This window comes from Octopus sinensis, linkage group LG10, assembly GCF_006345805.1.
Source record: "Octopus sinensis linkage group LG10, ASM634580v1, whole genome shotgun sequence".
NCBI lineage: Eukaryota > Metazoa > Mollusca > Cephalopoda > Octopoda > Octopodidae > Octopus > Octopus sinensis.
The window spans coordinates 73877264-73949352 of NC_043006.1; the positions used below are offsets into that span (position 1 = coordinate 73877264).

General features: G+C 35.8%; 1 protein-coding gene across 1 annotated transcript; it reads right to left on the reverse strand.

Moving 5' to 3' along the window:
- Positions 1-43190: 43190 nt before the first annotated feature.
- On the reverse strand, positions 43191-60159 carry LOC115216254 (general transcription factor II-I repeat domain-containing protein 2-like). Its single transcript, XM_029785453.1, has 2 exons — positions 58726-60159; positions 43191-43340 (listed from the first exon to the last, which is right to left on the reverse strand). The coding sequence occupies exons 1-2, from the start codon at positions 60157-60159 to the stop codon at positions 43191-43193; spliced, it is 1584 nt and encodes a 527-aa protein (XP_029641313.1).
- Positions 60160-72089: the final 11930 nt, after the last annotated feature.

The window sequence follows — 72089 nt, forward strand, 5'->3', positions numbered from 1 at the left end:
GACGTATAACACTAAATAAGATTATTAGTATCCTTACTATTAACATTATATTTAGAATTGAAACGGCCCTTTCAGTATTTGTATCCACACAAAGGCGGCGAGCAGACAGATCCCTTAGCACACCAGGCAGAATGCTTAGCGGCATTTCGTCCGTCTTTACATTCTGAGTTCAAATTCCATCAAGTTGACTTAGCCCTTCATGCTTTCGAGGTCGATACAGTAAGTTCTAGTTGAGCACTTGAGTCGATGTAATCAACTTAACCCTCTCCACCTCGAAATTCCTGGCCTTGTGCCAAAATTCGAAACCAATTGAGAGCACATATTATTTTCTATTCTAAGCACAAGCCCTGAAATTTTAGGGGAGGGGACCAGTCGATTAGATCGACCCCAGTGTATAATTGGTACTTAATGCATCGACCCCGAAAGGCAAAGTCGACCTCGGTGGAATTTGAACTCGGAGCGTGAAGACAAGAAATACAACTAAGTATTTCGCCCGGCGTGCTAACGTTTCTGCAAGCTTGCCGCCTTTAGAGTACATATTTAGGGGCTAAACATAGAGGGGACAAACAAAGACAAACAAAGGGATTACATCGACCCCAGTGCGTAACCGGTACTTATTTAATCGACCCCGAAAGGATGAAAGGCAAAGTCGACCTCGGCGGAATTTGAACTCAGAACGTAACGACAGAAGAAATACAGCTAAGCATTCCGCTCGGCGTGCTAAAGCTTTCTTATTTCTTTATTTCCCATAACGGGCTAAACATAGAGGGGACAAACAAAGAGATTAAGTCGATTACATCGACCCCAGTGCGTAACTGGTACTAAATTTATCGACCCAATGAAAGGCAAAGTCGACCTCGGCGGCATTTGAACTCAGAACGTAAGGGCAGACGAAGGGAAAACCAAGGACAGACAAAAGGATTAACTCGATTACATCGATCCCAAGCGTAACTGGTACTAAATTTATCGACCCCGAAAGTATGAAAGGCAAAGTCGACCTCGGCGGAATTTGAACTTAGAACGTAACGGCAAACGAAATACCGCTTAGCATTTCGTCCGGCGTGCTAACGTTTCTGCCAACTCGCCACCATGCGAGTACATATTGTTTTATTTAGAATGAAATGTTAACATTTATATTTCGATAGCTCTACCGTATTACTAAATTATGCCTATATAACAATACCAGCACCCTATGTGACATTACCTGAAACGATTATTTACCTATTCATTCCTTAATACCTCCCGGCTGATTCGAACACAAAATAAGTTAGTCGCTGTTATGTACATTATAGAACAGCCCCTCCATTTAACGATGACAGTGTGGTATATCTATATATATGTAAAACTGAGAATGTCTGTCTGTGGGTTTCCCTAAAACTTGAGAACTACACAACCAATTTCATTCAAATTTTACACATGCTTTACTTAGGGGCCATGTAGCGTCATGGGCAAAAAAAATGTTTAAATTCTTGCCTAGAGCGAGCCCACAGGAATATCATATCTTCACTATTTCAGTATTACGTGTTAAAAGTGAAACGAAAATATCTCTCTATTGTATGTATATGGATGTATATATATATATATATATATTATATATATATATATATATATATATATATATATTATTACAAAATATGAAGTTATATCTTGAGATCGTTAGTGACAACAACGCTCAAAATATATAACAGACTGGAATAGTAGTGCTCAAATGAGCTGTATACACGTTTTAATCCGAAGGGAGGCAATGTGAGCAGCAACTGCAAGAGCACTACAAAATCCACAGAAAGATCAAACACATGCATATATTCATATATTCCTTTATATCTACAGAACAGGCATAAAGCCCGTCGTTTAGAAATATATAGTAATATATAAATATATAAACATCATATAAAAAATATATAGTACGCATAAGATCCACTCGACGTTCCATAAGAAATTTAGAAATAAAAATTGCAAGAAAAGTTAGAGGTAATATTAACAATTGAAGTAACTATAGTAAATATAGTAAGTAGTAATTAAATATATTTTATTTTATTAAAATGGTAATTAAATCGTAATATAACAATTAAAATAGCAATTAGTATGAAATGTATCAAGGACTTGAACTCGAATATGTGGCTTTGCATTAATGGGAGAAATTAAAAGATGAAACATTTAATTGAGTGCAGAAGTGAATTAGTCCAGATGGAGCTGTGCGCATTACCATTTACTATAGCTGCTAGATTAAATTATATGCTTATAAAGTAGCATTCAGTATCTATGAGAATTTTTGGGAGCATGTAATGTCTGGTCTTTCGCATGTAGCAGGTATGTAATTATGCATTTGTTTCCGTGTACTATGTGTTGTGTGTAAAAAACATCCTGACGAGGGGAGTGTCAATTCTAAATATATGATATGTTTCATATTAATTGGTGTATCTCCGAAACGATGAACTTTTATGCATTTTTGTAAATTTGTATATTTTTATCTCCTATGTATATTTCTCTGGAATTTTAATTCGTCTTTTTAATATGTCATTGTATGTTTTATTACCCCATGTTTTTAATTTAACAAATTTATAGCAAACTAGCACTATGACCCGGCAAGGCCGGGTCATAATGCTAGTATATATATATATATATATATATATATCTCCCGGGATAGCCATTCTGGCCAGCTATGCAGACGATACGAAAGTCTCGCAGAAAATACAGAACCCCAGCGATGTTGCACACCTGCAGCAGGAGTTGGACTCAATCTACAGATGGACTGAGGATAATAATACGCAGTTTAATGCTGAAAAATTACAGGCCTTGCGCTACCAGCATCCAAAACTGAATATTAAACTTACAGGATACACCGGTCCACAGGGAATTTCAATCCCAGAGCCTAAGTCTGTGAGGGACCTGGGTATCGACATGAGTGATGATACCTCTTTCCAAGTGCACATTACCAGGATGGCGACAAAGTGCAGACGACTGGCTGAGTGGATCCTAAGAACATTCAGAACCAGAGATAAGGAAACCATGATGGTCCTCTGGCGGACATTCGTCCTCAGCCGCCTGGATCACTGCTCACAGCTATGGTCACCCTCCAGTGTAAAATTAACAGCGGACCTTGAAGCAATCCAGAGAAAATTCACAAAGAAGATCGTCTCTTTGCAACAGCTCCGCTACTGGGAAAGGTTGAAACAGCTAAGACTCTACTCCCTGGATAGAAGACGGGAGAGGTATGCAGTAATATATGTCTGGAAGATCATAGAAGGAATTGTGCCAAATTTTGGCATTTTAAGCTACACCAGTGCTAGAACCGGACGACACTGCATAGTGCCAAAGATCCCAGTAATGCCATCACGCTTCAGGACCAGCATCTGCAACAGCCTGGATTTCAAGGGCCCACAGCTTTTTAATATTCTCCCAAAGAGTCTGAGAAACTTGCACAAAGTAGATGTAGCGGTTTTTAAATCAAAGCTGGACATCTTCCTGTCGAGAGTCCCAGATGAACCTACCTCACGGCAAGAGGTGCAAATGAGAGTAGCTATATCAAACTCCATTCTTCACCAAGTGCCACATATTAGACGAGGTTCTTCGCAATAACAGTGTAGCACAAAACGGCGGTGCATCAGCATGGCCGCAGCTCTGAGCTGAAACTAGAGAAAAAATATATATATATTAGCATCATTCCAGGCAGTTATTTTTTCTTCTCATATATAAACCTGTTGTATAATCACTTTAGCTACGCAAAATGTAAATGATAAAGAGATGTTCCACAGTTATATTAACACTTATTAACATTAAGGGAAATTGCAACAGCAGAAAAGAAGGAGCATTTTCTTTTCTCTTCTTTTCTTCCTTTGCGAGCCATTCCTGGCTCATAGGGCCGGTTTACCGGTTTCCTTGGCGTATAGGTTCCCCACCTGGACGGGACGCCGGTTCGTCGCAGGTGGGCTGCAGGAGGAAAGAGTGAGAGAAATTTGTGCGAAAGTGTCAGCGGAAGTCCGCCATTACCTTCTGCCGGAGCCGCGTTGAGCTTAGGTGTTTCGCTCATAAACACACACCTCGCCCGGTCTGAGATTCGAACCCGCAATCTCTCGACCGCTGCTATAATCACTAGGCCATGTGCCTCCACAAACGTAAAGACTAACGAAATACTGGTAAGCATTCTCCCGGCGCGCTTTCGTTTCTGCCAGTTCGCCGTCTAAAGAGCATTTTAATAAACTGTATTGTTATTTTTCTCTATGGTGAATAAAGCATTTGCATATCATATACATTGATAAATATAACTAAGAGTGTCATATACAAAATTAATGATAATAATAGTGTTGAACTGGTGCTTTATTTATCGACCCCGAAAAGAGGAAAGGCAAAATCCGACTCGGTGACAATTGAGCTCAAAATGTAAAGAAGGACGGAATGCTGCTTAGAATTTTGACGGGCGTGGTAACTCGCCACCCTAATAAATATAGTAGTAATTCTTTCCTACTATAGGCACGAAGCCTGAAATTTTGGGTTACTGAGGAAGTCGATTACATCCCCCCCTCCACTACTTGACTGGTATTTGGTTTATCGACACCGGAAGGGTAAAAAGCAAAATCGATCCCGATGGAATTTGAACTCAGGATGTAAAGGTGGATGAAATGCTGTTGAGCATTTTTGTTCCGGTGTGCTAACAATTCTGCCAGCACTCTGCATTCTTAATAAGAATAATAATGATAATAATAATAAAAATAACGATGATTTTCTTTTATTTGGACAAGGACATCAGCTAAGAGGGACATTACAAACACAGGTTACTGTTTGTGTGAGATATATATAATTTAAGGTGGTAGTGTAAGAAGTAAAAGGAATGCGGAGAAATGGAATGAAAAATTATGCGTAGGACACAAAATATATATCATACATTGATTTAGTAAAATGCACAGAACATATTTCGATTTTGAATTTGTTTTTGTTATAGTATTGATCAGAAGCCGTGTTGAAACCAATATTGTTATATTTGGGAAACGGCATAAATAATAAAGGCTATGTTCACGATCAAATATTGTTTGTTTGTATTTCTCTTCTTTTGCCAAAGCAGATGCTGTTTATTTACGTATATCAAAATATTTTTCATTACATCAACATATCACATTTTTAATGTGTATTGATGAGGAAATATTGAAAAATATTTTACAGGAACATAACAGATGACAACTGTTTTGAAGCAACAAGGCAAATAGAGATAAACAACAAACGATGGATGTGTTTATAGGCTTATAAGCTTTATTTATTATGACACTTCCCAAATTATATCAGCAACACAACACATACTCTATATAATCACCACTACACCAATAATATAATGTTATACAGTCTGCATATAATACTTTATAGAATTACCACTCACCAGATATAAAATAATGTTTATAGTGCATATTCTACACAGTCCTTGCACGACATAGCAATACAAAACATTCTACACAATCATCACCAATAATACACGCTCTGCAGGATTATGTATGAGATTATAACAGTATAATACATCTCACATAATCCATTGAGAATTTACCTGAAGTCCGTCGCTGCGACTATGGCCTCTTTTACTGTTTTATCTCTTTTACTTGTTTCAGTCATTTGACTGTGGCCATGCTGGAGCACCGCCTTTAGTCGAGCAAATAGACTCCAGGAGTTATTCTTTGTAAGCCTAGTACTAATTCTATCAATCTCTTTTGCCGAACCGCTAAGTTACGGGGACATAAACACACCAGCATCTGTTGTCAAGCGATGTTGGGAGGGCAAACACAGACACACACACACACTCACACATACACACTCACACATACACACACACACATAGATATATACATATATACGACGGGCTTCTTTCAGTTTCCGTCTACAAAATCCACTCACAAGGCTTTGGTCGGCTCGAGGCTATAGTAGAACACACTTGCATAAGGTGCCACGCAGTGGGATTGAACCCGGAACCATGTGGTTCGTAAGCACGTTACTTACCACACAGCCAATGATTTTTGTATGACTTGATACGCTTTCTCCATACTGGTGGGTTTTCAGCTTGAGTTCGTCATTTATTAGGATCAAGTTTCTTTCCACTTCATATTCCTCTTTTTTTACGCAACTTCTTCTACACAATTGTTTTCCAACACACGACATATAAATGTATGATTCGTTGCGTGTCAAACATAATCAGTAGTATGTACGAGTGGGTGCTGAAAAGTTCTTGGTTTTAAAGGTATCGCGAAAGGCCTGATTGGAGGCCCAACCTTCCGATGTTGAATAAAATCATAATTAATTATCTTCCTCTATTTTTTTTACCCAAAGCTAGGGAACTTTTCAGCACCACCTCGTATTGTTTTTAAACACATTACTAGATTGCTTATATTACATTCTATGATATTCATTTCTCTCATTCTCTGGGTTTATGCCACAGATTGATGTGATATATCTAGAACTAAAATCCTTGACCGCACTAGCTTTTGAAATGAGATGTTCCCTTTTTGTTCTCATTCGCGCACTTTTGCACATCTAATTTTACTCAAATATTTGGAAACTGCTTAATTGTGCAGCTCCTTGTATTATCACCTCTCCCTGCATTCACAAATTATCTGGTCAGTCTGTCTACTACGTTTTATAAAAATATTCTTGTGTTTATTCCTCTAGTCTCAATGACTTACCAATGTCATTGGTAAACTGTTTGGTAATGCTAAGAAAACAGTCATGCCTTAAGCCGAAAACCGTTATCAACATAGAATTTAGGTCATCCATCAAGAGGAAACGATGCATCAATATGGTTTCCCATTTCTTATATTCTGTCTAAACTTAATTTTATTCTTACCTATATAAATTTAACAAATATAGGATGAAACGAAGGCGACCAGAATTGTCTGATTGGAATATCCTAGTAGGTATTGCAATGAAGTTGGTTCTTTCAGTTGAGTTACTCTTTTACTCTTTTTATACACTTTTATTCTTTTTACTCTTTTACTTATTTCAGTCATTTGACTGCGGCCATGCTGGAGCACCACCTTTAGTCGAGCAAATCGACCCCCAGGACTTATTCTTTATAAGCCTAGTACTTATTCTATCGGTCTCTTTAGCCGAACCGCTAAGTTACGGCGACGTAAACACACCAGCAACGGTTGTCAAGCGATGTTGGGGTGACAAACACAGACACACACACACACACACAGACACACACACACACACACACACACACACACACACACATATATATATATATATATATATACACATATACACGACGGGCTTCTTTCAGTTTCCGTCTACCAAATCCACTCACAAGGCTTTGGTTGGCCCGAGGCTATAGTAGAAACACTTGTCCAAGCTGCCACGCTGTGGGACTGAACCCAGAACCATGTGGTTTGTAAGCAAGCTACTTACCACATAGCCACTTCTGCGTTGTTGTAAGTTACCGTAAGAAATGAATGTCTGCCTGTTATACATTGTTACTTTAATGAATTTCAACATGATAACATCAAATTCATATACTTGTATATTTTAATAAGCTAGTTCCGTGGGATCATATCCAAAGCTTCCCCGTAGAAATCCAGACACTGTACAGCTTTTTGTTTCATATCTTGGCATTAGCTCCTTCTAAAATGTTAAGAAAGGGCTGTTAGATTGTCATGGGAATACAGATTACGCACTTTCTGCTCTACAAACTTTTCTCTTTCGTAATCGTTCAATTATCCGTCGAATTGCATGTTGGAGATCAGTTTATAACAACGGCCGTAGATGGGTATGCTTTCTTTTGGGAATCATTTTTATCCTTCTGCTATAGGAAATATCTTAGTACATTGTTTGAGAAGGAGTGAGAGGTAGTGATAGATTGCCGATTCAGAGCATTGCAGTATGTCAAAACCACAACAACCAAAGTTATGGATAAGGCAACTGCTAGGACATATTCTGCTTCCGTGTTGCTTAAAGCAAGTTTCCCAATCAGATATCGTAGTTTACAAATTTGTGTTGTAGCAACCTATTTATCTAACCATTTACAGTTTCATTATACTTAGGTTCATTTTTAGAAGTGTCTCCAGAATATAATTAACTAGCAGTATCGCCCGGCGTTGCTCGGGTTTGTAAGGGAAATAACTATAAAGCATTTTTAGAGAGTTATAGCCAAAAATTAGCAAAAAAAGGGGAAAAAAATTATGGTAATTTTTTTTTTTGAGAGTTAAAAAGGTCGAGTTGCGTCCCCTAGACAGTCTGTGGTTTGTGTTTCTGATTCTCGACCCCATGTCGAATTTATCGATTTTTTCAGAACTGGGGGGACTTTTCAAAATTTTCTCTGCGTTAGTTTTGAATTATGACATTGGGCTATGTGTGTGTTAAGTTTCATCAGAATCGGTTGAAAGCCGTGGTCAGGGTGAGGGTACAACTTAACAGACACACAGACAAACTGCCGTTTATATATAGAGAGATATTGAACAGTTGTGCTACCAAATTGTAGATTGTTACTAAGTAGTTTCCTATAGAATTTATGTGGGTTATTTTCGAAAGCGTGATTTCGAAAGTACCATTTCCTCACCAATGCTATGCATTTCAAATATATTTTTCTAGGGAGATATTACCTGTTCCAAGAATCTGGGTATTTCGATGAATAATTTCTTATTGTTTATATTGTAGTTAATCCTCATACCGTAGATATTTCTCGAAGTGTTATATTCTGTTATCTACATTATTTTCACTATTTCTCTGGGTAAGGGTATCTACTTAAAACGGTAATTTAGACTTCCAGTTATCTAGTCTCTGTGGGTTCTTTTTGTATTTTGCAACGATACATTTTTCATTCAATCCTGTTTAATCTATTGTTGTAACTATACACGTGTAAAGGAGATTAGATGGGTGATGCAGTCACCTTTAATTTGTGTTTTGTTTGTACTCTTTTCATAGTGTGCTTTAATACGAGGGGCGTTCAATAAGTAATGCTCCTGACCCACTTTTGCATGTACAATTATTTATATCTTTATAGATTAAGTGGAAAATTACAGCTCTGAACTAATTGTGGTTTCTGATTTACAGGTGTTTGAACTGAGTCAAGTGTGAAATGGAGCCTGTTGAGTGTCGAGCAGTGATCCGGTTTTTGTATTTGAAAGAACGCACACCACGGGAGACTTTTGATGAAATGAAAGTAACTTATGGTGATGATGCCCCATCATATGACCTTGTAAAACGCTGGCATCGTGAATTCAAACATGGTCGGAACTCTGTGGAAACAGCTCCTAGATCTGGTCGCCACCTTCTGCCATTGATGAGGCATCTGTCCGTCATGTTGATGCTGCCATTTTGGAAGATCGACGCATAACTATTCGCCAAATAGCCCATGAGGTCAAGATTAGTACCGGGTCTGTGGAATCTATCATTCATGACCATTTGCATATGCAAAAGGTGTCTGCCAGATGGATTCCCAGGTTGCTCACATCTTTCCAGAAGCAAGAACGTGTCGATGCTCGAGGATGAATTTGGAGATGTGCCAAGAAGATGAGTCAAAATTTTTCAAAAGACTGATTACACAGAATGAAACCTGGGTCCATCACTATGATCCAGAGACCAAAGCCCAGTCAATGCAGTGAACACACCGTGACTCACCTCCTCCAAAGAAGGCAAGGGTGCAGCCCTCCGCTGGCAAGGTCATGCTCACAGTCTTCTGGGACCAGGACGGAGTACTGATGACAGATTTCCTGGCAAAGGGTGCCACAATTACAGGAGCCTATTATGCTTCACTTTTGAGGAAATTAAGAGAAGCTATCAAAATCAAGAGGCGGGGCAAGATCAGCAAAGGCATCCTCCTCTTGCAGGACAACGCTCCGGTTCACAACTCGCGTGTCGCCAGATCAGAAGCACAGGCGTGCGGCTATGAACTCATCCCCCAGCCCCCCTACTTTCCTGACCTTGAACCCTCTGATTTTCACCTCTTCCCAGCCATGAAGTTGTTTTTGAAAGGAAAGCGTTCCCCAGATGATGTAGCCTTGATTTCTGAAGTCACGTCGTGGTTGGAGGACCAAGCTGGGGTCTTCTACAAAAACGGTCTTCAGAGCTGCATCAAACGATGTGAGAAATGAATAACTCTGGGTGGTTCCTATGTAGAAAAAGACTAATAACTGTGCCAAGTTTCGTTGCTCTACTGCTATGGGAAGTGGGTCAGGGGCATTACTTATTGAACGCCCCTCGTATGTAATCATTTTTGAGAAGAGTCTTTTAAACGTATGATTCATAGGAAGTATTTCAGCCTGCTTTTCGGAAGCTGTTGATACATATATTGTCAGATTCACCTGAAGCTGCAATGAAATCTTACCAAATTCCTGCAGCAGGAGCAAAAGCAGAAGCCAAATGTATTCTCTTGGAAAACATAACGATCAGAAATGTTAATGTCTAGAAATGTTGACATTGTTATCGTAATATGGTTTCTTACTCGAAGATATATTACTATGGCTATTAATACTATTATTTTAACCATTACTAACACCACTACCATTACCTCCACTGTTTTCAGCACCATGAAATAAATTCTAACGTACAATCTTTGTAATCTCGATTTCTAAATTCCTCAACCAATGTCGTTTTTGCTGTGTAAATTAGTATGGTTGCTTAGCTGAATTTTTAAAATTAGCTATTGGATGTATTTAGGTGTATATTTTTTTTACTATATATCTACATGAAATATTTATGATGGCTTGGAAGTATCCGACATCGTACAAGTCCATTTCTCCTTGCTGGCCTAGGATAATCACACCTGAGACAACAAAAAAACTATCCGTGGTTCTGTGTATTTCTTGCTATGGTTTTAGAAATTATAATAAGGAATATATCATATAAAATATCATATAAAACTCTTTATATCATATAAAACTCTTTACCAACACACGCCATCAAAGTGATGCTGGGGCAGAAATAGACGAAGCCCAATATAACCAGTACACACTGCTGAAAAAAGGTGTCTGAATAAGATTTGTTTATAGACGATGAGCGGAACATCCATGTTTCTAGTGGTGAATTATTCTAACCTTAAAGAATTACTCATAACACATGCATATAACGCTCAACCACTACTACTTCTCGTGATCAGAGATGCACAATTTGTATGCTATTGAGGAACATGTTCAACTGGCTAAAGCCAAGCAAGTGAAAAGAAAATCTATGGTATTGAGCAGAATATTTGCTGTAGCTGATCGTTTACATCAAGACAGAAAATGTACCAATAAGAATATGTTCCAATCAGTCAAAATCAGAAACCGTGAGAATCACTGTCTGGTACTTCATCAGAACATTTATTATTATTATTATTATTATTATTATTATTATTATTATTATTATTATTATTGCCTTTGCACAGCTTCTAACGCTGGAGATGTACAACAGTGTCAGCTGTTCACTACTAGTGAACTAAGATAACACCTCTTATTTTTTGAGCATCTTCCGGAGTATTCGGGCGGTTCCAAGCAGTGCTGTTTTCTGCAAGTGTTCCAACTTTATTGAAGCTACTATTTGATCCCCGTACTTCTCGAGATTTTTGCTCACTGTTCCCAGGGCTCCGACAATTATTTGTACTACTGCTACCGTTTTCATCGTCCACAACTGCTTAACTTCCCAAGCTAACCTGTCATATCTCTCGTCTTTTCTTCCTTATCGCATTACCTTGTTGTCAGCTGGGCATGCTATATCTATGATCCAGCATAGTTTGTTTTCTTTCTCAATTAAGACTATGGATGGCTTTGTAGTTTCTATCTCATGGTTGCACTGAATCATAAAATGTTTGACGATGCCTTCAGGTTTGTGGTCGTACCGATTTTTGCTCTGTCAAGTCCATACTTGTTGCAAAGTGTCCAATAGACAAGCCTGGCTATATTGTCGTGGAATCTCTTATATTCCTTCTGGGCTAGTGGCGTACATTGGCTGGTAATATGCCATACGGTTTCACCGTTTTCTTCACAGATTTTGCACTTATCACTTTCTGCTGTGTTGTCTATTCTGTATTTGATGTAGATTGTTCTTAGTGCTTGCTCTTGGGCAGCACAGATTAGAGCCTCCGTCTCCGGTTTTTGATCACTTTTAGTCATCCACAGCCATCTTTTTTTCTGTTTGTCTTATATTCAACATCCCTATGAAATTGACCATGCATTCTTTTCTTAACCACCTATTTTCAGTTTCATTCGTTATAAATTTCTTGTATATTGCTTTATCTTTGCAATCTTTCATCCCACACAAGCATGACCTTCTTACTTCGGTGGCATTTTTACATATCATGCTATGTTGTTTTCTTCTGCTCTAATGCAGTGTTCGTATCCAATAAGTTCTCTTCCACCTCTTTTTCTTGGTACATACAGTCTGTCTGTGTCACCTTTCTGGGTGGAGTGACCCATATCTAGTTAGAAACTTCCTTGTCTTTCAGTCTAAGCTGTTTAGTTCGTCTACTGTCCATGCGATTACCCCTGCTTCATATCTAAGGATTGAAACCACCCAGGTGTTGATAGCTTCGATCTTATTCCGTCCATTTAATTTCGACTTAAGGATCATTCTCAGTCTGCGCAAGTACACCACCTTAACTTTTTATGTCATTTCTTTCTCCAGCAGAATCGTTAGCACGCCGGGCGAAATGCTTAGAAGTATTTCGTCTACCGTTACGTTCTGAGTTCAAATTCCGCCGAGGTCGACTTTGCCTTTCATTCTTTCGTGGTCGATAAATCAAGAACCAGCCGAGTACTTGGGGTAGATGTGATTGACAGTCTCCCTCCCTAAAAGATCCAGGCATTGTGCCTATAGTAGAAAGGATTATTATTTTTATTTGCTATTACAATTTTGTATTTCTAACAAGTAAAAAAAGTACAGTTAAATGCATTGATTTCTGTACATGACATTTAAATGCTTTATTGTTCAGAGAGAATTGTAAGGTAGAATATTTTTATAGAGTTCTATCTCTTTCGCTGTTCTGTTATTTTCTGTTAATGTTAAAAAGTGTTAATTTCATTTTTACATTGCAAACTTAGTGATAATATAAAATGTTTATGTATGAATAAAAAGAAAAACAGAAAAATAACTAGCCAAGAGTATTTTAATATAATTTAAGTATGGTAGAACTATTCAAAATATTTCTTCGGGGTTATCTGTCAACTTTAAACATCTAATTTTAAATAAAACTTTACGTTCATACTCTGCACAACTACGCTGAGGCTCTAACATGATGGAACAAAATGTGATTAAATCGAAAAGTAAGGAAAAATATTTCTTAAAATACAGAGTGTGTTTAAGTAGTTTAAAAAACGAAACAAAACAATGAAAAAGCATAATGAATATTTTCTTACCTAAATTTAGTTTTTGTTAAAGTATCCTTGAGGAAAATATTCGATATTTTTGCGTAGGAGCAACACCTATATATTTAATAATATAAAAGCCAGTTATCTACAAATTGCAATGAAGCTGGCTCGGTTCACAAACATATTATGGTCACTTAGCTCACAAACCAAAGATTGCTAAGTCGACTAACTAGAAGTTTTTTTAAAATTTTCATTGTTTTACACAAGGCATATTAAATGTTACGCATGCGCTTTGGAGAGTGAGGAGATGTGGGGCTACGTTGATGATATTCACAGGTATATTGGTGAGCGTACATAAAATAAAGTGCAAAATGGCTACATCTTTATATATAAAAGTGAGGTTGTGTGCTGTCTGTCTCCTACGATTTAGATTCCTAACTACTCCCACATTTTGCGGTGCAGTTTAACCAAAACCGGGTATCTTCTAGTCGTGATTCATATCGAGCCCTTCTGGGTATTAGCGCGTGTCTACGATGAGTCTACGATTTAAAAAAAAATTACCATCAATTTTTCCCAATTTTAATGCATTTTTGGCATATATAAGGGAAGTAACTCTCTAAAAATTTATTATTAAATCTAAGAACGTAAAAGGCTACAGTAACCCCCCCCTTTGTGGTTAGCCATATTGAGATGGCTATTATACATTACATCTCTAAAAATGCTTATATAGTTATTTCCCTTACAACCCGAGCAACGCCGGGCGATACTGCCAGTTCTATATAAATTTGACTCTTTTTTAAGGATCACCAGTGTAAATTTGTGCATATTTGATTTGATTTATCTTCATTTAGCTATTAGAGTGCAGGCTGGGCATGAATGATGGTGAACAGCTGAGCATACATACAGAAACACACACATACACACACACACACACACACACACACACATATATAATATATATATATAATCCATACACAATTATCTATTATATAAAAACCTCCATCCGATTGCGCTCAAATTTAATGTGTAGATACCGACGACATCAGGGCGTGTATAAGTCTTGAAAAAATTACAAAAATCCATTCCAGGTGAGAATGCAATCGATAAAGCCGTTTTTGTCCTGCTTTTCTTCCGTCCACCTGTACATAAATGCACCTTCCATTTTTTGTTGTTTTTGTACTGCTTAAAGGCACGTTTCTTTCCTGCCAAGCTTACTATTTAAACCATGTTTGTGTTCTCCCAGTCAACAGCCTTATCATTACAGGTACTTTAAACTCTTCGGTTGCACATTTGTATGAACAAAATCGTTTTTCTTCGGAATAGATTAAAAAAAAGTCTATCTTTATTTCTTCTTTTGCTGGTGCCTCAAATTTAGGTTAAATCAGTGTTTCTCAAAGGGGAGGCTCACGGGACGGTCGGAAAAGTTGTTTTGAGAAAATTTGGTTTAAATGATTGACAACCCAGCACCGTCCATTGGACGGGTGGCGTTTTGCTCGTGTATATATATATATATATATATATATATATATATACATACATACATATGTGTGTATGTATGTGGGTGTACATATGTACTTACATACATACATAGACACATATGCATACATACATATATATATATATATATTGCGTACGTGGCATCTAGTATTGTCTTGCGTTGGCTTCGTTTTAATTAGTTACATGAATTTGGCACCACTTAATAATTCAGCGATATCGAATGATTAAGAGATGTTTCATTAGCATCCATTATTGAAGTCATATGTTCTAAAAGTCTCGATGCACTCACAAAGAAGTGTTGCTTCGGTCATTTTGATGGCAACAATACTCCTCCGAAAATTAAAATGGTTTAGCAGTGTTTATTTTTCTGTTTGTTTCTTAATGAAAATTCTACTAAAGCAACACCATTGATAAGGCAAACGGTATCAAAAATTTCTACATTCCAGTGATAATTTCTGAAAATTGAAATCAATTCTCAAATGTTTTAAATGTTTTCTGATTTGTTTTATTTAAAAGTAATCATAAATTACCGAAAGTTTCTAAAAGTACGTGAGGAATTTTAGTGAAAAACAAAAGGAAATTATAAACATCGATAATTACTAGCTGGAAAGAACCGTAGTTATTTTAATGCATTAGTCAGATTAGATATTAGATATTGGCTACTTTTTCATTTTTGGTGAGCAAATGGGAATTGAAACATTCTTCACTTTCTCCAGAGCATTGCTGACGTAATCCAATTTTAATGACTTCGACCAGGGACTCAAACCACTTGGCAACCGCAGGCTATCTCTTTCTTTAGAACAGTGGCCAGCCATTACCAACAAAATATGCTTAATGTTGATCACCAAATCCGAAAATTAGTCCTTTCAATGTTTCATTCGATATTTATATGTGAAATAAATGGCTCCTGAGTCAGCAATAGTGTATAAAACCTGTGCCATGTACAGTTGAATGTCTTCATGTAGCAAACGGCATTCTGAAATTGAATGCAAATAAATTTTAAATAATAAAAGCAAGCATTTTAGAGAATATATATTTCAGTCCATTCATGAGGAACATGCCTGTAAAGGTTTAAAAGAGGAGGGAAAAAGAGATCACTCAAACTGCAGCAAGATGCTTGTTGTCTTGTATACTAATGGAAAATCATTGTAAATTACAAATTGTTGACAAATAAACTTGTCTTAATCTGTATGGTCCCTTACGATCGAGGCAAACTTGTATATAATTGTTTGTTTGTTTATTCGTCTCAGTAGTCAGTTTTCCTATAAATTCATATTGTTATTTAAATTGGTTAATAAAAGATATAATCAGTTAGGCGTAGGAGCGGCTGTGTGGTAAGTAGCTTGCTTACGAACACATGTTTCCGGGTTCAGTTCTACTAGCTTCGAGCCGACCAAAGCCTTGTGAGTGGATTTGGTAGACGGGAACTGAAAGAAGCCCGTCGTATCTATGTATATATAAATGTGTGTGTGTATATATTTGTGTGTCTGTGTTTGTCCCCCCAACATCGCTTGATAATCGATGCTGGTGTGATTACGTCCCCGACACTTAGTGGTTCGGCAAAAGAGACCGATAGAATAAGTAATAGGCTTACAAAGAGTAAGTCCTGGCCGCAGTCAATTGACTGAAACAAGTAAAAGAGTAAAGAGTTTGATCAGACCATATATATGCATGCACATATGTGTGTATATATGTGTGTACGGGGGTGCGTGTGTATGCATGAATATGAACATACGTATGTATATTTATATGTATGTATATTTATATACATACATATTTTACTCTTTTGCTCTTTTACTTGTTTCAGTCATTTGACTGCGGCCATGCTGGAGCACCACCTTTAATCGAGCAACTCGACCCCGGGACTTATATATATATACATATACATACAAATACTAGGGTAGATACACATGATAATCTGCACCGGTATGAATGTCTGAATGTTAAATTTCAGAATCGTTATTAAAGTAAAGTCTGATGATGCAAGTGGTTAGTTGCGAATGCTTAAAAATAAAATATGTATTATAATTTTCATTTAATATAATTTCACAACGTTATATACGCATGGTGATTTATACCCAATGATGATTTAAAGCTCCATTTTTACGTATTCTACAAATTACTAATCCAAGAACTATAACTTAGTATAATTAACAAACGTGTTTGTTAATTATACTTAACTCATGCTTCCTAAATGTCGAAAATTTTCTATCTAAGGGAACTGCTTATTACAGGTAGGGTACTATAGTAAGATCGTACTTTAGCTGTCTTCTAAGTTAATTTTCAATTAGAAACAAGTTTCAATTACGCTTTTCTGCGCATATTTCTGCCTATTTATGAAGCCATTTATTATATTTCCACCACTTAGCCATTGCGATTCTTCGCATTTCACTGTCTTGTTTGTCGCTGTAAATTGTGACCAACCACTGGAACGTAAATTAGAATGTTTACCGCTCTCATCTTACCGTCCTTGATTAAATAAATCTATCTTATAAACTTGTTAAACTAAGCTGTGAAACTTGGTAATTTTGCTTATCACGATTAATGACCGGATACTGCACATTATATATTAACTCGAACATGTGGTTCTGCAAGATACGATGTTTATAGTGGAGATAAATTAATGTAATCACTAGCTATTATTTTTTAGTAGCTTGAACGGGGGAAGAAATTAAGGAATCATCGCAAGTGCTTTGCGCTTGACAAGCAACAAGTTGATGGAGAAGTAAATTAACACGTCAACTTCGACCGTTGTGTTAAATAAACGAGAAGGCACAGGAGAGGAATCGATTAGGCGGCACGAAATACTACAGAATTAGTTTTAGATAATGCAGCTGCAAAATCAAGGAAATGGCTAAAGAAACAGATGAAACTGTTTCGTAGCTTAACGTTACAATGAATTATCATAATGCCGTCATGGTTTATTTCATGTCATGTTTTTGTTTTTCTGTCTCTCTGACCAAAAAAAAACAAAAAAAACAACAAAAAACAAAAAACCCCGGATGTTTGCCACCTCAATGCTCAGAGCTGCAAATATACACGATGAAGCACTATTTATAATGTAAAGTTCAGTAGGATTGTGTAATTAGAGATTGCTTTCGTGAGCTCACCGCCCGAACAACAACTTCTTTATTTCTGGACTGTTATAAAAGCATTCGTACCTGAAACGTAGCTAAGTCCTAATGCACCGCTGTAAATGTTGAAGCAATACTACAAAAGAAATGTGTGTCTCTATACGTTGTCTTTTCGGATTTTGATAAGGCCACCATAAATTCCAGTTAAGAACTGGGGTTTATTTTAATCTAACGTACCCCTCAATCAAAATCACTACGTGACTTTAGTGAAATCTGACTACATGCTATTCTTGATTATAATATTGATTATAATCTATAAATAACCTACACGTGGCTTTGATGTAGAACAGCTAAAGTCTAAAACTAAGATAACAATAAAAACTAGCATGTTGATAGTTTTTTGGCATGACTTCATACAGCCAATATGTTGGTATCCTCAAAACGTTTAACAAAACTTAAAGTCTCTTTCTGATGTGGATACGTAAATTGGGTTTGAAGTCGATGACAGAGACAGTAACACTCGGAGAACAATAGCAGACAATTACCACTCGATGAAGTGAGTGGAATATTCACAATTCCTATAGTACAGCTGGCAAATGTCGTCTATGTGGAGCGTAACTTATTGCAACGTATCAGAATGCCCCTCACCAGCTCCAACAATATTTATTTGGTAAAACATTAAAGACACGAAATTTCAATAGTTTGACAAAAAGAAAAAGAAGCAAAAAGCCCTTTCGTGTATTTATATGAACACTCTTCTCTTTTCTTAGCCAAAGATTATGGAACTTTAGTTTAAAGAGACTCCACCACATAGCATAGATTTTTTTTTCCAGCATTGACAAAAAGGCGGAAGTTTTATAGGAGGGTGAACATCAATTAAATAGACCCCAGTATTTGATTGAGACGTTATTTTATCGGACACCAAAGAATGAAAAACAGAGAGACTGCGGTAGAATTTGGAGTCAGAATACAATGAGTGAGAAAAAATGACGCTAAGTATTCTTTCCCACTCGCTTTTGTCACAACATCTTTGATCAGACAAAAATAACGACGTGCTAAGTCTTAAAGCAATAACAAATGACTATAATGTTGTATAGATATTACTCCACCTAACTGGTTAACTCAGCGGAATTTGAACTCATATCGTAGCAACAGGCGTGCTAACGATTCTACCAGCTCACCGCCATAAATAATAATAATAATAATAATAATAATAATAATAATGATAGTAGTAGTAGTAGCAGCAGCAGCAGTAGTAGTAGTAGTAGTAGTACTACTACTACTACTACTACAACAATATATCGGAAACCGCACATTGATGTGGTGATTGAAAAAAAAGGAAGAACATTTATGATAATCAACATAGCATACCCCGGTGACAACAGGATCAATGTGAAAGAAGAAACCATTTACAACTATGATGGTTTAAAGTGGGAAATACAAAGGTTGTGGTCAATGAAGTGAGTAGATGTGATACCGGTAGTAATTGGTGCACTTGGAAATATCAGCACTCAACAGCCAATATGGCTGAAAAAGATCGGTGCATGTGTGAAGGTAGAACACCTGTAGAAATCAACATTGCTTGAAACTGCATGAAATCTTCGCAGGAGTTTTGAAGAGTGACCAGTAAACAGGTGTTATTTTAGTCTGCTGGCTGTGGATAGCTGACACTTTCCGTCATACCCAACAAAATAAGCTGTGATTTTTAATATAATAACAATAATAATAATAATAAGAAGAAGAAGGGGAAGAATTCAGGATTAGCATCATAATTTTGAGGGAGTATTTTAGTCGATACCATTAATCCTAGTATTTATTGGTATTTATTTCACGGAATCCAACGAGATGGAAATGAAGGTGAACCTAACGGGAATAGAATTCAGAATACAAATAGTTGGAAGAAATAGAGCAGGGCATTTTTTTCCAAGTTCAATCGGTGTTTTTGAAATGGGTCGATAGATAAAGTTCCAAACAGGTACTCGTGTTTGATGGGATCGAGTCATTCTCTAAAAATCACTTGCTCGCTACCGACATTAGAAGCTAGGACAACAACAATATCTCTTTCTAATTTAGGTAAAGGGCCAGGAACTTTTAGAGGCGGGGACAAGTCGAATTACATGACTCTTACTTCACTTTATTAACCCCAAATGAATACTGACTTCGGCGTGTTTGAACTCAGAATAATAATGAGTCGAAGAAAATGGCACTGAACATTTTCTCCGACATCCTAACAACTCTGCTTGGTCACCGCCTCGTTTCTAACAGACTAAAAACTTAAAATTTACTTGGTGGTCTGTCAATTTAGTCGACCCCAGTGCGGGGAGCTGGTAGAAACGTTAGCACGCCGGTCGAAATGCTTAGCGGTATTTCGTCTGCCTTTACGTTCTGAGTTCAAATTCCGCCGAGGTCGACTTTGCCTTTCATCCTTTCGGGGTCGATAAATTAAGTACAAGTTACGCGCTGGGGTCGATGTAATTGACTTAATACCTATCTCTGTCCTTGTTTGTCCCCTCTATGTTTAGCCCCTTGTTGGTAATAAAGAAATAGGTATTTCGTCTGCCGTTACGTTCTGAGTTCAAATTCCACCGAGGTCAACTTTGCCTTTCATCCTTTCGGGGTAGATAAATTAAGTACCAGTTACGCACTGGGGTCGATGCAATCGACTTAATCCCTTTGTCTGTCCTCGTTGTCAACTCTATGTTTAGCCCCTTGTGGGCAATAAAGAAATAAGTCGACCTCAGGGATTTATTTGATAGGCTGAGGAAGGATTAATGGCCAAAGTTGATTAGGCGGGATTTAAACGCAGAAGATGAAGACCTGAAACTAAATACTGCATTTCGTTTGGTGCTTTAACGATTTTGCCATTCCAGCAGACTTATTTATGGAGATCATAAACAGGACTGGTTCTAGATTTTCTGAATGGTGTTAAGATTATGTAAAGATGCGTTGAAGTATGTTTGCAGAAATTCGCGTTTATACTACATTAACATTTTTATGTGTAATACTAGAATTGAATATCTTGAAGTGTTATCTGGTAAATTTTCTTTTCCAGATTTATTACCTTTATGCAAACAGGTTTATAGTCTTACTTGTTTTTACCTAAAGCACGCGAACTTACACATTCCACGTACACACTGTTATATATAATGTACGAAGACTAACCGAGTCTAGAAAATTCACGTACTGTACATAAATACATTAATAACGCACACACATACACACACACGTATACATGTATCTTAAAACGAAACATATATGAGCCACTCCAACCTGTCCATGTGTTAAGATAGAAATAGTTCCGCCTACGTCAAACGAAAAGACAGCGGTATACACACAAAGACACACACACTGTATAAATGTTATTTCTATAGGTATCTGTTAATACAAATATCATTCACCCTATTTCTTGTATGTAGTCCTTATTTTTATTAATCCCTCGTTATGAACTGTTTGAACCGTTCGTTCACCATATATATTGTAAGTATTTTAAATATATATATATATATTATATATATATATATATATATATATATATATTCTTTTACTTGTTTCAGTCATTTGACTGCGGCTATGGTGGAGTGCCGCCTTTAGCCGACGAATAGACCCCAGGATTTATTCTTTCTAAGCGTAGTTTTTATCCTATTGGTCTCTTTTGCCGAACCGCTAAGTTACGGGACGTAAACACACCAAGATCAGTTGTCAAGCGATGATGGGGGAAAATACAGACACACAAATACGTACGTACATAATACATAGATACACTTATATATATAAATATATGCGACGGGCTTCTTTCAGTTTCCGTCTACCAAATCGACTCACAAGGCCGAAGTCGGTCCGAGGCTATATTAGAAGACACTTTCCCAAGGTGGCATGCACTGGAACTGAACCCGGAACCATGTGATTGGGAAGCAAACTTCTTACCACACAGCCACTATATATATATATATATATATATATATATATATATATATATCTCCCGTCACTTAGTGGTTCGGCAAAAGAGGCCGATAGAATAATTACTGGGCTTACAAAAGAATAAGTCCCGGGGTTGAGTTGCTCGATTAAAGGCGGTGCTCCAGCATGGCCGCAGTCAAATGACTGAAACAAGTAAAAAAAAAAATATATATATATATTTAAATAGGTGAATGAATTATCCTATGTTTATCGTCAGCATGGAAAATTCGTTTAACCAAAACCTGGGTAGCAAATTCACGCCAGAAACACGGTTGAAGCGACCTTTCCAAGGGTAGAAACTCCGGGTTCATGTGCAGAAATTTATGTGTTGTATATGAATAAATGAAAGAATGGAGTCGAACGAAGATGTTAACAACATTCCTTTACTCTCGACATATGTTTCGAAGACAACATGTTTTCATTCCAAAGGAATAAAGGGTGCATTATGCAATCTTCTCATCAGGAAAGAAAGGGAGCCTCTCTCGACATACACATACATACATACATACATGAACGCATAACTATACTTACATCCATATATATACAAACGCGCATGCGCGTGCACACGCACACATACATGTTGACCATCAATTAAAATATATCATAAATAACCAAACGCTTTCTTGTTTTGTCTTACAGCTTTGTATATTTTGAGGTCACACCTTGTTCGAAACTACTTCGGATTTTATTTCTCCATAAACTGTTTTCTCATTCAGTAGTTCAATCGATTAACCCCGCAAAAACAATTATCTACGCCGTGCCAATGAGCGATGCTATCATTCAGTTAAAACAATCAGTCGGCAATTATGACAGTGCATCGGATTGAATGCTTTTTCAAATAAGTTTTATACAAGTGCTTAGATTTCAGTCTTGACTCTTTTCATTCTCCAGAAGTCCAGAATGTCTGCACCAATGATAATTAAAATTAGATAAGAATTTAACCTTAGCAAATTAACGGTAGACATAGTCGAAAAGTATCAGTATATTCCTGAAACATCTGTTTTTTAAAATATGAGGTAAAGAAGGCCACGATGGTACAGAATCGTTAGAATGCTTAGCGGCATTTCATCAGCCTTTACGTTCTGGGTTCAACTTCCACCGGGGTCCACTTTGCCTTCATCGATGAAATAATACCAGTTGAGCACTGGGATTTATGTAAGTGACTTTTGCACTTTCCAGCACTTGCTGACCTTGTGCCAATATGTAAGAGCAATATATGAGGTAAAGAAGGCGGTAAGATAGCAGAACCTTTACCGCGCCAAGTAAAATGTTTAGCGGTATGTCATCCGTTTCTACATTCTGAGTTCAAATTCCACTGAGGTCGACTTTGTCATCTGTCAATTCGGGGTCGATGAAATAAGTACTAGTTGAGCACTGAATTCGAAGTAATCGACGTACTTCTGGTCCCCAACTTGCCAGACTTGTGCGAAAAGTTGAAACTAATATATAAGGTAAATTGTCAATCACATTTACCATAACTAAACATCTGGAGCCAGTGAGAGACCCTCTATATTGAAGACCAATCTGCTAAGTACACCAACCAAAGTTTCCCCTAATTATTCCTAGCATCTTCAGAAAGAAGAAATACATTTGATTAATTATTCCTAGAAATATTGGGTCTGGGAAAAAGGTGCAATGTGTAAGTTTGGAATCTAGAACCCCTTTGATCATTGATCAATTTCACTAGAGCTCGAGTAGAGCTGCTTTGGTACTAAACAGTAAGAACAAGAACAACAACAACAATATCACATTCAACTTCATTTAACTTGCCTAAACTAGTTGCCCATTGTTTCCGTTTTGCCCACAAATAAAATCTCTGGTTAATTTTATTTACTGTTGTGTCCAATTATAATAGTTTTAAAAACAAATATCTATATCTCACCCTGGGTAGAAACATTTAGTTTCATCAGATGGTACCTAACGGCATTTTCAGATAACAAGGCTGATCTATCTATCTATCTATCTATCTATCTATCTATCTATCTATCTATCTATCTATCTATCTATCTATCTATCTTATCTATCTTATCTATCTTATCTATCTATCTTATCTATCTATCTTATCTATCTATCTTATCTATCTATCTTATCTATCTATCTTATCTATCTTATCTTATCTATCTTATCTTATCTATCTTATCTATCTATCTATCTATCTATCTATCTATCTATCTATCTATCTATCTATCTATCTTATCTATCTATCTTATCTATCTATCTTATCTATCTATCTTATCTATCTATCTTATCTATCTTATCTATCTTATCTATCTTATCTATCTTATCTATCTATCTTATCTATCTATCTTATCTATCTATCCTATCTATCTATCTTATCTATCTATCTTATCTATCTATCTGTCTTATCTATCTTATCTATCTATCTTATCTATCTATCTTATCTATCTATCTTATCTATCTATCTTATCTATCTTATCTTATCTATCTATCTTATCTATCTTATCTATCTATCTATCTATCTTATCTATCTATCTTATCTATCTATCTTATCTATCTATCTTATCTATCTATCTTATCTATCTTATCTATCTATCTTATCTATCTATCTTATCTATCTATCCTATCTATCTATCTATCTTATCTATCTATCTTATCTATCTATCTGTCTTATCTATCTTATCTATCTATCTTATCTATCTATCTTATCTATCTATCTTATCTATCTTATCTTATCTATCTATCTTATCTATCTTATCTATCTATCTATCTATCTTATCTATCTATCTTATCTATCTATCTTATCTATCTATCTTATCTATCTATCTTATCTATCTATCCTATCTATCTATCTTATCTATCTATCTTATCTATCTATCTATCTTATCTATCTATCTATCTTATCTATCTTATCTATCTATCTATCTTATCTATCTATCTTATCTATCTATCTTATCTATCTATCTTATCTATCTTATCTTATCTATCTTATCTTATCTATCTATCTTATCTATCTATCTATCTATCTTATCTATCTATCTTATCTATCTATCTTATCTATCTATCTTATCTATCTATCTTATCTATCTATCTTATCTATCTATCTTATCTATCTATCTTATCTATCTTATCTATCTTATCTTATCTATCTATCTTATCTATCTATCCTATCTATCTATCTTATCTATCTATCTATCTATCTTATCTAACTTATCTATCTATCTATCTATCTATCTATCTATCTATCTATCTATCTATCTATCTATCTATCTATCTATCTATCTATCTATCTATCTTATCTATCTATCTTATCTATCTATCTATCTTATCTATCTATCTATCTATCTTTTTTTATCCTTTTTACAATTTCTTTTGATCGAAAATCTACCCCACTTTTTTTCTCCCCCAACAGAAAAGCTCTACCTTGTAATTTGTCCCGTCTGTATTCAGCTCTGTGTGGCTAATAAAGAAACATATCTATCTATCTATATGTGAGAGTTTGTGCGTAAATCAGAAGGGCAAAAAACTAGAATAGTTTATTACCAGTGGTAATATAATAAAAGTCATAAGACGTAATAAAAGTCATAAGACGTAATAAAAGTCATAAGACATATATCCATATAATAGAGTGTATAAAGCTATATAGACGAAGAGAAGTCCCATGATAGGATTTCTTACATGCTTAAAAGGGCAGTTAAACGCAAACCACGAAAAATTAATTCTAACGGCACTAGAATGAAAGGAATTATTGTTAGTTTTATCTCATATTCGCGTTTCCCTATTAATGAGCAAATAGATTATTAGGGAAACTCGACGTGCCATTATCGTTGTGCTTTAGAATTATTTATTCGTGGCTTGGGTTTAACTGCCATTTTTAGCATGTAAGAAGTCATGGGTCTTCTCTTCGCGTATATATCTTTATACACTCTTATATATATGTATATAGATTTATATATATATATATATAATATATATATATATATGAAGCTACATCTATCGAACAGACATTATAGAAGTGATCAAACTGGCATAAGCGTGTATTGATTGCTAATATAGTTCGCTTAATAATTTATGAATTGTGCCCTTATTAATTATTCTATCGGGTAACGAATGAAGTTTTATGCTATCAGAAAGGTCATTTCAGCTCATACTTGTTTTGTGCTTGCTATAAATAGTTATATGATATCTCCCAATCTATGAGCGCGAAATGTGTTCAGTTTTTTCTCCGATGTATCTCAAAATGGAAATGAAATTACGCAAGAAATTTCCACAATTATTCTCCATACCGAGAGATAGAAACATTTGATTACATTTTGTAGTTACACTGAAAGTATAGATACAGTTACTCTAAACCCCAGATTATCCAATAAATATTATTCAGTGAATAAAATTAAACCAAAGTCGTTTAACGTTGCTTTATCGTAGCAAGTCGTGTTCAAGATATAAATATAATTAAGTTACTGTTTGATTGAATATATACACTTCTATTTAAAAATAGAATTCTTAATTTGGCGGAATATTAATCGAAGGACATGTCGCGTCTATAGATTTATTGATCGATGATGAGAAACTGTTTGTTGAAGAATTTTAAGTGGAAGTAAATATTAGAAAATATTATAGCAATTAATAGAAAATTAATATAATTATAAAGATAATATATCGATTTCAAAACAAGGACGAAATTAATAACAATGATTGTATTCAGTTCGATATTATTGCTAAATTTATCAGACTATATTTAAATATGATTACTATCGTAAAGTATATAAATGTAGCAAAGACGTGTTGCTCGAGTTTCCGTTTATCTACGCTTGATTCCAAGGTTCCTGTCATTTGTTTGCAAATAGGCGCAAGAAAGGCTACGTAGTTAAGAAGGTCAGTTTGTAGCCACGTGTTTTCAGATTCAATACCATTGCGCAGCACTTTGGGCAAATGTCTTCTACCCTAGCCCCGGATCGATCAAAGCCAAAAGAGTGAATGTCGTAGACGAACACTGTGTGGAAACCCGTCGTACATATCTCTCTCTCTTTCTCTCTCTCTCTCTCTCTCTCTCTCTCTCTCTATATATATATATATATATATTATAATATATATATATATATATATATATATATATTATATATATATATATATATATATATATATATATATATATACATACGTGGAGGCGCAATGGTCCAATGGTTAGGGCAGCGGACTCGCGGTTGTAGGATCGCGGTTTCGATTCCCAGACCGGACGTAGTGAGTGTTTATTGAGCAAAAACACTTAAAGCTTCACAAGGCTCCGGCAGGGTGTGGTGGCGATCCCTGCTGTACTCTTTCGCCACACCTTTCTCTCACTCTTTCTTCTGTTGGCCTGCTCGCTTAGCCAGCGGGGTGGTGTCATTTGAAGGCTAAAACAATGCGAAACGCATTGGGACCAGCGATGTGTAGCAACACCCGATAGCCTGGTCGGTCACGGTGATATATACGTACATACATACATATATATATATACATATATACATGTATGTATATATATATCTGTGTGTGGGGGGGTGTTACGGAAATAGTGGTACAACAAGGAATCAATGTTTATTGGAAATAGCAGTCAATAACGATACGATGCTATGTAAAGTTTTACGCAAAGATGTATACGGACAGCGAACTTAAAAATTTTCGTATTAACTCTAGGAAGAACATCGGAAAAATGGACAACCCAGAATGGATAATCTAGGATTCGAGTTTCGGACTATCCAAAATACGTTTGTTAAAGTAAATTTTATTAGTCCTCATCAGCTAGAATCACCTGTGACGAAATTTTAAAATATCGCCACATCTTGCAAGTATATTCGGTTAAACGCCTAGCCGTCAACAGAACCGAGGTCAGAGAAAACGTTATATATATATACATATATATTGGCGATTTTCTTGCTACGTCTTCCCTTCTATTGAACTACCCTCTGTTTCCGAAGAAGAGCCTCTGCACAAAACGTTAAACCATCTTTCTTACCAGCTTGTTCTAGTCAACACTTTATCCTTCCTGCTATCATACCGTGTCACTACTGCCAAGCTCGTGTCTATACCTATTCTCAATTACATAAACACGTAACAACAATTACTAAACGCAAAGCAATGTTAATAGTCCATGCTTGTTCGCAAGAGTTGACAATGCGTAAGAGTGTGTATGTGATCCTATATTCTATTACTCTTTTACTTGTTTCAGTCATTTGACTTCGGCCATGCTTGAGCACGGCCTTTAGTCGATGAAATGGACTCAAGGACTTATTCTTTGTAAGCCTAGTACTTATATCGCACCCTTTTGCCGAACCAATAAGTTACGGGGATGCAAACACACCAACATAGAAATATATTTCTGTGCCTATGTTAGTTCCCCGTCTCACCATCAGTTATCAAGCGATGTTGGTGTGTTTACGTCCCCGTAACTTATCCATATATGTGTGTGCGTATATATATATATATATATATATATATTATATATATATATTATATAAAATTCGTTCTGTCTGTCTGTGTGTACGTCTTCTAGGATCTCGGGCATCCTTCATCCCATTGCGTTCAAATTTGATATGTAGATACCGACGGTGAGAATGCGATCGATAAAGCCGTTTTTGTCCTGCTTTTCTTCCGTCAACCTGTACATAACTGCATCTTCCGTTTTTTGTTGTTTTTGTACTGCTTACGGTTTGAAACATGTTTGTGTTCTATCAGTCAACAGTCTTATCATTACTGGTACTTTAAACTCTTCGGTTACATATTCGTGTGAATTTCCTTTGGAGTAGAAAAAATGTCTATCTTTATTTCTTCTTTTGTTAGTGTTTCCCATTTAGGTTGAATCAGTGTTTCTCAAAGGGGAGTCCTATGGGACGGTCGGACAAGTTATCTTGAGAAACTTTGGTTTAGATGTTTGACAGGCTCCATTCATTTTCCGTCTACAAATCGACTTCCATTATATATTAGAATAAACTTGCTGAAGCTGGCTCGCAGTGGGACTGATGCTGGAACCATGTGCTTGGGAAGCAAGATTCTTACCATGTAGTATCTCCTGCGCCTATTTATAATTGTATTAACTTATATGAATCTTCTGTACCGAAATACTTATATATGCATACATATATTTAAATTTTACCTAATTCGTTTATCTATTCATATAGTCTTCAACTGTGTAACGGGCAACTCATTTGAAAGATATGCATTATCCACGTGACATTGTAATTGTTTTTTCTAATTCGTTCCAGATCAATGAAGCGGAATTTCATTATCACCGGCCTATAAACGTAAGGCCTTTAATTTAAAATCTGTTTGATAAGTGCCAACGCTCGAAACTCTCGGCTCTTGAGTCACTCTCTAACTTCTGGCCATTATTAATGAAATATAATCGTATATATCGACATATGTAATCTTACGCAGATTCATTGATTGAATTTAACTTAGGGAATATACTGCGATTTCTCTGTTTAACTACCTTGACACATCGGTAAATTCGTCATCGTTCAAACAGTATGTGATGAGTTGGGGTAGAACCATTTATTAATGGTTGTCAAACTAACGGCAATGTGCAAATTACTTTCTTCATATTTGAATAATGAAAAGAATTCTGTATATCCATCATTCACAGCTTGCAAGTTTTCAATGTGAAATGTACTTCAGTATTGGAATTTTTATTACGCTCATGCTGTGTTGGTATGCTGCTAATTTTTAGTATAGTAACGTGCGAACAAACACAAACAAACACATACGTATATGCATCTGCAGACACATACACCAATATGAATCTCTCTCTCACTCTGTAGCTGCGCACACTTATATGCTGTTATATGTATATAAAATAATTTTCTACGTAAATAGATATTATCCATATTTATTTATTCGATATCTATCTTGAATGGTTGAAATATAGTTAATAGGTTGCCTAAATTATCTTCAATATACGACAGTCTATTTGTATGTCTAATCTATTTTCACGGGTTATGACATAACCAAAGATTGAATTGAACTCATTTTATGGCTTCTTACTTTTAATAAAGCAAGTACATTCTGATATATTTGGATGTATGGTAATTTAAACATTTCTACAGCAAATTTTTGTCAGCACATTTAAACTAAATGTGCTACAGGGATACACACACACGCACATACACGTACATCCACGTACACACATGCGTACACGCATACATAGACGCACATATATATTAATGTATATATATATATATATATATATGTGTGTGTGTGTGTTGTGTGTGTGTGTGTGTATTAAAGAGATTTGTTGTGTAAGGTCGAAACAATGAGAAAAGGTATAGTGTATGCTAAAAGGAAAAAGAAAAGGAAACAAAACAATGTTGCAGTTTCACCTTGTATTTCTATATTTTAGGGTTATGATCCCTTCTTCAGGCAAAGGATAACACAAAGGAGAGAAATGTCACTTCAACGCCTTTTCCATATATGTCCTAAAGAAAAGTCGTTTCAACGACATTTCCAACAATCACCTTTTCAATATATGTCCTAAAGAAAAAGTTATAACCCCGAAATATAAAAATACGAGGTAAAATTGCAACCTTGATTTTTTTCGTTTTCCCTTTGCAGTTTACTTTCTTCATTGTTCCACCATCACACAATAAATCTCTGTAAGGTTATATCACACAATGCTTCGACAAAACTACCTAAGTTATATATATATATATATATATATATATATATATATATATATATATATATATATATATATATACATACATACATACATACATACATACATACATACATACATACATACATACATACATCATACGACTCGATTTGGGACCACAACTACTTTATTATCTCCCCTTTTTCCTAGCTCTCCTATCTGACTACCTCTGTGCGACATTCGCCATGATTGATCGCTAGTCATTAAATCATGCTTTTCTCTCTCTCTGTTTATTTCCGTGTTCCTTCGTGTTGAAGAGCGTAGGCTCGAAACGTAAAAGACTTTCTCACTTGTCGAGCGGTAACCTAATACATCTGCTTATTGTTTAAACACCCGTCTTCGTCTTTTGTTTTGTATATTTTTTGTAAATTCCAGCTATCCACTTACAATGATTTGGTCGGCCCGAGGCTAAAGCAGAAGACACTTGTCCAAGGTGGCACTCGTGTGACTGAACTAGGAATCATGTGGTTGGTTGGTAAGCAAGCTTCTTACCACATAGCCACTCCTGCTATATATATAATTAGTTTTTGCGAAGCATTGTGTGGTATAACCTTTATATATATAATCTTAGTGTTTCAAAATAAACAAAATATTTTTTAGCATCTCTTGCACTTTTCCAAGTAATTTTTATTTATAATGTCTACTACATTGCGTTCCCTCGAACTCTAATAAAATGGCCACACACTGAGCACATGTAATAATTCTTGGCTATGTTGCGACATCGTTTAGATTCGTCCAACTGTTTCTGGTTTATCAAAATCGAAGTGAAAATTATATGTTGGCTGATATTAAAGGAACAAATGTAATAAATATGGATGTAAACTCAATAATCTTGCGTGAGAAAAATGGAAAATAACATTGATGTTTCGAACATAAAGTCTTCTATCAAGATAACGAAAGAGAATATGCTCGGATATTTCTTTCGAAGAACCATAATAATAATAATAATGGATGAATAGTAATAGATGAAGAAAAAGGGTGGGTTGACGTATTGCCTGTGTATAGAAGTGAAGTAAAAATGATCGTGTGTAGAAATTTAGGAAATGTAGGCCAATGTATCATGTTATATTTAAACTAGCAGTATCGCCCGGCGTTGCTCGGGTTTGTAAGGGAAATAACTATAAAGCATTTTTAGAGAGTTATAGCCAAAAAATGGAAAAAAAATGATGGTAAATTTTTTTTTTAGTTAAAAAGGTCGAGTTGCGTCCCCTAGACAGTTTATGGTTTGTGTTTCTGATTCTCGACCCCATGTCGAATTCATCGATTTTTTTCAGAACTGGGGGAACTTTTCAAAATTTTCGCTGCGTTAGTTTTGAATTATGACTTTGGGCTATGTGTGTGTCAAGTTTCATCAGAATCGGTTGAAAGCAGTGGTCAGGGTGAGGGTACAACCTAACAGACACACAGAAACACACACAGACAAACTGCCGTTTATATAGAGAGAGATGTAATGAAAGATTTCACTTGTATACTAAACTTTGGGGAAGTTAAGAAAATCTATAATGAAATATATAAAGTAATTTAGAAAGATTTACGGAATATTTCGTTTTTGAATTGAAGAATATCCCAGGGGATTTACGGGATGTTTTCAAGAGGTAGTGTTGGTGTAGTTTGCTATTTATGATTGCTATCATTTCAAATTGAGAGAAACCAGAGTTAATGGGCAAATATTATCTTTTATTGCATTCTGATCTGTAACAACACGTGTAATATTACAGAAGCATACGCCAACTTCGCCTTTGCTATAACAGCCCTGTCTAAAATGATTTACAACAGAACAAACCTTTTATGGCACGACGAACGAGGCCGGTGGAAGAAAGAAAGAGCGACGGGAGTTTTAGGAAGGTAGTATGCTGCGATTCGAATGTACTACTATTAAAGACAATCGCTAAAGATGAATGAAACAACTTAACAAAGTGGCTGTTTCCATTCACAAAATGAATTGAAATGTATTGTATCTGACTTCTAGAATGTATATGGTAAAGAATGTGATTCTCCGGGGGGATGAAATAGCAAGCAATCCGAATTAGGGTGGCTGTTATCCAATATACGGAATCTCCGAGGCGGCTTACCTGTTATTTAAACATGATAATAATGTATCATAAACGTCAGTTAAACACGGCACACTATTATATCGATCGCACAAGTGTTGCAACTTCTTCTTCTTCTTCTTCTTCTTCTTCTTCTTCTTCTTCTTCTTCTTCTTCTTCTTCTTCTCTTCTTCTTCTTCTTCTTCTTCTTCTTCTTCTTCTTCTTATTCTTCTTCTTCTTCTTCTTTCTTCTTCTTTTTCTTCTCTTCTTCTCTTCTTCTTCTTCTTCTTCTTCTCTTCTCTTCTTCTTCTTCTTCTTCTCTTCTTCTTCTTCTTCTTCTTCTTCTTCTTCTTCTTCTTCTTCTCTTCCTTCTTCTTCTTCTTCTTCTTCTTCTTCTTCTTCTTCTTCTTCTTCTTCTTCTTATTCTTATTATTATTATTATTCAGGCGGTGAGCTGGCGAAATGCTAAGCGTTATTTCGTCTGCCGTTACGTTCTGAGTTCAAATTCTGCCGAGGTCGACTTTGCCTTTCATCCATTCGGATTCGATTAAATAAGTACCAGTTACGCACTTGGGTCGACTTAATCCGTGTGTATGTCCTTGTTTGTCCCCTCTGTGTTTAGCCCCTTGTGGGTAGTAAAGAAATAGGTATTTCGTCTGTCTTCATGTTCTGAGTTCAAACTCCGCCGAGGTTGACTCTGCCTTTCAGCCTTTCGGGTTCGATGAATTAACTATCAGTGAAACACTGGGGTCTATGTAATCGACTTATCTCCACCCACACACCAAATTTCAGGCCTTGTGCCTTTAGTAGAAAGGATTATTATTGTTGTTGTTGTCGTTAAGATGGCTAGTTGGCAGAATCGTTTTAAGTTTAAATTCTTCCGGGGCCGACTTTGCCTGTCGTAGTTGATAAATTAACTACCAATCAAACGCTGGGCTCACAGTAGTCGAATTTTCCCTCTCACAAAATTTGTGGCCACGTACTTATTGTGGAAGTGGAGGCACATAGCCTAGTGGTTAGAGTAGCGGCCTCGCGGTCGATGGATCGCGGATTCGAATCTCAGACCGGCCGATGTGTGTGTTTATGAGAGAAACACCTAAGCTTCACGCGGCTCCGGTAATGGCGAACCTCTGCTGTCTCTTTTGCCACAAATTTCACTCATTCTTTCCTCCTGCATCTTGCAGCTCACCTGCAACGGACCGGCGTCCCTTCCATACGCCAAGGAAACCGGGAAACCGGCCCTTATGAGCCAGGCATAGCTCGAGAAAGAACAATAATATAATAAACTGTTGGTATTTCACATTATCAGCCTTATCGTGTGTATTCGTTGTGTGATCCCGAAATTTCTATACAGTTTTCGGTTTTGGGATTTAAAAAAATATTTATATTGTATTTGAAGATCATCGGCAATTTCACTTAAACCTCACCATTTTTCGTTTGGACAACATAGATTTGACGTATACTACCTTTACAAAAGTTAGACTTTAATGTTACGGTGTTACCAAAGAGTTATATAATAGTTTTAGCAAAACACTTTATATGAAACGAGAGTTTACGCAAATTTACTGAAACTACAAAGTTCAGGAAAAACACTACGATACCCAAAACATCGTGCTGCCGTGCAAGATGCTAACGAAGAGGTTGATCTTGTCCTTTGTAGTGGAATCGGACCCTAAATAAGGAGAAATGATCTATGCCGAAGAACCACTACTTTGTTTGAAGCATCGAGGATAGATTTATCCGAGTATATGGTTTAATGCAGAGTTGGTCAACTATAGTTCACTGGTAAGCGATCGATATCTCTAATTCGTAGTTACTCTTGGCGTACACGGATTCGCTTTCATTTTCAGGAGCTGGACACCAGCATTATGTAGCGCAAACGGAAATCGTTTGTTAGGGTTCTCATGCAAAGTTCGTCAAGTGTGCTCTCTTTCTCGCTGCATGTATAAACATTGTGACTCTTGAGTCTTAAAGCTGATGTTGAATCTCCTGAAGTGCTTCTCTCTAGGTGCGACACAAACAACCGTGTCATAGTTTCCGTATTACCCAGCCCGGACGTAGAGATCTGCACTTAAGTGAAAGCGTATCAGGCAAAATGAAAATAACAATTTAACCATATCTAGCTTGTTGGATCGCTGTTAGTTCTCTTGAGATGTATGGTTATACAAAACACTAATCAAAGTTTCTTATTTCTTCATTGCCCACAAGGGGCTAACAATAGAGGGGAGAAACAAGGACAGACAAAGAGATTAAGTCGATTATATCGACCACAGTGCGTAAATGGTACTTATTTAAACGACCCCGAAAGGATGAAAGGCAAAGTCGACCTCGACGGAATTTCAACTCATAATGTAACGGCTGACGAAATACCTATTTCTATTTTTTACTACCCACAAGGGACTAAACACAGAGAGGACAAAAAAGGTCAGGCAAACAGATTAAGTCGATTATATCAACCCCAGTGCGTAACTGGTACTTATTTAATAGACCCCAAAAAGATGAAAGGCAAAATCGATCTCGGCGGAATTTGAACTCAGAACGTAACGGCTGACGAAATACCTATTTCTATTTTTTACTACCCACAAGGGGCTAAACACAGAGAGGACAAACAAGGTCAGGCAAACAGATTAAGTCGATTATATCAACCCCAGTGCGTAACTGGTACTTATTTAATAGACCCCGAAAAGATGAAAGGCAAAATCGATCTCGGCGGAATTTGAACTCAGAACGTAACGGCAGACGAAATGCCGCGAAGCATTTTGCCCGACATGCTAACGACTCTGCCAGCTCGCCGCCTTAAAACACTTAAAGTTTCTTTCGTTTGGTTGAGATTGATAGTGACTAGAAAGAGTGAATGACCAATATGGGCAAACTCACTGACAAAACTCTGAGTAGAAGCTACCCATAACGGGACTCGCGCGGTTAGAAATACTTTCCTCACTTAGGTGGTATTTTACAACCGTAGTGTTATTCGGATATAATGGAATCTGTGAACGAATTTGAACTACTGCGCTTTTTCTTATTTGGAGAGACGGATTTCACGTATGAAAACTTGTTTCACCTACCATCAACTCGTTCTCGGAGATCTTGAGGTCAGTGGAAGCATATACTGATGTTGCTATACATCTTGGAGTCTGTGTTCAGAATTTGCATTTGAGAGATACATGTTCCTATAGTACTTAGGCTGCACTTGTTCAAGAGCTGAGTAGGGTTAAATTGTAAGCTTCTATATCATTGTTAAGTATAACAACGCTATAAACCAGAAGGTGAATTAAAACTATCGGCATTCTAGAGAGGATTTTCAGTCAGTAGCTTATCTTTGAAGATATTCTGGACAACGGCGAGTATACGCTAAAGAGTTATTTTTTAAAAAGATTTTGTTCCAGTAAAAGAAGAAAATCTATTAATAAACTTGGTCATGCTAGGGCGGTGAGCACCAGTCAATCACTGGGGTCGATATAATCAACTACACTTTCCCCTAGATACTTGGCCCTGTGCCAAAATTATTCTTGGCCATGTGACTATTTGAAATATGACCTTCAGAAAGTTCAAGCTTTTCTTTGCATGAGGAATTATGGTGAAAAAGTTGGTACAGCAGACAAGGAAAAAATTTGCCTCACAGCAATTGAAAATCAACATGAAATTCTACAAGAACCATATTAAAATGTGAATCCTAAGTAAAAAGCATTTCCGTACAGCACACGTAGGTAGAAGTTGCGAATGTTGAACTTTCCGCTTTTCATGGATATTAGAAAGGAAAATATCCATAAGTTTCATAGTATTGTATTATACGTACATACATACATATACATGTGTGTATGTATACATATATATGTGTGTGTGTGTGTGTGTTTGTGCATGTGTTTGTGTTTCAAAAAAACAATGATGTATATATCATTTATAGCTCACACTTGCAGCGGGATTTACTCTCGGAGTCCAAATTTCGTGTGTTAAAAACGCATTCAAAATTACGTTAGCGGTCCGTCGGACACAACTGTTTTGGTTTAATTTTTCTTCCTCAGTGGCAGACACCACCTAAGTCATTTGGACCACGGTTTACTTCGAAAGTACCACCCAGTGAGATTGAAACCGGGACCATGTAATTGAAGGCAAACTTCTTAACGAGGCGGTAATATTTGCTGCCAATTTGTCACCACGAACTATTTGGATGCTTTGCTTTTATCTACATCTAATATCTTTAAATTAATCGGCTTATAGTGTTCAATCATTGTTTTACCTATCTACAGAGAATTTTTTTCTTGTTTCCTAAATGTCTGTTCCTCACTTTTCTGTAGTTTCTTTGTACTGCTTCGCTATTCATATCAGTATCTTTTTTTACCTGTTATGGCTAATGTATTAATTTCTCTAATCTCATTTCTGATATCTAGTTCACTATTTTAATACTAACCTGACACTTCTAAGTATTTTCCTTTTATTAATTTTCGTCTTCATTTCTATTTGTTGTGCCATATCAATATCATATACTCCGTGAGTACGTATACGGATATTTCCATTCTAAATATCTGATTTCTCTGTAAAAATCTAACTTAATATTTTCATTTCTAATTACTTTTCCACTTCTGAGAATATCTTTGCCTCATATGACTAAGCCCATATTCATATAGATATCACAATGGAATTAAAGTGTAGATTTAGGAGGTTCTTCAAATTGCTATTATCTTTTGTATTAAATTATCAATAGACATATGATGGTTTGGAGATTGTATATAACTTTTGCAACTATTTCTAATTCGATTCAACAAAATTGTGAATGGACTCAGTAGAGCTGCAGTAATAGCTAGAATTCTAAAAAAAATATTCAGATTTCATAGGAAATGAGCACATATAAGTCTGTGTTGTGTGATATTTATCGTTTATTGATTGCATAAATTGTGTATTGTCTGGATTGCGTTATAGCATTTGGTAGTAATTCTGTAGAGTATGTATTGTATAAATTGTATATGTGCATGCTATTTATTAGTCTGTTGTTACTGTGTGGCTTAAGTTGGCAATGTTATACCTGAGAAATTAGGGATTGTGTGTGGAATATTTAGAATTAGCGCCTGCAGTTCTGCTGCGTTTTGAGGATTCATGTTATTTTGCTGCTCTTTATTAATAGTGTTACCTTTGTTATGTATATATTACCTAAAGCTCCACGATGCTCCGGCAGGGGATGGTGGTGATCCCTGTTGTACTCTTTCACCACAACTTTCTCTCACTCTTACTTCCTGTTTCTGTTGTACCTGTATTTCAAAGGGCCGGCCTTGTCACTCTCTGTGTCACGCTGAATATCCCCGAGAACTACGTTAAGGGTACACGTGTCTGTGGAGTGCTCAGCCACTTACACGTTAATTTCACGAGCAGGCTGTTCCGTTGATCGGATCAACCGGAACCCTCGTCGTCGTAACCGACGGAGTGCTTCCATGTATATATTACTGTGTCCTCATTGTTATTATAACTCCGTTTCTCGACGTAAACACCCCACAGCCATTTTTGTTTTGTATTTCCGCTTTGTGTTATCCCAAAAGTTTGACGCCATTCTGGCTTAAAATGAAATTATTATTAATTTTATTGCTACCACGAACTTCTGGCCGAATTGTTAACACGCCGGACAAAATGCTATGCCGCATTCTTTATGGCTCCCTACATTCCGAGTTCAAACGCCACCAAAGTCAAATTTTCCTTTCATTCTTTCGGGATAGATAAAATAAGTACCAGTTGTGTACTGGAGTTATTATAAACGAGTTCTCTATTCTCTCAAATTTGCTGGACTTTCCAAAATTTAGAATGAATTATTACGAGGAAATAGTATGTGTTCTGCTCTAATGTCTTCCGCTCGAATTCGGCTGAGTTCAAATTTGCTCTTCATCATTCCAGGATCGCTGAAATAAATTACCATAACTGTTAATACATCCCAGTCTTTCTAAGAAATTATTATTTTTCAAATATATGTTCTATCTGGACGGCGTTTCTCCCAGTGGTAGATAGAATGGTGTAGAGAAGCATGTAGTGCTCAGCACCTGAAATGAAATCTTGGCATTATTGATACGAATCTGAAGACGGCGAGCTGGCAGAATCGTTAGCACGCCAGGCAAGTTGCTTAGCGGTATTTCGTCTGCCATTACGTTCTGAGTTCAAATTCCGCCGAGGTCGACTTTGCCTTTCATCCTTTCGTGGTCGATAAATTAAGTACCAGTTACGCACTGGGGTCGATATAATCGACTTAATCCGTGTGTCTGTCTTTGTTCGTCCCCTGTGTTTAGCCCCTTGTGGGTGGTAAAGAAATAGGTATTTCGTCTGTCTTTACGTTCTGAGTTCTGACTCCGCCGAGGTCGACTTTGCCTTTCATCCTTTCGGGGTCGATTGAATAAGTACTTGTTACGCAATGAGGTCGATGTAATCGACTTAATCCGTTTGTCTGTCCTTGTTTGTTCCCTCTGTGTTTAGCCCCTTGTGGGTAGTAAAGAAATTGGTATTTCATTTTCTGAGTTCAAATTCCGCCATGGTCCATTTCGGGTTTGCAAGGAGAACGTGGAGTCAGAAGAAATGCGGCTAAACATCTTGCCAGCGTACTAACGATTCTACCAACTGGGGGTCGGTGTAACCGACTATACTCCTCACCCGAAATTTCAGGCCTTGTACCTGTAAGAGTTATTAAAAGCATTGAGCTAGCATAATCCTTAACACACCAGACAAAAATTAGTGGGATTTTGTCCGCCTTTTCGTTGTGAGTTCAAATTCTGGCGGAGTCATCTTTCCCTTTCATCGTTTTGGTGTCGATAAATTAAGAACCAGTAAAGTACTGAGGTCCATGTGATCATCTATACCCCCGCCACACAAATTCAAAGCCTTTTGCCTATATTAGAAAGGATTATTAATACTAATCTACCAAACACAAACTGTGCTTCTTTGTCAATAAAAAGGATTTTGAATGTTATCAATTTATTGGGATGTTTTCTTGTCTTTGTCAAAGCATATTTTATCTTTCAGTCATCTAGGAAAGCAAAAACCACCTTTTATGCCTGTTAGTGTGTGCATTATATAAATAAGCTTCCCCATCTCCAGCACAATTGTTTCAAGTTTCGGAACAAAGCCAACAGTTTTAAGGGGAGGGGCTAGTAAATTACATCGAACTCAGTACTCAACTGGTATTATTTTATAATATTTTCTACTCTAGGAGCAAGGCCCGAAATTTTTGCTGAGGGGGCCAGTACGCAGTACGCAGCTGGTATTTAATTTATCGACCCCGAAAGGATGAAAGGTAAAGTCGGAATTTCAACTCAGAACGTAAAGATAGACGAAATACCTATTTCTATTTCTTTACTACCCACAATGGGGCTAAACATAGAGAGGACAAACAAGGACATACAAACGGATTAAGTGGATTATATCGACCCAGTGCGGAACTGGTACTTATTTAATCGATCCCGAAAGGATGAAAGGATGAGTGGAGCCCTTAAACATATTAAACGCGAAATTCCTCATCATAGGAGTTCTTAACCTGTTTTCTCTTTTGGATTACTTTTATTCCTATTTCACTCTACTGGACCATCAAAGCCATCTGACATTTTTAAAAATTAACATATATTTATAATTAAATTTTACTACGAATTGTATCTAAAAATTGTTAGAATATCTTCTGTATTGTAGAAATATATAAGATTTATTGCTTTTAATCTTTAACAACTAAATCGTATGTGGACCCCCGTGGGTCATGTGGATTCCAGATCATGAAAGATATAATAATTATGACATAAATTCTCTAAATCCTAAACGAGGCATTATTTACTGAGGACGTCGTTAAAACATACATTATAAGTTCCTCTAAAATCAATGCACCACTGAGTGAAATGCACACGTTCTTTGAGCGACACTCATACTTGGTCCTCAGATCCTTGAATGAACAACTCTTAAACAGTCATTTTGTCTCTGTGATTAAAAATATTGATTTAAGCGTAGTTTTAATAAATGAAGCCCTTTATAAGCACTGCTGAATATATTGGTTCCGGAAAATCCGTTTACAGTGTATATTTTAAAAAAAATAGGGGGAACTTTACAGAAATAAGGAGTACATTAACTAGTGGAAAATATGGAACACATTCAGAATACAGAAAATTCTGGCTGAATAATGTCAGGTTGAGTACAATAAGTATTTTTTAGTGAAATCATGTTTTATCGCCAATGAAGCAACGTTGTTTTGATCTAATTATGAGTTTGTATATGAACGTCCTTCAGTGCTTTGGTATTCTATGATGATGAGCAATATCGAGAGGGTTACTTGTTAATGAATGTGTTAATTGCAGTTTTATTTTTTTAACAAAGTGCTTGATGTGTATTACTTGAGTTGTTAGTTTTATAATATTCATTTACGAAATATTATATGTATGAGAAAGTGAGATGTGGGTTTTGAAAGAAGAATACTAGAGTAAGTGGTGGGCTTGGGTTACTTAATGAGAGATGACTGGTGTGACAAGTTGTAAGAAGAGACAGCAATGAAGTATGAATAAAAATTCGCTTTGTATTTCGAGTTTTAGTTGTATATACATATATACATACATACATACCCATTCATATATGCATCCATCCTTATATATGATCATAGTCATATCCCTTCTTCTTCTTCTTCTTCTTCTTCTTCTTCTTCTTCTTCTTCTCTTTTTCTTCTTATTCTTTTACTTCTTTTTCTTCTTATTTTGCTGCTACTACTACCACCACCACCACCACACCACCACCACCACCACCACCACCACCACCACCACCACCACTACTACTACTGCTACTACTACTACTACTGCTACTACTACTGCTACTACTTCTTTTTATTATTATTATTATTATTATTATTATTATTATTATTATTATTATAAAGGGGCCGAGCTGGCAGAATAATTAACGCGTTCTGATTTCAAATTCCGCCGAGGTCGGCTTTATCTTTCATCCTTTTGGGGTCGACAAAATAATCACCAATTGAACATTGGGGACAATGTAATTGACTCATCCCCTAAAATTGCTGCCCTTGTGATAATATTTAAAGCCAAATTATCATTATTATTATTATTATTATATTATTATTATTATTATTATTATTATTATTATTATTATTATTATTTCCTTCTTCAAATTTTCTTCCGTTTCTCACCGAGTGTTTTCCATATATCTAGGGCAGAGAAGGGTATTGTATGCATTCCCAGATTACACGCGCAAATTCACAGATAAAATATGTATTTAAAAATTAATAAATAAATAAATTCATGGATGGATGTTATTTTCACAGCGATACTGCTCTTCTCAGTACATGAGCCGTTCCAGTTAATACGATTTTTTGCACTTCCTGGAGGGATAGTGAGCCTGGAATAATTTTCAAATAGGTTTCAGTACCTTTTTTTATCATTCCTAGAGATCCTACAATCACTGGTACTGTAGTCGCCTTGAGATGCCACATTTTTTCAATTTCTATTAGCAGGTCTTTATATTTACTAATCTTGTCAAATTCTTTCGCCGCTATATTGTAATCACAGGAAATACTCATGTCAATTAATAAACACATCCTTTTTATTATTATTATTATTATTATTATTATTATTATTATTATTATTATTATTATTATTATTATTATTATTATTATTATCATTATTATAACCTGCATGCTTCATGCAATCACTTGCCGGGACGCACCAGCCACCCTAGGGAAGGGGAAGTGGGGAGGACAGTACAGAGATATATTCATATAATACAACACAAACACATAAAATATTAAGGTTTTATAAAGATGCATGCAGATATGGGTACAGTACGTCTACTTCTCCTCCTCCTCATCGTTATTCTTCTTCTTATTATTATTATCATTATTATTATTATCATTATTATTATTATTATTATTATTATTATTATTATTATTATCATTATTATAATTATTATTATCATTATTATTAGTATTATTATTATTATCATTATTATCATTATTATCATCATTATTATTATCATCATTATTATTATCATCATTATTATCATCATTATCATTATCATCATTATTATCATTATTATTATTAACATTATTATTATCATTATCATTATTATCATTATTTATTATTGTAACTCGGATTTTTGTTGGAACTCCGGGAGTCTTGCGTACGTAGCGGCGTTGCTATCTGCAGCCTACGGCTCCACGTTATCTATTCCTGTCAACTGGGGTAGGTGTGTGTATATTGGACACCACCTATCCCATTACTTGATCAAGTACCAGTAGATTTCTTGAGTTGATATAATTATCGAGTTCCATTCCTTAACATTGATGGCCTGGTGCCTAAATTATATAAACCAATGTTAACAAGGTTACGATCTTGCTGAATCAGTATTTTTTCCGATTCTTCACATTCTGAGTTCAAATTCTGTTGACATTGATTTAGCCTTTCATTCATTTGGGGTCGGGTTCGATAAAACACAGTACCCAATAAGTGCTGGAGTTGATGGTTTCGAATTACCCCTCGCTTGGCCTGTTGTCTCAGTTAGAAACCGTTAGTTTTTAGAAAGTATCAGTTTGGAGTATGGAATTTATTTCCATAATTTTCTCTTATTAATCTTCTATAAGAATCTGTCTAATTCCAATTTAATGCAAAATAATTTTTAGAGAAATACTGTTGTATCTAATTATTGCTTGACTATGGCAGAAGTTCCAATATAGTATACCGAGATACTTATATGGGCTTGGTCTTGTTTTATTTGAGATACAAAACCTTAGTCGATAATCTGGGCTTCGAAAGGCTGTTTATGCTTCATGAACGCGAACATAGGAGCGTTTTCATTAACTGTTTCTTTCTTCAATACAAATTTGCGTATCGATAAGAAAATGTCTGCTTCTATGGATTTATTAACAGAAAGAGTTCTCTTTCAAAAAAGACAAAAAATATGAAGAAAAGAATAAATGATTAGATGCTAGAGTGCATATCACGTATTCTGTTACGATATCGTATATTAAATCAATTAGATACTGACATTGAGAGATGACTTTGCATTAATCTATTTGACCTCAACAATTTTCTGTATCACATATTTCATGTGACAGAAACAATATTAGCGAGAAATCCAATTGTTTTTTCGGGGTTAGCATAACAACTTAATAAATTTCTAATACAGAGAAAAAAAATTACATACGCGGAATAGTTTACACAAAATTGCGCCTTTGATTTACGCTCAGTAAAAAAATTTGGAATCAATAGCATGGATTGGAATTCATATGTGAACATACACACACACACACACACACATACTCAGACAAATACTTACACAGACACATACTCACATACAACCACATGCATATATATATACATCCATACAAACACGCATACACACACGCACATTAATTTCGTTCTTTATATCATACACTATATATGACAGAAGGCTTGTAAAATGGTACAAATGGAAGACTAGTGGAATGATAGAAGTTTTAATGATATTCTTTAGAGGCACATAATAGTAAGATATCGACATGTTCCTGATTTTTCTACAAAACTGGATTGTTAAGAACTGGCTTTCATCCCACGTTACAACATTATTGTGAATCAACATAGGAAAAGATCTAAAGCAATAAATTGTATAAATGTTTTTCAATCAATAACATTATTCAATGTAAATCCATAGAATTACGTTCTCTTTTAAAGAATTAATCCCTTTAGGCACACTTTTATGCATTGCTTTGAGGAAAAAGAATGCCAAATGTAAAATAGTGTTTTATATTATTAGATATACCAAAAACAAAATGGCTACCGTTGAGGAAAGCGTTGGGTGTCTTCTTTCAATTAACAAAGCGGATATTTCAAGCTGATGATTTGCATAATGTTTTTAGGTGAACATGAAATAAAATCTGCATTCCATTTATTTTCTATACTTCCGAATGTTGTGACTGAATTTCTTTTCTGCTTATGGCGACAACTTGCAAAGTTTAACCTGGAAGATTCGTTTTAAAAGACTTCAAAATTAATTCTACTTGAATTCTATTTATTAAATTTTACATTCATCGATGAACACAGAATCCAATATTAAGTGAAGACAAAACAAAATTTTTAAGTGCTTATTTGATTCATCTATTTTTTTCTTTTAGAACGACAATCTACTCTTAATGAAATCTAATACAGAATGATGTTATAAAACGAAACAGTAACGGTCCTATATATAATTATATACATAAATTTTACATACACCTTAAATTCTGAGTTCAATAACAACGGTTTGCGAATAATTGACACGAATAAAATATAACATACATATGTTTTACTTGGAGTTTTACTCTGAATATTTTTTTCTCCCCTGAAGTTTTTTCTGGTTTTCAAATCGTAGCTATTTAATTTAGCATTGTGTTTCTTTTCAACTATCTACATCAAAGTAAAAGTAAATCTACGTATTATGGCTTTCCTCTCCATCAATAATATAGAAATGTGAAATTCAGTCCCATCTTACGCAGAAAATAATGATAATTAACAAAAGAATTCGTAGTGTTTCTTGAGATTGATTTAATTTCAAGATAGGAAATGAGATTCTAAAAAGAAGACTACAAGGTGTTTCTGAAAGATTGGATAAACAAGAGGCGATATCTCTGTTTATACAATTAAGTTACTTATGTAGCTTCAAAATGGATTTCACTCTATTTCAGAGATACTCGCTGACCACGAATTCGATACGTAGGAGTAGGTGTGTCGTAAGTAGCTTGTTTACCAACCACATGGTTCCGGGTTCAGTCCCACTACGTGGCACCTTCGGCAGGTTTCTTCTACTATAGCCTCGGGCCGACCAAAGCCCTGTCGTATATATGTATATATATATATATATATATATATATATATATGTGTGTGTGTGTGTGTTTGTGTGTGTCTGTGTTTTTTTCCCCCAATATCGTTTGACAACCGATGGTGGTGTGTTTACGTCCCCGTAACTTAGCGGTTCGGCAAAAGAGACCAATAGAATAAGTACAAGGCTTGCAAAGAATAAGTGCTTGGGTCGATTTGCTCCAGCATGGCCACAGTCACATGACTGAAACAAGTAAAAAAGTATATGTATGTGTGTGCGTGTGTGTGTGCATGCTTATGTCTGTGTGAATGCACGCGTCTGTATGTATGCACTTGTGTGTGCATGTATGTGTATACATATGCGTTTGCGTATGTGCATTTAAACTACATTGAGTATAAATGGGGCATTAACTTGAGTAGACGTCGGTATTTTTATACACATTTTGCTTCATACCGCCAATCAGAAGGCATGTTTATATGGGTATATTTGTATTTAAATCTAGCTTATTATTGATATAAAATAACTGGCTTACATACTATTTACATACTACTTAAATATATATATATAGTTACTTATATAGCTTCCAACTGGATTTCACTCTATTTCAGAGATACTCGCTAACCACGAATTCAAAACTTAGGATTAGCTGTGTAGTAATTAGCTTGCTTACCAACTACATGGTTCTGGGTTCAGTCCCACTGCGTTGCGCCTTCGGAAAGTGTCTTCTACTCCAGCCTCGGGCCGACCAAAGCCATGGGAATGGATTTGGTAGACGGAATCTGAAAGAAGCCTGTCGAATATATGTATATATATATATGTGTGTGTGCTTGTGTGTCTGTGTCCCCACCCCAACATTGTTTGACAACCGATGGTGGTGTGTAACTTAGCGGTTCGGCAAAAGAAACCGATAGAATAAGTACTAGGCTTACGAAAAATAAGTGCTTGGGTCAATTTGCTCGACTAAAGGCGGTGCTCCAGCATGCCACAGTCACAAGTAAAAGAGTAAAAGAGTATATGTATGGTGTGTGTATGTGCGTGTTTTTGTGTGTGTGTGTGCGCGCGCTTATGTCTGTGTGAATGCACGCGTCTGTATGTATGCACTTGTGTGTGTATGTATGTGTATACATATGTGTTTGCGTATGTGCATTTAAACTACATTGAGTATAAATGGGACATTAACTTGAGTAGACGTCGGTATTTTTATACACATTTTCCTTCATACCTCCAATCAGAAGGCACGTTTATGTGGGTATATTGTATTTAAATCTAGCTTATTATAAATATAAAATAACTGGCTTACATACTATTACATACTACTTATATATATATATATATATATATATATATATAATATATATATATATATATATAATATATATATATATATATATGTATATATATTTATAATATACGTTTATGGATTTGTGTTGCAAGATTCCTGGTGATAAACCGTGTGTTGAAACAGATATTATTGTATTTCGGGATGGTCATCTATTTTTTTTTGTTGCTGGAGGGAGGTGGCAAATGCACACACGAGAATAAAGTAAGCGGAGCAGGAGCTTACACGAGGACGGAAAGTGTCGCTGAAGAGGCCACAGACGTGTGACGAAAGATTTCCAGGTGTGTGTGTTTATTTGCGCCTCCACTACGGGAGACCATCCCAAAATACAATATATATATATATATATATATTATATATATATATATATATATATATATATATATATATATATATATATATATATATGCATACATATATATACATATATGCATACATATATATACATATATGCATACATATATATACATACATACAAGCATATATACACACATATGATGGTGAGTCGGTGGCAGAATCGTTAGAACGCTCGTTAAAATAACTAGCAGCACCTCTTCTTTCTATATGTTCTGTGTTCAAATTCCGCTGAGGTCAGCTTTGCTTTTATCCTTTCAGGGACGATAACATATGTGCCAACAATTTGGGAACTTCATTCGATGTAACCCACTTAGCCACAACCCTGAAATTTCAGGCTGTGTGAAAATTTTTGACCATGTTATGTACATATATGGAGTGATGTATCTTCGGTCATTGTGTATAACCGGTCTGAAAGTTACCATGGGTTTCGCGACGTCTATTGCACTGGACAGTGTAAATGTTTCATCAGATATGCTGGCCGGAAGCTTTCTCTTAATTTAAAAGTTGCAACGTTTCAAAAGTTTGTCTCAAACTTACTGCGTAGAAACAAGTGAAACAGTTTTTTTCTCTCCCAAAGAATTTTGGTATGATCCCATTTCCGGGAGGCATGGAGTTTCCTTAACACTTGATCGCCATTGGATTGCTTTATTTTGAAATCCTCTCACTGTTTTCTGGATTTCTTCTATGCTTTAATTAAATTAACATCTTCCCTTCCTGTATACAAAATCATAGAGACATCCTTGTCGAAGCTCAATCCTCCAAAGTTCTAAGTTATTTAATTTTGAAACATAGGCGTAGGAGTGGCTGTGTGGTAAGTAGCTTGCTTATGAACCACATAGTTCCGGGTACAGTCCCACTGCGTGGCGTCTTCGGCAAGTGTCTTCTACTATAGCCTCGGGTCGACCAAAGCCTTATGAGTGTATTTAGTAGACGGAAAATGAAAGAAGCCCGTCGTATATATATATATATATATATATATATATAATGTGTGTGTGTATATACGCTTGTGTTCTGTGTCCCCCCCCCCAACATCGCTTGACAACCGATGCTGGTGTGTTTACGTCCCTGTAACTTAGCGGTTCTTTCAAAGAAACCAATACAATAAGTACTAGGCTTACAAAGAATAAGTCCTTGGGTCGATTTGCTCGACTAAAGGTGGTGCTCCAGCATGGTCACATTCACATGACTGAGACAAATAAAAGAGTAAAAAGTGTTATCTTTCCGTTTTTAAATTTTCTAAATTTCTCGTACGTAATTATTATCCCGTCTGCCCAAATACTTTCCCCTTGCACACATTAAGTTTCCTCAAAATTTCCAGCTCACAGTATTTTTGGCAGACATTCCTTTTTGCATCGTATTTGTTCGAATGCATCATGAGCAATCATAGCAAATAAGTCAGTAAATTTTTCTTTCTAATTTATTAAACGCACATTGAGTGAATATCTTGTAACAAATTAGTCTGGCTTGTTGATCAATTAAAGCAGTTAATTATCTTCTGTAGCCAGCTTGTCTTATAAAGTGCTTCGGCATACCAAGTAACTTAACATCATATACCCCACACACCTCATATAGATTTGATCTTCTTTTTAAAGCCACTATGTAATTAAATAGAGGAAGTTTTTGAAAACTTTATAACTTCTTCATACTATATATCTTAGCCTGCAGGTCATATCATTTATAATGTTTCCAACAATTTCGTCAGCGTGATAATTTTTTCTTCTCAGATACATGTCTCGGAAGTTTTACGGTAACAACCTTTAAGCTGAGATATTTTAAATTTGATTATAATCGAATAACTAGAAAATATGATTCCTGTTAATATTACGACGATAACACAGAATATATAAAATAAAAATGATATCCATCAAAGTATGATCAAAATTTATCAGCATTTAAATATCTATTTTTAGAATTGTAACTTATGACCATTCTACATGTATAAATATATATATATATATATATATATATATGCATACATACATACATGTATATATATATATATATGCATACATACATACATACATGTATATATATATATATATATATGTATGTATGTATGTATGTATGTATGTATGTATGTATGTATGAAAGTGTCCATTGTTTCAGTATAAACAGAGACAAACAATAAAACTTTGTTATAGTTAAAATAAATAACACCTTTGGAATATTGAAAAAATAATTCATAATATTTCGTCTGCACGAAGGTCAAAAGCGTGACCTCTCCACCAAAGAAAACGTACACTTTAATCAATCAAGTTGATATTGTTTACCATGAATCCATTTGAGATTACAACTGAGGCCAAAATCAGGCTTAACATGATTTTAAGAACTCATATACATACATGCATACATATATGCTTATATATATATACACACATATGTTTTATGTTAAATAGACATACACATATATGGATATGTGTATGTGAGCGGAATCATATCATATATAAAAAAGCAGTGGGCTGGCAGAAACGTTAGCATGCCGGCGACATGCTTAGCGGTATTTCGTCTGCCGTTACGTTCTGAGTTCAAATTCCACCGAAGTGTACTTTGCCTTTCATCATTTCGGGGTTAATAATTTAAGTACCAGCTACGCACTGGGGTTAATGTAATCGACTTAATACCTTTGTCTGTTCTTGTTTGTCCCCTCTATGTTTAGACCCTTGTGGGCAATAAAGAAATAAGGAATCATGTGATATAAATACACACACACACATACATATATATGTATATATATATATATATATATATATATATATATATATATATATTATATATATATATATATAATATATATATATATACATATATGTGTGTGTGTGTGTGTATATATGTGTATATATAGTGGACCGCAGAAATCTACAAGATTTTTTACTCTCTCCCTCTCTCTGACTCTCTCTCTCTCTCTCTCTGTTTAATTTCTCTTATTGCTGGAAGCGTAGGCCCGAAACTTAAAACATATTAATTTTTCTCGTGTGTCAAACTAATACACTTGCTTGTTTTTCATACATCTGTCTTCGTCTTCTCTTTTCCTATAACTTTCAACTACGCACACATATATATTCTTTTATCAGTCATGTGACTGCAGTTATGCTGTCGCGCCTCTTTTAGTCGCCTTATTCTTTGTAGGCCTAGTACTTATTCCATCGGTCACTTTCGCCGGAGTGCTAAGTTACGGTAATGTAAACTCACCAATATCGGTTGTCAAGTGATGGTGGAAGTCAAATACAGACACATATACATACATACATACATACATATATGCATACATACATATATCAGGTTAACTGAACTAGAGGTTAAAATAACCGTCTAAAGGATAGAAGTATCCATTATACTACCAATATACTAATTATGTTTAACCATGGGCATACATATGCAAGCATATTATGCTCATAAATTATAAGTGAAGACAATGATAAACATGAGTTTATCAAGAATCAAAATTTAAAGAAAGCAGAAAATGGAGAAATATCGATGAACAACAATTGACTTACGTCAATAATTTTTTGATTCAAAACAAAAAAAAAAAACACTGTATCCTATCTAACAGCTGTTTCTGCTTCCAATGTTGTATGGTATTGCCATTGATATGCTAAAAATATTTAACATATTTGGTAATAAACCGATCTGAAACATGGAGCTTCATCAGAGTGAAGAATAAATAGAGAAGAAAAAGGGAAAAGATGAATATGGTTGTAATCATACCATTTTGCTTGCGTATCTCTTTGGGACGTTAAGTAAATGACTAAACCAAAAATAGCAATTGGTGGATTAATCCTTTGTACGGCGGGGATAGAATGGATAAATAATAAATAACAAGAAATAAAAAATAATAGTGGGATACGCCAATAGGTTTTAGTCGGAGAAGGGGTGAAAGTACAATATGGTTTTAGATTAATGGCTGACGGTTAGTAAGGAGAGACACAAATAAGTAAGAAGAAAACAAAGGACCACTGATGCGGTCACAGAAGTGTGACGAAAGAACTCTGGCCGAAATAAGATTAAGATTAATGTAAAAAATAAATAATACTGAAGCAAAGTAACACCAAATATATAGTGCGTGTGTTTTTATTGGCTAAACTGGCAAAATGACCATTCCTAAATACAACAATTTTAATAATAGTTATATTTGTAGTAATAATTAATAGTATTAATCATAGTAAAGGGCCAATCGGTTAAGTGTATTTTTATATTTATTTACTAGTAGGTGGTTAAGCCCTTCCACCAGTTATCTGAAGAGAGATAGACCAAGGCCCAACGTTCGATGTAATTGGTCAGTTAAAATTCAAAAACAGAACGTCTGCTATTGAGCCCGTTATACGGAGTAAGATAAATTAATAAATGAATGGGAAAATAGTGTATGTTTCAAGGGGCCCTAAACGCTTAGGATAGTAAATACTATATTTTAAAAAATAATATTATTATGGAATAAATATTCAGAGAGGAACCTATTCGGACATTTAAGAAGTTAGGTGGCTAGGGTTGAAAACAGTCCAAAAGTTATTAATAGGAATGTGAAATTAGTAAAAACAGTGAAACGAATGTATTCCATAGGAAAATTAGGAAAATATTTAGGTTTAAGGGGAGGTAATAACTAGAGTAAGTGGCCTAAATATGGAACTACTGGTCTGCTAACCAGTGAACCGAAACAATGAGCTGACTAGCTAATTTCCAACTAATTGGCTAAACAATCTATAAATCAGTCAACCTAATGGTCAATTAAATAAGTAAAAGTAGATATCCCTAATTAGATTAGCGAATACAATTAATAATTAAAATTAAAAATTAAAATACTTGCAAATTGTTTTTACAGATGTAAGCTCTTACTACAATTGCTCATACATTTATACACAATAAAAATTTCAACATACTTATACATGCGTATGTACATACTCATATATATATGTGTATATATATATATATATATATATTATATATATATATATATATATATATATATATAATATATATATATATATATATATATATATATATATATAATATATATATATATACACGTATGTACATTCACATACACGTACGCACACTCACATACAGCATCCATCCATTCAAGTACACATATCTGTATACCCAAACCGTTATAATATATATTATATTGTTATATTAATCTATACATGGACACACATTTGACAGATTCAACATCTGATCTCCTATGCAAGTATTAATACACATAATGACAATATTAATAGCGCGTAGAAAAGTGCTAACTGCAAAACGACGGGCTTCTTTCAGTTTCCGCCTGCCAAATCCATTCACAAGGTTTTCATCGGCCCGAGGATATAATTGAAGACACTTACCCATGGTCCCACGCAGTGGGGCAGTGGGACTGAATCCAGAGTCGTGTGGTTGGGGAGCAAGCTTCTTACCACACACCCACTCTTATACATACATACAATATGTATATGTATACATACAACATATATATACATACATACCATATATATGTGTGTATATATATATATATATATATATATATAGATATGTATGTATATATGGGCGATTCCCTTCCGTCATGAATGACCATGAGATTGCACCAAGAAATTAACCTCCGAGGAACAAGTCCGGGTAAGGTTGTTTATGGAAGAACTGCAGTCGCCCTTGCATGCCATCTTCCCCTCTCCACGGCACCGATGTTATCCAAGGGAAAGGCAAAGGCCGATACAGCTTGCCATCCATGACGTCGCAACTCACTTCCACAGCTGAGTGAAGTGGAGCAACGTGAAATAAAGTATCTTGTTCCGGAACACAGCTTCCTTAACTTCATAAATATATGCATGAAATTTTGTTATAATATAAAGGACATAATGGTAATTAATATGTGCAAGTCAACGTTTGCAACACCACGACATCACATATGAAAAATTACCGCTTAAATGGCAGCCATTTTCGGCTACGCACGCTATGCTCTTTCCAAAACTTGCACAATAACACCCTCAAAGAGTTTCAGACCACACTTCTCTGATTTCTCTATTGATGTTCTTCTTCAGTTGCACCAGGGTCTCCGGTTTGTTAACATAAATCCTCTCTTTTAACTACCCCCAGAAGAAAAAAATCCGTGCTAGTCAAGCAATCCGTAGTAAAGACACAAAACATCTTTCAAGGACAATAGTGGTTTACTGGGACGGAATGTTGTGGATTTCTTCCGTATCGATGTACGATAAACTGAAATATGTTTTTTTTTATATATGTTTCTGATGCTTCAAGTTGAGGGTTTTTGTCGGAGAGTTAAACTATGGCGAAAGAGAAATAATGAAGAAAGTAAAAAAAGAAGAACCGCCGAAAAACTAGTACGTAAAAAATGAATTAAACGAACTCCGAAAAATCAGTTGTAACACCATTTAAAAAACCAGTGACCAAATGAAAGCATCATTAAATAATCAAAGAACATTTAGTTGGTGTGATGTGCGTTTGGTAATGTTGTGTACGTGCGTGTGTGTGTGTGTGTGTATGTCTGCGTGCGTGTGAGTGTGTGTGCCTGCATGAGTTTGCATGTGAATGTGTAGTGTTGTGCTATTACATGTGTGTTGTAACCGGTGAGTAATGGATGCAGGCTGGTTTGTGTAATACGTGTAGTTTTGTTGTGCTATAAGTTAGCTATTATGTGTATATTTGCGCGCTGTTTGCATTTGCGTGTGTCTACTAAGGATAATATTTTGGCGCTTTCTGTGCGTGTGTGTATGTATGTGTATGTTTCTGTGTGTGTGTAAGCTTGTGTGGAGTTTGACGGCGTGTGTAATTTGATCAGTTGCACACCATTGTATTTGTGTGTTTAGTTTCTCTAAGAGTGTGTACGTGTGGAGAAGTATTTCTTCGTCTACATGCGTATGTGTGTGAGTGAGATACAGACGTGTGTGTTTTGCTCATGCGTGTGTAAGTGTGTGTGGAAGCATGTGTGCTTCGCCTATGCGTTTGTGTAGAGAAAGATCAATGTGTATGCAAGGGCAGCGTGTGTACCGTTGAAACGTGCGTGCCTATGTTACAACACACATGTTGCTTCGTATGTGTCTGATTCTGTATGTGTCTTTTATGTAAGTAAGTGCCTGTAACATTGTATATATTCGGGTGTACTGAATACAGCATATGTTTATTAATGGCGGATGATAGTTTCATGTGTGGATATTTCGTCTGTCTCACTACGGCATAGTTTTAGTAGAATATGGTGCTTCGTGCAGTCTCCAGCGTAGTGTGTTTCGGAAAATGTTTCTTGCAAATGAGTTGGAGAATTATATCTGTGGGGAAAATTGTTTCCGATTTAGAACCCCCACCATATTGTGCTTCTTATTAGCACGCAAAGTACGCATTCTATAAATCTCCGCCAAATACCCCAACCCCTGTCTATTTTTCATCTATATTATCCAGACGACCGTCCTTATAAACTTCACTTTAAAAGCAACTATAAATTCTATTCAACTTGTTATGCTTCTATCGCACCTGGATATTAGCGATTAATATTTCTTATGTTGCTGAACGAATCTCTTGTTGCCAAATGAAAAATACAAAACGAAACCGAAAATTACTTAGCGAAGTTAATGTATTGTTTCATAAATAGATTATTGCGCCGAAGAGTGGCGAGACATTGAATATTGGAATTCATATAATTAAACATTGGTATTTGCTTAATTCTATGTTTCTTTCGAAAAAAGAAATAAGTTTGTTTACTGTTTTCAAATTATATACGTTTAGAAACTTTTCTGTTTTTTTTCTTCTTATTCATCTGTACACAAGTGTCGTTAATAAACAATAACAATAGCAGCAGCAACAAAACAACAATCACAGTAACAGCAGCAGCAACAATCACAACAACAACAACAATAATAATGTTAATAATTTCAAATTTCGGCATACGAACAGGAATTTCAGAGGAAGGACTAAGTCGATTTACATCAACATCTGCCTTCAACCGGTACTTAATTTCTCGATCCCGATAAGATGAAAGGTGAAGTCGAACTCAGTGGAATTTGAACTCAGAACGTAAAAACGGACGAAATGCCGCTAAGCAATTTCACCCGTGGGAAAAAGGTCCTGCCAAATAATAATAATAATAATAATAATAATAATAATGGTAATCCCTTCTACTATCGACACTAGGTCTGAAATTTGTGGGTAGGGAGTAAGTCGATCACATTGACCCCAATACTTGACTGGTACTTAATTTACTGACCCCGAAAGGGTGAAAGGCAAAGTCGACCTCGACGGAATTTGAACTCAGAACGTAAAGACGGACGAAAAGCCGAAAAGTCACACAAATGTTGACTCAACAGAACTACATGATCTAAAAAATGAAATCGTGATTGAATGGGTGAAAATTAAAGAAACCACTATGAATGAATGTGACATTCTCCCAAGAATTCGCATTTCTAACCAAAGTCTGAAAGTAATTGGTAAAATCCGCCTTACACTTAAAGATATAATTTCACCCAATGATGCTGATATTACAGATCTCAACCACCTGTACTATACATCCACGAAAATCTCAACGATTCTATGTGGTGAAAAGATTAAAAAAACGACAACATTCCCACAAAAAGCATGTTTGGCAAAAGCGTATTCAACACCAAATTCAGCAATATATGTCTGACATAGAATGTTTAAAAAACCCTAAGTTTGACAAGAGTATCAAACCAACAAAAATCCGAAAATTAAAGAAAAAATATAATATGAAAACATACTTGACATCGATACCACTGTAGAAGGCATCAAGCAAAAGGTATGTGCTAAAGCTGCCCACATAGCGAGGTATGAAAAGGGCGTTAGATTATTCAAGGACACAACTTGTTCAAACATAACCCCAAAACTTTTTACAGGAAGATAAGGAAAATACCAGTTACTGTAAAGTCTGTCCCATCAAAAGAAGTGCAGGAATTTTGGAAAAAAATTTGGGTAGAAGAAAAAACACACAAGGAAAAGGCCCCTTGGATTTATAGAATATCTACAGACTTAGACTCCTTAGAAGAGCAAAAGTGGGATGGTATCAAGGTAGAGGATGTAAGATCTACTCTCAGGAGCTCAAGCAAATGGAAGTCTCTAGGAAAGGATAAAATTCCTAACTTCTGGTTGAACGCCTTCTCAGAGAACCATGAACTGCTAACAAAGCTTTACAACAATGTTTTGCAACAACCTAGTATGATTCCCTCTTGGTTAGGTAATAGTGTTACATTCCTACTTCCAAAAAGTGAAGAAACAAATGCACCAAAAAGTTATAGACTCATAACCTGCTCAACAACAATGTATAAAATACTAACATCTGTCTTGGCTGAATAGTTTTCTTTAGAAAGTGGCGCATTCCCTAATGAGCAAAAAGGATGTAAACGTGGGGCCCAGGGTTGTAAATATCAGCTGCTCATCAATAAGTTGATCATGGAGGATTGTCACAAACGACACAAAAACTTGTCGATAGCCTGGATAGACTATAAAAAACCTTTTGATAGTTTACCACATAGTTGGATTAAGAAATGTATAAAATAGCACCTATTCTGCGAAACTTCTTGTCTGTAATATGAGATCATGGAGAGTCACACTGACTTTGAACAGTGACAATGAATCCTCCAATGCTGGAGATGTAAGAATTGCATGTGGCATTTTCTATCACCACTCGTCTTTAGCCTTGCCTTAATGCCTCTCTCGAAATTGCTCGATGATCTACAATACGGCTATAAAATATTTGTTAAAAATATAAATCATCTCATTTACATGGATGATTTAAAGCTCTTTGCAAAAAATGACCAACAACTATAAGGCTTACTAGCGATTGTTAAACAATTCAGTGATGACATTAGGATGCAATTTGGCCTCAATAAATGTGCAAAAGCAACCTTTATCAAAAAGAAGCATGACAGGAACATACAACGTTAATCTTGACCTGCAGAATATCATACAGGAGTTAGAACCAGCGGAGAGGTACAAATACCTAGGCGTATTTTAAGGTGATGGAATCAAGCATTCAGTGATTAGGGAAAGGATCAGAAGAGAATGTTATCGTAGGGTAAGGGCAATTCTCAAGACAGAGATGAATGTAAGGAACAGGATCGAAGCGATCAATACTTTAACCATGCCAGTCGTGACTTACTGTTTCAATATTATTAACTGGTCAATCACTGGAATATGTAATCTTGGCAGAAAAATACGAAAATTGTTGACAATGCATAGAAGGCAGATACAGAACGACTTTACCTGCCAAGAAAAGAAGGTGGTCGTGTACTTTTACTACTGGAATTAACAATGAAGATTGCCACAATTAGGCTAAATACCTACCCGAAAAATTCTTATGACTGTCTATGTAATCTCAAATTTTAAAACAAACTCATAATTTTCTTATGGTTTCTTAAACATTCTATAGAACAATACTATGTGCAAAACTAAATATATAGCACCCTAGGCATAACACCAACATGAACGTCTAACTTGTTGTCTCTTGAGGTCTCTGCGTGAGACTTGGGACCAACTTGTACAAATACATAGCAAAAGTCAAACATATGATAATAATAATAATAATAACAATAATAATGATGATGATGATGATGATGATGATGATAATGATGGTGATAATAATAATGATGATGATAATAATAATAATGATGATAATAATAATAATGATGATGATGATAATAATGATGATGATATTAATAATGATGATAATAATAATAATAATGATGATGATAATAGCAATAATAATAATAACAATACTAATAATAATAATCCTTTCTTCTATAGGCACAGTAGTAGTAGTAGTAGTAGTAGTAGTAGTAGTAGTAGTAGTAGTAGTAGTAGTAAAAGCATTTATGATGTTTGTATGCCTCCTTACATAATGAGATCGACGCGGATGATTTTTTTCTGTTCCTTTAGTTCGAAATGTGGGTGGCAAGAAAATTCCAAACTGTTTGTAGCTCTAATACTGAGGAAGAAGGAGTGCTTAAAGTATTTAGTGTGGAATTTAGTACAGTGAGATGCGTAGCAGACAATGTTATGTTAAAAAAGAGGAATGATCAGGAGAAGGCAGTGGGGCATTACGTGAGCGCATGTGGTTTGTAGATTGCTTATTCAGAATTGCAAAGACAGTATTAGTATTAGTAGTGGCAGTAGCAGCAGCAGCAGTAATAGTAGTAAGGAGGATAGCGGTGGTAGTAGAAGTAAGAGTAATGATGATGGTCGTGAAGGTGGTGGTGGTAGAAGTAGTAGTTGTAGCAGCAGCAACAGCGGAAGCAACTGCTGTAGTAGTAGTAGTGGGAGTAGTAGTAGTAGCAGCAGCAGAGGCAGTAGTAGTAGTAAGGAGGATAGCGGTGGTAGTAGTTGTAGTAGTAGGAATAATGATGATGGTCGTGAAGGTGGTCGTGGTAGTAGTAGTTGTAACAGCAGCAGTGGAAGAAACTGCAGTATTATTATTATTATTATTATTAGTTGTAGTAGTAGTAACGACAGAGGTAATACTTAGTATTTCTGTCGGGGGCCCAATGGCGTTTGCTATCCTATCCGTTATCGTTGCTTATTTCCTTATCAGCCAAATCGAGCAGACACACATACGAAGGTCCTGTCATTTCGTGCAAGCGTTATCACAGATTACATTATATCTAAATTATCGTTTCTCTTACTCTAGAGCAGGGGTCTCCAAAGTTTTCCAGCGGAGGGCCACATTGCTGAATTTTTAAAGCTACGGGGGCCAAGGTTCTAAATTATTTATTTTACCAAAATAATATAAATAAATAGTGAATTAATAATTAAAAAAGGTTATTTATTCAGTACATAATCACAATGTATATAATATCAGTAACAATTAACATGTTTTTTTAAACTTTGATCAATAGGGGAAACATGAAATTGTTTCATTTCTGACAAAATTTTGTCCAACTGAGGTTCAAAATGAGTGGTTCCAATAACAAGCAATGCATTTAAATGTTCATCAGACAATTGTGATCTGTAGCAGGATTTTGTGTATTTCATCTTTGAAAAAGTCTTCTCACACAAATATGTGGTGCCAAAAACTGAAATGAATTCACAGGCAAACCTCCTTAAATGAAGAAATTGGTCGGATGGAAGGCATTTGTTGAATTCAATCAAATTTCCCTCTTTATATTTGTCCTTCAGGATGTCATTGGATTGCAAATCAATAACTTCCATTTGTAACTCAGAAGGTAAGTCTCCAATAACAGAGTTAAATGGATTTTCAAAAATTCTTAGTTTTGAAGAACATGCATCAAGATCAGAAAAACGTTCTTCAAACTGTTGTTTCAAAGCTAAAATGACATCTTGAGCAAACAAGTTTGGAAATGGAGTGGCAGCTTCCTGTCTATATTTGTCACATCGTGAAAAATGAGTAAAGCAGCTTCTTGTTAACTGACTTTCAAATAGTATTAATTTCTTACGAAAAGATTTCACCTTTGAGTACAAATCACAGATGAGTGAAGTTTCACCTTGTATCCGTAGGTTGAAATCATTGAGATGCATAGTTAAATCGGCTGAAAATGCTAATTTCCAGAGCCATTCACTGTCTTTGAGCAACACCTGTGAATGGTTTTTCTCATTTAAAAATATTTCAATTTCAGTTCGAAGCTCAAAAAATCTAGCCAGAATTTTTCCATAGCTAAGCCATCTTACTGAAGTATAGTAAGGTAGGTCTGGAAACTCAGCATTCATTTCCTCCAAGAAATCACGAAATTGGCGATGTTTGAGTCCATGAGATCTTATGTAGTTAACAGTGGAAATCACAGGATCTAATACAGATGATAAATCAAGATGCTTTCCACACAGTGCTTGCTGATGAAGAATACAATGCAATACCAAAGGTTTCAATCCACCGGAATTCTCAATTACTTTGTTAATTTGCCCAACTAAGCCCTTTTTGGTTCCACACATATTTCTGCCACCATCTGTTGTTATGCATTTTAGTTTTTTCCATTCCAAATTATACTCAGCCACTGACTTTTCCACTTCTCTAAAAATATCTATGCCTGTTGTTGTTCCATGCATGCTGTGCACAGATACAAGTTCCTCAGTAATCTCAAAATTGGCATTTATTCCTCTGATGAACAATAACAATTGGGATGTGTCTGATACATCAATTGACTCATCAAGTGCAACAGAAAAGCATACAAACTTGCTGGCTTTGTCTTTTAGCTGTGATTTAATATTTCTTTCAATATGTTCAACCCTACGAGCAACAGTGTTCGCAGAAAGACTAATTGCGGAAAATAAATCTACGTTTTCTGGACACATTTCCTTAGCTACCTCATTCAAGCACTTTTTAATAAGTTCACCATCTGTAAATGGCTTACCTTTCTTCGCCAAAAGGTTAGCAATATGGAAGCTTGCTCTTGTTGCTCTCTCTTTTTCTACAGCCTTCTTCTTGAAAACAAACTGCATTGATGATAAATTCTTCTTTAATTTGTCAAATTTCTCTTTACGTAGCTGTCCAATGAATTGGTAGTACTGTGATGAATGCTTTTTTTCATAATGTCTCCGAACGTTGTACTCTTTAAGTACTGCAATTGTGTCGGTGCATATAACGCATAGTGCCTTGTTGTTTGACTCTATGACAAAATAGTCTATGTTCCATTGTTCCTTAAAAACTCTACACTCAGAGTCGATTTTTCGTTTTCTTCCTTGAGCTAACATTTTTACCATGGGTCGACAGATTTTGCTCGACGATATATGTAAAAGGACGAAACAAGTAAAAACAATATTCACACGTCACTCGATACGTGCATTCACTTCGGCAGCGACGACGACAAATGACTCACACTTGTGCACAACGAAAACGCCAAGTCTGTGCTGACTGACGGAATGCGCATCGAACTTTACTCCACGCTGATTGGCGACTGCACCAGGATTAGAAACCACCACACAACGTCAGGCTCAACCCTCTCTATTCATCGCTCGTGAGATGTAGGTAACATCGATAAATCGATATTTGTCTTCTTTTATTATACTAGGCACGGGACTTTTATTAACGTCATACTTGTCGTATCTGCTCTCTCGACAGTTGATGGAATAGGTTGACTTTTCTGCGACATCAATAAAGCTAGAAATTGAATCTCTGCTTCATTGTAAGCAGCACCATCCATCTCACTGACAATCGCCTATTATCTAAGATGAATGATAGGTAGCTCCATAGCGAAGTTAATTCATTTTATGGTGGTTCTGATGGGTCAGTTAAAACGGGGGGAGTGGAAAAGAACCTATATTTACACTAAAGTTTAGTGTATAAATTTTTAATTCGCCGGCGCAATTTAAAGACATTAATTGATGGCAAATCAATTAGCGTCGTCTTGCGTCTATTTGCTGTACTATATTTGTCAAACGTATTAAAAGGGGTGTAAAGTATATTTGTTTTTGTATGATTTCGGCAAGGCTTGTTTTTCGACATTTGTTTTATAATTTTGGAGGACAGCTCGGCGGGCCGGATTAAAAACCTTGGCGGGCCGAATCCGGCCCGCGGGCCGTACTTTGGAGGCCCCTGCTCTAGAGAAATGAAAGACAGTTGTGAATGATTTAAGAGGGAGGTTCATCTGCTATTTCTTTCAGGTAGATCACCAACGTCGAGGACTTCTCGTAGGTTCGCGAGCCAATGGTTGTAGCGTGTGGGAAATTGAGTCTTTGCCAAATAACCTTGTTTTTTGAATACAGTCCAACATAATCGTATGTGCAGTTGTACAACTATTGCATACATACATTTAGGTACAACCTCTATGGTGATTACAGCGGTATCTAATACGATACTTAATCATTGGGGAGCAGATTTGGCAATGTTAGTTATGAGAAGTAGTTGCTGTTGATTAGATCTCCAACGAATTCTGATCGGCAGACCTATGATCAAAGGCATTCCAACCGTAGCAATTCATTCTTCTTGTAGGATTTCGTAGGTCTACACTGTCAAATACGTGATTTTATCTATTAAGACAAGATCTTAAGAGAAATTTCGCTTGAATTTAATACAGATCCAGCCCTCATATACAGGATCACTTGTTGAGGTATTTATGTGGATGCTATGAAACGATACTTAATGTGTTGTTCATACACTGGAAGGACGTAATTCAAGACTGTTTCCTTCGTGTATTGCGGAGAGAGAATAACTGGTCACGTTCCTACTTTTCTAGAAACACTCTGCTTAAACAAACAGTATATGTATGTTGTGTTGATTCACTTTTGACTGCTTGACTGAGGAGATGCGGAAGGGAGAAAAGTAACATCGTTTGAATAAGAACATGTGCTGTTTGGTAACACAGCATATATATAGATGTGTGTGTATGCTTTCATATATATATATGGGTGCAGGAGTGGCTGCGTGCTTCCCAGTCATATCGTTGCGGGTTCAATCCCTTTGCGTGGCACCTTGACCAAGTGTCTTCTACTATAGCCTCGGGTCAACCAAAGACTTGTGAGTAGATTTGGTAGACGGAAACTGAAAGAAGCCTGTCGTATTATATATATATATATATATATATATATATATATATATATATATATATATATATATATATATATATATATATATATATCTGGATCTTTCCTTCTCCTATGTTTCCGACGAAGAGCTCCGCTCGAAACTTTAAACTCTCCTTCTTTCCTTCTTTCCTGAGCGTCCAATAATACTATACTTTTTCCACGTCCTCGCGTTGTGTTTTTTTGTGCTTTCTTGTTTGGATTAACTATATATATATATATATATATATGTTTGTGCGTTTGTTTTTGTCCCCCCACCATCGCTTGACAAGCGATGTTGGTGTATTTACGCCCCATAACTTAGCGATTCGGCAAAAGATAGAATATGTACTAGGCTTATAAAGAATAAGTCCTGGGATTGATCTGTCCGACTAGAGGCGGTGTTCCAGCATGGCCGCAGTCAAATAACTGAAACAAATAAAAGAATATGTATATATACTATATATATATATATATATATATATATATATATTATATATATATATAACCATCCGAGTTCTATTACAGAGCGTATAGTGAAATACCGCTGCTATAAGTGTGTGAATATATATGAGGGGAATATGTTGGATAAAATCATAATTAACTGGTCCTCTTGTCAGCATCCCGTCATACATAAGAATATGCTTAAAGGTAGCGAATTGGTAGGATCATTATTGTGTCGGCCACAAAGCCTTCTAGTATTTGTTGCAACTGATTGCGTTCTGAGTTCAAACACCATCGAGGTCAAAATTGTGTTTATCATTCAGGATCGATAAATAAAGTATAAGTCGAGGTTAGTGGATAGGTGAAAAAATGAAGGAGATACAGTATGCTGCCTTGTTTCTTTGAGTCCTGAGACCAATCTCCACCGCATATCATGGACCACTTCATTACAGAATCGACATTTTCCAGACTCGGTTAAACGCATCTCAGTTCCATCGATAAGCACGTTGTCTTCTACAAAGAATAAAGTCTAGGATAAAATAGGACAGAATTTATTTTAGATTAAAGTGACAACATCACAAATACATTGCTAAATGTGTAAACGATGACTAGATTTCGAATTTGCAACCAAGTAATACCAGCATTGATGCAATGATGTTACAACTTCACACACAAATACACTGGACAGCAATCGCACAGAAGACTGCGTGATAAGACATAAACCAAACTTGAGGAATATAGCAAAAATTGAGCACGTAATAAAACAGTCAGCAATGCAAATGACGATTCTAAATCTGTAAGTTAGACAGATCTTGTAGGCGTTTAATTTAGCGAAAATTTTCCTTTATATTAGACACGGTCGAATGCATTTTATGTATCATAAACAAGAAGGCCGTGAATTCTTTGATACGTGATGTTTCTGGAAACTACAGAAACCGAACAGCTGTTGATTAGATGCGAAGAATGACTTACGATAAAGCATGCCGTCTTCTGCTATGCAGGTTTTAATGATTTCGTGTTGCTGAAAGGGACAGCCTTAGGTTAGTATTCAGCATTATTTTTGTTACTTTTTTTTTCTCTGCATGTCAAAATCTATTCAGTTATCTGGAGGCGTGTTTAGAATATACTATGTCAACAAAGAGAAGCAGGCCGAAGAATATGTTCATAGTTAACCTTTACCTTCAAAAAATGAAATTCTGAAAAGATATGTGACAAAATTCTTAATGTTTTGAAATTATCTTCCCCGGTCTTTTAGCCTTGCATCAGCTTTTGGTATATCTTCGCTTATAATTTTGATTTTTTGAATTCTGTACAAAGTTCCACCGTTGACGCGTAGATAAAAAAGCAAGCAAAACTAATGAATGAAAGTATGTATGTATGTATGTATGTATGTGATGTAGGTGTACACACACACACACACACACACACACACACACACATATATATATATTTATATATATATATATATAATACACACACTCATGCATTGGGTTATATTTGTTCTGTTTTCAATCAAACCTGAACATGTAGATATATACACAAAATGCGTGCGACTAGTCTGTGTATATGTATATAAATATGTGTGTGTGTTTGTGTATGCGTGTTTGTGTTTATATGTAAATGCAAATATTCACACACACACACATGCTTATACATACATACATACATACATACATGTTTCTGCTAAACATATGACCCTGTTCGATCTTTGTATTTCTAAATCTATTTTTTCGAATTTCCTAAGTTTGTTTTTGCAGTTAGCTTTGACCACTAAACTTCCTAAAACTACATTCAACTTCCCCAGACCCTCACGGAGTTTACTGCCAAAGGATTTGTGAAGCATTAGGGTTCCAGGTTACAAGTCACGTGTTAATTTGTTTTGTTGTGTTCAAATATTTTAATGCTAATTCGTGTGTGTGCGTGTGTGTTCGCCCAGGAGCGCTTCGTGCTCTTCTCAGAGAGAATTTTAGCATCCGCCGTATATTTATTAATACGTTTCAACTAAATCCATGCAATCTCGTTTTTCGAATTCTTTAACACGAGTGGGCAATCCACAGCTGTCAATCTGATGTAAGATCTTCCTATGTGGTAGTACCGACATTGATCCTTTTAAGAGAGATTTTAACATTGTCTTTGAAACATTAGCGTGGCTTGCACTGGAGATATTTTCCTTGCTTCAGCTCACCATACAACACCTGTTTTCGAATCCGGGTGTCCTCTAAACGGAGAATATCAGACCATCTAAGTTGATCATTCATAATCGTAGTATTATCAGTACAATCGTCTGTTGAATATTATAGGCTTAGATTTTCACCATCACATTATTATAAATGTGTATTGTTTATGTTTTCCGTTTTGAATTTTGCAATGTCACTATCGGTATCTTATCGTTTATAATCATTGTATTCCTCGATGTTAGTTGTTGTCCTCAACACCTCTGTATACATAAGGAAAACAAGGAGTGTGCCTAAAACTTCACTGATCTCCAGCAGATTTGAAGACATCTGATATGAATTGCCCGTTGTTCGTTGCCTAGATATGTTGATGAAATAACAGATGTGTATTTTCATTTTCTTAAATATTGTTCATTCTGGGAGGACGTTTTCTTGGCACATTCTTCATACTTTTACTGTATTTCCCTTTTCGCATTTCGACATAAGTTTATACAGTCTGGCAGCTTCTGTTTTACTGGTCTTGTCTGTTATATTTAACAAGCTATAGTATTAATGCAAATTAAATATTTTCATCTGAAATTATTAGAGTTTAAATTTCTTTACTTTACATCGTTTTACACTTCCCAGAAAAGTTAATTCGTATTCCAATTGGCTGCTTGAAAAGAAGAAATAAAATAATCCAGAAGAAATAAAACAATCAACTAGATATTTGAGAGACGTGTTTTAATGTCATCAGCTTATCCCATTTCCTTCAGATTTTCATTAAATTCAAAGTGGACCTAGAGACCAATAGATTTATTCTCATATAGAAAATATTTCATTCACATAACTGTAAGGTATTTTAAGAATTCTAATAATACATTAAATTACGGTTTTAGTCGTTATCGTTAATTCCTAACAGGTTTTCTTTGATTTCTTCTGTTAATATATTTTTGGGGTTAAATTACTTACCAAGTCGATACTATTCCCGAGGTAATAACTTAAGCAACAACACAGTTTTATATTCATGTCAGAATGTATTTAATCTCTTGTTGGTCCTATAAAAACATCACACGGTACATTTTTAAACAGTAAAATTTTATTTCACACCATTCATTCATTTTTCCATGATTTCAAGAATTTCACAAGCACGCTCAGAGGATATTACTAAATGAGCCAAGCTGTTTTGTTCTTTGGTTTTTAGCTTTGCTTAAAGAGTTCCAACTGTATACCGTCTCCTCCCCACCTTGAAAGGAAGAAAGTTTCCAAATGGACGATAGTCTCACAAAAGTAGACCTTCATTTTACAAAACACTTGCTGAAAACTATACTGCTAAAATTTTGTATCTTTTTCCGACTGATGCTATCTTAGAATTAAATATTTATTTTGTCATTTCAGAGGAGATAATGGTGTCAGATATATAATTACATTATGAACTATGTATAAACTTCTTGTAAAATCTAATACAAAAGCCTCTGTCGGAAATTCAACTGACTACAAAACATTTTGACGATAGAAATATTATAGAAATCTCCATCGACATTTAGCAGGATACAAATAGAAAGATTCTTTGTCAGTGCGTCCTGAAAAACGTCAGTTGATGCTAATTAGGAACATGTTAATTACGTTGCATTCCGTTATTTTTCTCGTTGATTATGAATCTGTTTTGGCTCCGAGAAAATTTAGTGTACTTGTACTCTCTTAATTCTATCGGAGTAAATATGTTTTGGTATCTAATTATAACACTCTCTTTTCACCTGAAAGGTTTTAACTATCTCTTTTGCAACATATTTTGTTGAAACTTCGCTCATTTGATTTCTTTCAAATATGAGTGCCTGACAAATTCTTAGACTGCTCTTATGGTGTAGCTGAATTGCATTTACCGGGTCAAGGTTCTATTTTTGTCAGATTTTCATTTTACAAAACACATTAAATATAGTGTTAGTCAATTGTTTCATATAATAAATTTATGAAAATGCCAACTGTCTATCAGCACATTGAAGTGGAATTTCGAATTCTCAGTTATTATGGTGAATACTTAGAATTGAATATTCATCAATTCTGAAAACATTTTTATAATAAATTTCATTCCCTTTCATAACGAAGCACAGTCATAAGTTTTCTATGTTTGAGTAATTCCATTCCCTCTTCTAGTCAAAAACATCTCCTAGTCGCTCTACCGATGAGAAATCTACAGGGATATTTCTTGGAGAAACATTTGCAATAGTAATTCCCCATATAAGGATTTGAACTCACTCAGCATATTGCATTTGTATATAATTCAAAAAGAGATCGGAAACATGGACAACAGGAACAGTTGGTTACGTTTCGCAGTATTAACAGAAGATTACGGATTAATATATTTGCAAAAAACGACCACCGAAGGCCATTTCTCTGTGAAACACAATTTCGTCCATCTTTCAATATAATTCTATTTTACATTATCGTATATACATATGAAGAATATATCATTATGTAAAGATACCAGCAGCCATTCAGATTTGCATTTAATGTACTATATAGAGAGTCTCTGCATAGACATATACGTAGTAGGCACAATTCTTTGGCTAAACCAACGGCCGGACGGCCTCCATCATCGTTATGACGACATTCACATATTTTTAACAGAAGTACTCTTCTAAAGAAAAGAGGGCGGCAGCGGAAGTTCTGGATATAAAACTCATGTCACCAACACTACTGCGTCTGATAAAACGTTAGACATGTTAAAACTGGTACTCTGTCGGTGACGACGACGTGGGTTCCAGATGATCTGATTAACGGAAGAGCCAGCTCATGAAATTAACGTGTAAGTGACTGAGCACTTCACAGATGAGCGACCCTTAACATAGTTCTCAGTGAGATGTAGCATAACAACAGAATGTGACTTTGCTGGCCCTTTGAAATACAGGTACTACTCCCTTTTACCAGTTGAGTGGAATAAAGCAACGTGAAAGAAAGTGTTTTGCTCAATTACTCAACGTGCTTCCGGGAATTGAACTCACAACCTTACAATCATGATCGAAATACTCCTAACTACTAAGCCACGCGTCTTCACGCCGGTCATGTTAAGACGTATTTAGTCATAGGTGTATTTGGTGAGAAGGACGACCTGGGGTTAAACAGCAGAAACATCAACTTCAACAACATCATCGTTGGTAACAGAGAGAGCCTCTACATGGTCCCTCAGAGAAATAAGGGAAGTTAACCTCGATTTACAATTTGTAATCGAATAGCCTCACCCAACTAAAACTGCTGGCCTTGTGCTAAAATTTGAAACAAACAAAGCCGACTAATTCGATAAAATGCGTCACAGCCTATCTTTCGACGTCCTCCGTTCTGAGTTCAAATCCAGCCGATGTCAAAATATCATAATTCTTTCAAATTATGGCACATAATTTAGGAGAGAGGCGGAGGCAAGTCGATCAGAGAGATCCCAGTCGTCGATTAAGTATTTACATCAATTCATTGACCTCGAAGAGATTAAAGCTAAGTCGAATTCGGTGGAATTTGAACCCGGAATGTAAAAAGTCAGAAACAATACCACAAAGCATTAAGTTCAACGCCTAAACGCCGCCACCAGCGCGCCGCCTTCCTAAAACAGTAAATAGTAGCAACAATATAAAAAAAAACATATATATATATAAGATGCAAACAAAACAACATCATGCCAACAGTATATCTTCAATTTGACCAAATGTTCAGTTTACAAACTTAGTGTCAGTGAGATTCCAGTTCCGTTCTTAAAATACCATTTTTTCTTTCTGTTGCTGCTGCCAATCTGGTTATGCAAAGCTGATAACACTAATTGCCTTATCAAATTAAAGTTTTTTTCTCCTTTCATTTGTGTTATTTACTGTTGTTGATTCTCTGCGTGAGTGTGTATAACTGAAAGTATTTTCTGACCCAGCAAAAGAATCTACAGACACGTGTGTGTGTTTGTTTATGTGTATATGTATATATATATATATATATATATATAACTTCATGTGCACACATATATACGCAATGATACGTACATACAAACATAAACACAAACATATATCTTTATGGAAACTTATACATATATATCGGTATGCAGGTATATATATATATATATATGTGTGTGTGTGTGTGTGTGTATGTACATATGTGCATGTATATATGTGTATGTATAGGTGTATGTATATATATATATATATATATATATATATATATATATATTATGTCTGTGTGTATGTATATATGTGCGTGTATATATGTGTATGTATAGGTGTATGTATATATATGTGGTGTGTATGTATATATATATATATATATATATACATATATATATATATATGTATGTATATATATGTATGTATATATATGTATGTATATATATGTGTATATATATATATGTGTATATATGTATGTATATATATGTGTATGTATATATATATGTGTGTATATATATGTGTATATGTATATATGTGTATGTATATATATATATATATATATAGATAGAGAGAGAGCGAAAGAGAGAGAGAGAGAGAGATAAAGGTGTGTACGTATATACATATACGTACACACATAATATACCTATACATATCATTTGTATATGTACATATGTGCGTGTGAATGTTTGTCTGTGTGTGTGCATATATCTAAATATGTGTGTGCGTCTATGTGTATGTATGTGTCTGCGTGTGCACATCAACATATCAACATATACAAATTCTTACGTTACACTTCAAGATACACCTCAAGATATTGCCGTGCACGTATCAATATGTGTGTGTGTGCGTTTGTGTGTATGTATGTATGTATGTATGTATTATGTATGTATGTATGTATGTATGTATGTATGTATGTATGTATGTATGTATGTATGTATGTATGTATGTATGTATGTATGAAGGACAGATTGCACAGCATTGAAATAAAAACCGCAATACCGTCATAACATAGTAAGTAACAACCAAACACACACGTACTCACACACTGAGAAAGGAAATTTAAGTCAATTAAAAGTAAATAAAATGTATTCCCAATCTACACGCAAGCGCGCACGCATACACACGCGGACTCGCACATATTGTACGAAGGCGTTCAAGGAATGGGGCTGTACAAAGGTTGTTTATCTGAGATATTATATACTTCGCTAGTGTAGCAATAAGCCATGAAAATCTTCAGGGGCGAGGGTCTAGTTGATTAGATCGACACTATGCTCAACGGGCACTTATTTCATTGACCTCAAAAGAATGAAAGGCAAATTCGACCTTGGTGAAATTTGAACTTGGAATGTAAAGTTGGAAGAAATACAGCTACGTGTTGTTTAACGTTTATCTGTTCTACCAGCTGGTAACCTTGTCTTACCAATATTCCGTTCGAGTGGCTGTGTGGTAAGTAGCTTGCTTACGAACCACATGGTTCCGGGGTCAGTCTCATTGCGTGGCGCCTTGGGCAAGTGTCTTCTACGATAGCCTCGGGCCAACCGAAGCGTTGTGAGTGGATTTGGTAGACGGAAACTGAAAGAAGCCCGTCGTTTATATGTATATATATATATATATATATATATATAAGATATATATATATATATATGCATGTATATGTATGTGTGTATGTATACGTTTGTGTGTCTGAGTTTGTCCCCCCCCTCCAACATCGCTTGACAACAGATGCTGGTGTGTTTACGTCCCCGTAACTTAGTGGTTCGTCAAAAGAGACTGATAGAATAAGTACTAGGCTTACAAAGAATAAGTCCTGGGGTCGATTTGATCGACTAAAGGCGGTGCTCCAGCATTGCCGTAGTCAAATGACAGAAACAACTAAAAGAGTAAAAGACCACTGTAGGTAAACATAAGGCCTGATATGGTTTTACTGGGGCGAGTGAGCTAGGCAATTTGGTAGGACTTAGTGCTCAACAAATATTTATTTCATCGGCTTAGAAAGAATGAAAAGCAAATGCGACCTCGGCGGAATTTGAACTCAGGACGTAAAGACAGACGAAATACCTACTTCTTTACTACCCACAAGGGGCTAAACTCAGAGAGGACAAACATGAACAGACAAACGGATTCAGTCGATTATATCGATCCCAGTGCGTAACTGGTACTTATTTAATCGACCCCGAAAGGTTGAAAGACAAAGTCAACCTCGGCGGAATTTGAACTCAGAACGTAGCGACGTGGGGAATACCTATTTCTTTACTACCCACAAGGGGGTAAACACAGGGAGGACGAACAAGGACAGACAAACGGATTAAGTCGATTACATCGGCCCCAGTGCGTAACTGGTACTTAATTTATCGACCCCGAACGGATGAAAGGCAAAGTCGACCTCGGCGGAATTTGAACTCAGAATGTAGCGGCAGACGAAATACCGCTAAGCATTTCGCCCGGCGTACTAACGTTTCTGCCATCTCGCCGCGTTAGTAAGATATGATATCACAGAACGTATACTACGTCTCACCGCCACTACTTTGGCTATGTAAATGCTACAGACGGACAGAATGGGTCTGAAATATTTTAACATACAGAAAATACATCATATTTACCATAAGTTACCTCTTCAATATCTTTTTCTCTTCCGACTTCTCCATCAATATATACAATATATGTGTGTATGCATGCATGTATGCATGTATGTACATAACATATTCTACCACCTTCTTCTTCTTCTTCTTCTTCTTCTTCTTCAAATTCTTATTCTGCTGTCTTCTTCTGCTTTCTGTCTTCTTCTTTGTTCTTCTTCTTCTCTTCTTCTTCTTCTTCTTCTTCTTCGTTCTTCTTCTTCTTTTCTTCTGTTCCTTCTTCTCTTCTCTACTTCTTCTTTCTTCTCTTGGTCTCTTTCTTCTTCTTCTTCTTCTTCTTCTTCTTCTTCCTTCCAATCACGACTTACGCCATTAGCCACGAAGATAATCTCTAATTTGAGCCTACTCTAAGCTACTAAGAATGCGTGTGGCAACTTGAAGATCCACCCACCACGCGATAGACTGGCGGTTGCACGGGCGCGAAAGCTATGTTGTTATCCTCATTCCATAAACGGTGGCTTGTAACGGGTGGAGAGCTGAACCATCCTAGGGTACAGAGGATTCGCAAACTAGACAAGGGTCTGAAAGTTTACCACACCATAGTGAGTTACACCATGGTCCCTCTGCTTTGTGGCAGA

Bases quoted from the DNA above. Each gene is read 5' to 3' on its own strand.
- LOC115216254 (XM_029785453.1), bottom strand. From the start codon at position 60,159: ATGTGTCCAGAAAACGTAGATTTATTTTCCGCAATTAGTCTTTCTGCG. The intron at 43,341-58,725 runs GTTAATTGTTAC...CTTTTTTGAAAG, and splicing joins ATCAAAGTTTAAAAAAACAT to AGAACTCTTTCTGTTAATAA.